The following is a 72,089-nucleotide window of genomic DNA, read 5'->3' on the forward strand; positions in this document are numbered from 1 at the left end:
CGACCACGAACTGGCGGCTTTCATCCGGCTGCACTAGGATGGGGGCTGATGTGAATCGCTCCTTGAGGGCATTAAACGCCCGGTCGGCCTCGGGGGACCAGGAAAAAAACACCTTTGAGGAGGTGAGTCTGGTTCGGGGTGACGCCGTCTGACTGTAGTTCCGAATGAACCGGCGGTAGAAGTTTGCAAATCCTAGGAACTGCTGGAGCTTCTTCCGGTTAGAGGGGACCGGCCATTCGGTGACCGCCTTAACCTTTTCTGGATCCTTCCGAATCTGACCCTCCTCAATGATGAAACCAAGAAACTGTACGGAGGTGACATGGAATTCACATTTCTCGGCTTTGATGAAGAGTTGGTTCTCCAGTAAGTGCTGAAGGACCTGACGGACATGGTGGCAATGTTCCTGTAGGTTTGAGGAGTAAATCAGAATGTCGTCGATGTAGACAAACAAAAACTGGTTGAGAAAATCCCTGAGCACGTCGTTCACCAAAGCCTGGAAAATGGCTGGTGCATTTGTAAGTCCAAATGGCATGACCAGGTACTCGAAATGTCCCAGGGGAGTGTTGAAAGCGGTCTTCCACTCGTCCCCCTCTCGTATCCGAACCAAGTGGTAAGCATTGCGGAGGTCTAGCTTGGTGAAAATTGTGGCACCGGGTAGGGATTCAAAAGCAGAGTTGATTAGGGGTAGTGGGTACTTGTTCCGGGTGGTGATCTGGTTTAACCCTCGGTAGTCGATGCAAGGACGGAGACTCTGGTCCTTCTTGGCCACGAAGAAAAACCCTGCTCCCACCGGGGACGATGACGGGCGGATAATTCCAGCAGCGAGGGAGTCTGTGATATAGGTCTCCATCAACTCGCATTCAGGTCGGGAAAGGTTGTATAGTCGGCTGGAGGGCAGGGTGGCGCCGGGGAATAGCTCTATGGCGCAATCGTAGGGTCGGTGGGGTGGCAGGGAAAGGGCTCGTTCCTTGTTGAATGCCTTGCTGAGATCTGCATACTCCAAAGGGACCGAGGTGAGATCAGTTCCGGTAGTAGGGGTGTGGAGAGAAGCGGTCTGCCGGGGAATGGCGGACTTGAGGCACCTCGAAAGACATGTAGGGCTCCATCCGATGATTATGTTTCCTGCCCAGTCTATCTGTGGGTTGTGGTTCAGGAGCCAAGGATGGCCCAGAACCAGGGGCGTCAGGGGCGTAGAGAAGACGTAAAAACAGATCTCATGTTGGTGGTTTCCTGACACAAGCAGGGTAATAGGGCAAGTCCGGTGCGTGATATTGGTCAAGCGACTGCCATCCAGAGCGTTCGCCTGAAGAGGGCATTCCAACTCCTCCAAGGGAATCCCATGAGCGAAGGCCAAGGAGGAGTCCAAAAAACTCTGTTCTGCTCCGGAGTCAATCAGGGCCAAGACCGGTAGAGCACCGGACGGCAGGCATAACTTAGCTGGTAGTGTGAGACGGGACTTGGGACGGGGCCCTCTCTTTTGGGCGCACCGGGCAGACAGGGATACGGTGACCCGGCTCGCCGCAGTAGAAGCAGGCTCCTGAACGGATTCGTCGCTCCCTCTCATCCTGAGACAGATGGAACCGTCCCAACTGCATGGGTTCATCCCGATCCACGGGAGAAGGTGCCGGAGCGGGCGAGTGCTGGGGGCCTGGACTGCGGCGGCGAGGTGGAACTGGGGACCGGTGACCGGAAGTGGTTACTGGCTGATGAACCGGAGCCGGGAGCCTGTAGTTACTCTCTCCGACGTTCCTGCATCCGAGTATCCAGTCGGATGGTGAGAGCAATCAGCTCTTCCAGTGTCTTAGCCTCCTCCAGAACAGCGAGCTCGTCCTTTAATCCCTCCGACAGGCTGCTGAGAAAAACCCCCTTTAGCGCCCTCTCCTCCCAACCGGACTCTGCGGCCAGGATGCGAAAGTCAATGGAATGTTCAGCGGCGCTAGCAGAGCCCTGACGGAGGCGGAGGAGGTTCTGAACAGCGACCTGAGAGTATGTAGGGTGATCGAAAGCTCTCTTAAATGCCTCCAGGTATTGTCCAAAATAAACCGTATCCAACAGGTTCTGAGTGAACCAGGCCTGGGCCCAGTCGAGAGTAGTAGTAACCCGGTCAGATAGGCAATTTTAGAACTGTCCGACGCATATATGCAGGGCTGTTAATGATTTCTGACTGTGTCAAAATTTGAAAAGTCCCTCCCAATGCGACGAAGTTGTTGGTGAAGGAAACAAAGGAAAGTGGGTACATGTGTTAGGCCTGATCCAATAAGGGGTGGGTCAGACAATCACAACGGCAGGAAAACGCACAAAGACAGGAAGTGAAGTGATCTGAAATGAGAGGACAGGTGAGTAACACGAAATTAAACAGGAAATACTGAAATGACAAAAATAAAGAAACTTAACTCAGGAACAGGGCGAGACGTGACAGTAAACAGGAGTGAAGACCACAAAGACAGGAAGTCTAACAAACATGGGACACAAGAGGTAAGGAATTTCAAAATAAAACAGGAAACAAACTCAACCAAAAAGACTGCTGGTGCTGTTGCTGGAAGTGTACAGTTGGGGGCGCTGGTACGTTTTGGCGAGGCTTGTCTTCCTCATTGATATTGTAATATTTCAAATTGTATCAATGGTGGCCGGTTTCAGGATCTGCTTGACAATGAAGACCAAAGGAAACGGATCAGGTGAGCCATGAAATATGATCTGGATTTCATTCCGACTATACAGACAGTCAGACACCACATGAAGCACACATTCCCTGTAGATTAATTGTTGGTCAGTAATTTCTGTAAAATTGTACTGGGCAATATTTTATCTTTATCAATGCAAACTTCTGCATGATGACTGGTAATGCGCATTGAAGGAAAGTTTTGAGCAGGTGGGCAGCACTAGCTGCTGAACATGCATGGACTATAATGGAGTATCAAAGAGTAACTGACGCCATATTTACAAAGAGTATCGGTCAGCCTGTCGCTATTGTCTGTGAGCAGGAGGTCATAGCTGAACTCTCCCTTTATCATCGGGTGGGCTGGCATTGCAGCGTGATGTCGGGGTGTGGGTGATGGCGTTGCCCGTGAGAGAGCTGGTGTTGGCAGGGCAGTGGGCACGACCGGCCAACTTGAAAGTATTGAAAAGTTTTGCATTCCTGTCTGTTCTCAGAAATATAATTCCTTTACCTTTTACCTTTTTTACACTGAGAAGACCCCACCAACCTCCCTCTGGTTATCTGGCGGAGGAACAGTGCACAGTGGGGCGTGCTGGAGGCTGGTTAGAGGCTGTGGGATAGAGCCAGGCAGCTAAGAGTAGAGCAGGGCATGTTGGAGAACCAGAGGGAGGGCGGGAGGTCTGCAGGAGTCCGTGCACGCTATCATCTGTCCTCCAGTGTCCACGCACCCCACAGAGTTTATTTTAGACTAATCACAGTTTTAATAATAATAATACAACTGTGTTATAATAATAATACAACTGTATTATTACTATGGTAGCCTCACAAATACGAAAGTATGGGAATATGTAAAATATATGTCATTATTATTATCATTAACAGCTCTTCTGACATTTTATACACAGGACTGTTAAAAACAGTAATTATGCTATTCCCATGGTGTGTGTGTGTGTGCACGTGTGTGTCAGACGTCTTTGTGTTCTTGGCTGGGGAAGCAGCCCTCCTAGATGGTGCAAAATATTAAAAACATATATTTTTTGAGCTTCATTAAATTCAATTAAATTCAATTTATATGTATAGCCCCAAATCACAAATTTGCGTCAGAGGACTTTACAATCTGTACACATACGACATCCTCTGTCCCAGGACCCTCACATCAGAACAGGAACAACTCCCTAAAAACCCTTTAACGGGGCGGAAAACAAGGAAGAAACCTCAGGGAGAGCAACAGGTATGACTCTGCTTGCTAACTAATTAAAAGCAGGATTGATATGGCTCAAAATACTCTTAGTAGTAATAATAAGAAGAGTTGTTTGCAAATGACCTCCCCTGTACATAAATGGACCCATCACATTTACAGAATCTTTATTTTCTTACAATGGAAAGATATTTTCAATTTAACTCTCAATTATGAAATTGTAATGCACATATTTACACGCATGCACTTCTCTGGACCAGTGAAGCAAAATCACAAGTTGTTCTATTTCTTGGAGTTTTCTCTGGTTGCCAAGCAACTGCTCATGGCCTGACGGCATTTTAAAATCACAACGTTTTACACATTTTGTTTATTGTACAGTTAAACAAAGACATACTGTGTTAATCAGTGAGCTTTACAGGTGCTGGTAGGAGGATTCTGTTACCTTTGGGCAGAGCCTCTCCAGTCCTTATGCTAAGCTAAACTAACCGACTCCTGGCTGTAGCTTCGTATAGTGTACGGACATGAAAGTGTCCGTCATAGTTTGTTTATCATGCTGAACTTCTCTTTGAATGTATTCCTCCATGTAAAAGGTTTTTACAGCGGCTTGATAGGAAGAGTTGGATAGAGTAATAAAAGGCTGTTGACTTTATAGAGATTTGATATGATGGAGGATGCCTGGTATTGAACTGGTTGTTGATATGTTCAACCAGAATGTAACATTAAAAATGAAGACAGACTCAGTGACTGAAACGTGAGTTTGCTCAGCAGAGAGAGGCACTGCAGGGCAAAGACCAGACTCTATATTCTATATGTAAAGGCCCCCGCCTGATCCATAACATGCACTGTTGGAGTCAGAACTCCGGGCAGTGCCCCCACGAGGTAGGCCATGCGTTGACCTGTCTCGCATGACTTCAAGATCTTAATGTCATCTTACTCAAAATGTATCTGTTGTACATTGCATTCTGTATTTTTGCTGTACTTTCTCACCTTTTTTCTTCTATATATTTTACATTGGTGAAGATGTTTTCACAATCTGCTTTGTCGTGTCTAGTTGCATGTGTTCGGGACATTGCAGTGCATTGAGCTCTCAGGGCCACCATACACAACAACAACAACAACAACAAAGAGGATAATGGTGAATATATATGAGGTATAGAATAGATATAGTTGTGCAGCGACTGTTGCCTGTGACTGGTTGTCTCCACCACCAGAGGGCACTACAGGCCTGTAGAGGACTTTGTGGCACCCAGCAGCAGGGGGCAGCTGAGCAGCAGTTTTCGCTCCTGTGCTGGCCTGCCTGCTGTGGAGAAGCTGGACTATGATTAGGTTTTTGATTTCTATAAACAGTAGAATTAAGGCTTTAGAATATTAGACTGGTTATATGTTACCAGGGATCGCCAGTTAGTGGAACTTCTATTGATGAAATTTGATCTGTGAAAGTTTTCTTTTTCTCAAATGCACTTCATAGTTTAAATAATGGTGGATGTAATAACTCAGCTTTTTTTAAATCATGGCTGGCACACAATGCCTTTGATGTTAGATGTTCCACGTCACTTCAGCCTGACTCCTCTGTCCTTCTGCTTTCACGGCTTTTCCTCCTCTTCCTCCCTCGGCCTGCTGAGTATTTGCAGGAACAAAAGTCATCTGCTGTCCATCTGGCCTCTGTGCCAGGCGGTAATACCCCCTCATATTCCTCAGCTTTCCAAGCACCCGTGGACAATCCATTCTCTCCCCCCTTCTCTGCCGTATCCTCTAGTTCTGCGACGACCCCCCCCCCCCCCCACCCCCACCCTCGTTGGACCGAGAGCTGGGATCCGGTGTCAGTGCCCCAGAAAGAAAGATCTCTCTGGAACATGTGGGGGATCAGAAGCAGTGTTTTTCAGAGGGCTCAGTTTCACTGTTTGGGATTCTCACAGTAGCGTGCACGTATCCGTTGCCTCCCAGGTGCTGGCTCATAGCAAATCTAACTTTCAGCTGATGTTTTCTCATGAGAAGCATGAGAATCTTTTGACTTACTTGTACATTTTTCGGGTAGATTCATGGTTTACGCCACACTGAACAGTGTCACATGCACTTGAAAGATAATTACAGTTTATTACTGCTTAAATCTTTTTGTAGTTTTAACCATTGTTTCTATCAGTCATGATAACATTGTATACAGCACTTTAGCTGAGATCTGGGAACATGGCTACATAGTTTTATTACTAAAGCTGCACTAATCTTGTTTTTTCTATTTTCACTGGACGAATTGACTGTGTATTGTGAAATCTGTCGCAGTCTGTGACCCCTCACAGACTGCAGTTCCTCTCGGCTCTACAGAGACTTTTAGCCTTCTCCAGCTAACTGTTTTGGTTTTCCAGACGTTTTTACTGTTTGATTCAGTCTCACTGTTGTCAGGTAACAGTAGGCAGCTGATTTCTGCAAAGAAGCTCTGATTTCCAATAAATATCAGCTTGTTGGAATTTCTTTATCAATTCAAGTCAATATCATCAAAGAAGTCAGAGTAAGGCAACAGAGAATCAAAAGCACTCCACTATGTTTACCAGCTAGTCTCTAAATGTGTGTCTGCTAAAGGAAAAAGAAAGTCCACTCATTTGAAGTAAAAATATTTTTAGGCTCAATAAAAAATATATACTTGTGTTTTTTTTCAAGAAGAAAACAAAAGGAAGCTAAGGACACACAACAAACAAGACAAAATATCTGAGTGCAGATGAGGACTCGGGCCACATGTGAAACACGTATTTGAGTGAATAAAGACAGAATTCTGACTGCAAACTCAAATAAACCCTAATCCTCCCCGTAGATAGAGCAGTTGTGGTAGTTTGTTGCTCTGTAATAGCCCACAGGGAGAGAGAGGGCTCTTGAAGCCAATTAGACCTATTGGAAAAATAGTGGAATTACAACTCCCAAGTCTGTCCCTTGATGGGGCCCAAAAGTAAAGTTTGAAAAGAGACATCTGTAAGTCAGCGGAGATGTTTTGTTGTTTTGACAAACTTCCCGGTACAAACACTTTTCTAGCCTTATAGAATGCTCTGGGAATGAGTCCTAAAACACGGCAATGAGTTCGCATTTTAGCACTTCCGATTCCCTCGTCTCGAAGTCAATGGGTTTTTGGTCAGATGAAATAAAGTCTGTGGTAAACACAAGCGTAAGAGATTTTAACATTTTGCTCTTCGACATAAAATGTCAGTAAATATCCCACTTGTGAATTTTGAAGCCTTTAAAAAAACAAAAAGTGTCTAAATGAGTCTACAAAACGCATTCACGCTGACTCGTCCACCTTTACAGCTGAGTTGTATTTACTTGTGCTGATGTGACTGTGGTGTAGGGGAGTAGCCTAACGTTAGCTTTGTACCTCTGGCGATTGCATTTATGCTTCAGAGATAGTAGAAGTGGTGTTCATTTGTGACCAATCTCAATTTTCTGCAATAATCCAAAATCCATTAAGAAAATCTCAATGGCTTCCGGCTTTGCCAAATACCATTGGCTAACATTGGTTTCCAACCTGTTTACTCATCTGACTGCTCATGTTTCTGCCCCTCGACTTCTTTTTAGTGATGTTGCAGTGTTCAAAGATCTCACCAATTAATCAATAGATGATAGAAATACTGGTACAACATATGGCCAAAACAAGATTGTCCACCATTTTACTTCTTTGCTGAACTGGTGCCAGGTGGTGGTCTAACCTTGCATTATTCCTTGGGCGATTAAATTAAAATCACGATTAATTATCATTCATTGATTTTAGGGACAAAATGTTTTTACTGCACTTTCACATTTAAATAAACAGAGCACTGCTTCCATTTTCACGTTGTGCTACATTCCCGCAAATTAACAAATTATTAAAATTAACATGAGACTTAAAATAAGTTTCTTCTTCATCAGAATTCAATGCCTTTTCAGTTTACCCGTAAAATATACAGTATATTGCTCTATATTCCAGTGCATTGCTCGGAATGACAGCAACACAAAAGTGAAGCCAAGACATCTCGACCGCCCCGTGGTGGATGGCTGTTAGTTTAGGAAGCGCTTGATTTGTTATGCAGCAGAGTTGGCTCAGACTAGATCACACACTTTAAACATCTGTCATGTGATTGAAATTGTGATTCTGATTAACATTTGATTAATAGTGCAGCCCTCGTTATTCATGCGCCTTTAACTGCTGGATGTTTTTAGCAGTTTGTGTTCAGTCACACCAAACAGTAAGTACTGTATAGACGTTAGCTGTAGCTACCAACGTACACAGTGACAGAGTGAGAAGTGTTGGTGTGTGTGTGCTGATGGTTCAGCCTCAGTTTCAATTCTACCACTTTTACCACTGAACGGTTTCTGAAAGTGGTCCGCTGCTTCTTAAAAATAGCCCTAAAGATGCAAGTTGTTCCAGATACGGATACTGTGGAGGAAGCTGAGCAAGTGCTCCACCTCTACAGATCAACCAGGTTCTCTGCTGAATATTGTCGCCTACATACAGCACACAGGAGGGACTGAAATAACCCATTGTGCCCTCTCTGAGTGGTACTAGATTTCTGCAACGTGCCAGAGAAAAGGATGGGGGCCACTTGTCAGAACTGGGTTTTTCAGCTCCAAAGTGATGAGGAACAGCTCTGCAGGCTTACTAATGTACAGTAAATGTGATGGGTGGGTTGAATTGTTGAGTTATGCAAGGCTTTCAGCCCTCTGTAATAGTGCAATACTTTGGCATGTTGCGTAACAGATTTGCCCTCCTCGCTTTTTCAATGTGGGCCCAACGATACTTCCACTGTCCCCGGTCCATTTCCATTCATGCCCTTTAACTTTGCATAGCAGTCCTACTGCGATTAATTCACCTCATTAATTATGAGAGCTTTTTTTGTCAGGAGTGTAGTGAATGCCATTTTGGAGCAATGCAAATTTGAATAACTGCTGAATGTGACCACCATCTCAGTGGCTCTTTCACTTTATCATGCCAAAAGAAAGGATCACAAAAATCGAAATATAATCAAAACACTTTTTACACGTTGCTGTTGCTGTGCCTGTGTGTCTACATGTCTGTGTCTCCAGCTGTTTTGTTTGGTTTGCCAATCTGGGCAGTGTAACATTGAAGGGGTCAAGCGGGGGTTTACCTGAACACAGCTATTCGGTGGACCACACCCCTCCTCAGCCTGTCAACACGGAGTGATTGCAAGATAAAGTCTAAACACAGGTCCTGCTTAATGAGCCGTTTAGACTCAGCCACCCCACTGAATCCTAACTTTTCTTCAAACTGGTGAAATATTGTTTTGAATTTGGGAATGTGTCCTGTTGTGTTGTACTTTAAATTAGGCAAAAATAAGGCAGGTTGTTCCATTAAAACCAAGACAGTCACCCATGAATGAGCTTTCTCCAAACAAGCTGATTTGCAATCGCACCAACTCATCAGACACATGTTCTCATTACTTTAAAGCAGGGATTCCCAAAGTGGGGTGCGCGCACCCCTGGGGGTGCGCAAGCTGCCTCTAGGGGGTGCGCGAGAGGAAAAATGTAATGGCGGTGCAGTCCTGTCTCCTAAAAATTACGTTCCCCCAAAACTAAAATGCATTCTCAATTACGTTTTACCACGAACGTATTTTCTCCCTGATTACGTTTGTGTTTGACGTACAAATACGCTTCTCATCAACATATCTTTGCCATACTCTAGTCTTTATTATTTTTCTGTGATCTGCCTCGCCTCTACCCCACCACCCACAAGTTATTGACCCGCGGCCTGTTCCGAGGGCTGAAGACCTGACGATCGGGTGCCTCGCGGCGGGGGCGGCTGGAGACCTCGCGTCCCAGCGCCAACGAGTGAGCGCCGGCCACTCGGAACCATAAAACCAAGTCCCGGATTTCACCCGGGGGACATTCTGGAGGTATTGTGACCGGGTGATGTGCCTCGTTGCTGGGGAGGTATGAGCCGAGAGTGGCGGGGTGTTATGGAGGTATATATTACAACTCGGTGTTGTTCCCGTGCGTGGATGAGCGCATTTCTGCCGGAGACAGGCGGCGTGTTGTGGTAGTATTCTGACCGCGTAATAGGGAGAAGGAGAGGCGGTGGTGGAGAGGGAAAAATGTTAAAGAGATGGTGGAATGTATGATTGGAGAGAGAGAAGCGAAAAAGTTGGACGTGATCCCGGTGTCCAACAACACTGTCGCGCGCATCGATGCTTTGTCCGAAGACATCCTGGCTACATTGGTCGGTCGCGTGAAGAAGAGTGAGTTTTACTCTCTGCAAGTAGACGAGCCTACAGATGTGGCCAATCTGGCTAATCGTCCGTTACCTTCGTAACGTTACGTCCGTTACCACGGTTCAGGAAGAGTTTTTGTGTTTTTTATCTTGTAAACAAACGCCACGCACGAGCAAACTGTTCTCTCATTCGTCCGATTTTTATGCGGCTCTGTTGCTTTTTTTTTTAAGGTGTGTGTGTGGGGGGGGGGGGGGGGTTGGGGGTGCGTGAACCCGGTCGGGATGTAGAAGGGGGTGCGTGGCCTAAAAAGTTTGGGCACCGCTGCTTTAAAGGATCAGTTAACCCAAATTGCAAAAAGCACATTTACTTACTTACCCCTGTCAACACTTGCCCTGTATCCAGTTTTGATATTGGGACTATTTTCATAGTAGTAAGTAATTTCAATGAATATTCGCCCCAGGAGAAGCCTGTGGACACTGTTTCCAGGATAAGGTGTCAAACTGTTTACATGCCGTTCATTTGGGTAGTGAGGAACACAACTACTCCATACACCGCCATGGCAGAAATCTTAGAAACATATTTTTGAAAAATGAAAACCCAAAATGTCTGATGGCTATCGCTGAAAAGAGTGAAATGAAAAAATCAGTTGTAATTTTGGTGAACTCTTCATTTGAGAAAAATATTTTTGGTTTTTGTTTGGTGTCTGTTTTTGGATGATATGTTAAGAGGAATATTTCTGCAGCGAAGCCCGCATGTTATCTTCCCAGCAGAGCATTGCTTTATGTGTCTGTTAGGGGCTCATGAGTGTTGCTCCGCCTAACACTGAGTATTACAAGGACTCGAGGGAGTCAGCCTGGATCAGATGATATTGCTGTGGAAATGAACGAGGCGACAATCCTCTTTTCTTTTTTTTGCATTGGTTTATAAAACACGTTTCAAACATGTGCAAACATATGGCTTTTTATTTAATTGGAATGAATATTGTAACAATAAATCAAAGGAAATATGAACACCTATCAACATATGTCGGCTTTACTCCGTTTTCTTTTTTTTTATAAATCCAAAAAAACAAACAAATAGAATCTTAAATCTGCTGCATTGCATTTAAATACAGAATGAAAAAAAAATGAAAAATGCAGAGAAAAACCAGAACAATACACCGTGGTGAAATAATCAGACATGTACAACATAACGGGCCTCATGCAAGAACATTTTCGTATTCTTATCGAACGTCTCTCACTTGTTTTCATACCAGTGTGCCATGTCAGATTCACACTCCGAGCTTCAGATAACTGTGTAAATGACCAGTGTAAACATGACTAATGTTACTTGTGCGTAAATGAGCCCGCATTTATGAAAATTGTGTATCGGCATAATTAACGCCCCGATTATACCATATAAGGCTACGCTTCCTGACCCATATGTCCTATATTGAAGTCCTGCTTTCAGAGATCCATAAAGGGAAGTCCACAATTCGTTATCAGCGTCAGTAGCGGAATTAAGAGACCTGCTAGGGCCAAGGAATAGGGAAAAATAACAAGTGCTGTTAATGCCCTTTCACCTGAGGGTCGTACTGTCAAGAAAATAACGAAGAAATGTTCTCATATGAAAAATGTATCGCCATATCAAGGTGATCCATGACTGCAATGGGAGGGGTTCAAATATTTTAGGTCGTTTTGCGATTTAACTTGTAGTGATGGTGATATTAGAATTATATTAGCCTTTTATTTGAAGTGCAGGAAACAGGAACAGGATAATGTCAACATCATTATGAAATGCAATTTATAGAGGATTTTCAAATTTAAAATTGCTTACTTGAATGGAAGCGCCGATAAGAGCAAAGTAATTGCACATGACCCCTGCCACATTTCACTCAAACATTGTGTTCTTACCTAAGAGGAAATTCAAGATACAAGAAAATTGGTGAATGTGGCAAGTTCTCCTAAATCACTGGTTCAAGCCTCTTAAGGACAAGTGGTTCTTGCATGAGGTCCACTGTACTTGTTCATTCATTTTAAAAAACATAATTGAAAAGAAAAACATGTAATGTTAGAGGTGAAATTAGCCTTTTTTTATACAGTATATTTTTTGGTTTCTTTCAGATAACAAATTACTCTATTCACAGAATATACAGTTCAATAAACATTTTGTTTACCAGTTATTTTTTAGGTGTGCTCACATGTGGGGCCATTATTATAATTTTTTTACTATCATTACTATTTATCAGTGTTTGACTCATTCACAGTACATGCTTCTAACCTCCAGACACAGCATATATTCCTGCTTATTGTCCAGTCAGTAAGGATACTGCAAGCAACCACACAAACAATACAAGAGCAATGCCGTAATCAAGTCTAGTCTGAGCAGATTTCTTTACAAAAACACCATCAAAATCAAGATATTTAATTATACCATGATCAATTAAAAGCTGTTATTTTTTAGTTTTATTTTGGTGAATTTTATTTTATTTTACAACAGAGCCTACTCGTGAATACTGCTGTTAATCACAAAGAAGATGAGAGAAGACTGGGTGGCCCCATTTAATACTGCATACCCCTCACACATTATGAAGGGGTTTCTATACACACTTGTGGACTGAAAAAATCTTTGGTCAACATTAGCAGTATGCAACAACCAGAACAGTAAAGACAGATCATATATTACACCATACAATAACTTATTGGTCAAGCTCACAACACTATAGCTTTTTAACAAAGACTATTTTTCAAAAAACATTGTCCAAATGAACGAAAGGACACATGTAGAACTTACTTCACTACTGTTTTTGATCAATACACACAGCTTCACAGGGAAGATGTGAACTTCTGACAACAGAAACACGAGAAAAAAATAACTCTTATGATACAGTTTCATGGCTCAACACTCACTTGGACAACACGTGGACAAATTCAGTTCATACAAACAAATTGTTTTAAGTTCTAAAGTGAGGCAAACCAATGCAAAGGAATCATTGAGACTCATTTAAGTCGCATTTCGTAATGTTGAAGATGAATTCACTGATGACAAGTCTATGTTCCGGTTACTCTTTATTATGTTGATGTGGAAACACAAAGATCATGTTCCCTTTCAGAAAAAGCCATTAGTTACAAAAGCAAGTTGTATTTGCCACAGCAAATTAACTCCATATTGCACTTTTTTTTCTGCCCTTTTCCCCAAAATATTACAATAGGATATGCGGGGTATGGAATTTGAAAAGTGCTAATTGGTGAGCCTTCTTTAGTTGCCCAAAAACATCGACAACAACAAAAAGACAATTAGAACCAGGGAAATCAGTCATGTTGGCATATGAGCGCAAATCCCTACTCCTGGTCCATCATGGAACCTGAGCTGACAGCTAGGTTCCTATGAAGGTTTGGGTTTTGGCTGTGCCTGTTTCTGCTTCGCACAGAAGAGAAGGATGTATCGCAGCCAGGGACTTTACACTTGTGAAGCAGTCGCAGATGGACAGTTTTGTAATGGGCTCTGAATGTGCCCTTGTTGCTGTAGACCTTTTGGCAGATGTGGCAGGTTATCGGAGACCCACCCCCACCTCCCTGAAGCCCGCCTTGTCCTCCCCCAATGTAGCCCAGGGTTCTCTCTCCCGCGAGTACCAACTCCTCGCCCCCAGGCCTCCCCATGCCGATTCCATCGCAGCTTTCATCACTGTTCTCCATGTGGAGCACCTCTTCATCCTCTTCAACCCCTTCCTCACTACCGGCACCATCTGAGTCCCAGGAAGATCGAACGCTGCCACTGCCACGAGGTGGGGCAGAGGAGGAGGTGCTCAGGTCGAGGACTGCCCCATCCTCCCCACTTCCACCACCTTCTCCTCTTCCCCCTAATCCCTCCATGTCTGCTGAAGGAGATGCCTCAGCACTGTTTGGTGCAGTAGACACTTTGCTCATTGGGAAGACCAGGCCCATGCGATTGTGTCCTCGAAAGATGACGGAAGTCTGGCTGGTTGTGTCTCGATGGGGTAGATCTCTGTCCCGCTGGTCTTGGTAGTAGTCCAGTGCAACCGTGTCTCTGTCTCTACAGTGGGATGAGGGCAAGTATAGGGTGTTGGCTGGGCTGAATGAGTCTCTGGTCAGCAGCTTGTGGTGCAGGTTCAAATTTGCACTGTGTCTGTAGATTAAAAAAACAAACAATTACATGTAGTATGCACCACATGGTGTATATATACAGTATATACATTGTTTACAGAGGAAGTGTGAAGAAAATAATACATAAACAAGTCAGAAGTGCCGCACAGTTATTAAATATGGACTTCCCTTTAAACAATGTAAATCAGTTTGTATGCATCACTTGCAACCACTCTGTCCCGTCCCACAATCCGATTCACAAAAGATATGGCACTAATAATATTACAGTGCAAACACACCCATAAAGTTTTGCAGTTGAGCGCATTTTTCTCTGATTGTATTATCCATGTGGCAAAGTATAAATTTGGCCAATGCACCAAGAAAAGAGTCGGCAGAACAATGGCAGAGAGAAAAACAAGAATAAATGATCAGACAGTTACAGGTCTTGACCGCCGAGAAGCAGAGGCATTTCCAAAAACTCCAGGCAAGGAATTTAAACGTGACAAAGAGAAACCTTATTTGGGCTTTAATAACCCAATTGGTCAGATGCTTTTGGTGTTTTTAAATGCACACCTTCAGACTGATAAAGAAGACGGCGTGGCACCCGTTAAATGCATAACTCTCAAATCCCTAATAATTTGACTGTAACTGCGTGTGGGTATTAGCGCTGATCTTGGTGAATTGGACTGTTTTTGCAATGAGGCTCATTTGTATAGAAAGAGGCCAATTTTGCACCAAATACCTGCAAATATAGCACAGAGACACGACTTGCTTGGCAGCCCAGTTATGGCTACATTTCACCCTTTGGGATGCTTTAAAATTTCTTTTTGTCTTATTTGTGCAAGTTTAGCGCCGCAAAAGCCGCACAATCCTTTTGTGACTTGCCCGTTAGTGTCTGCATGTATACAGATGTGTTCACATATGTGAGGACTGCACATACTCACTGTGTGTACAGGCTTAATACATTTTGTTTGCATGCAGACATCTGCTCAGAGTTTGCCCATATCCTATGTCGACAGGTGCCATGTTTTCCGCTGCACCGATATTGCAGCTGCATGAATGAGTAGGACTTGAGCTTCAGGGCCCAAGAGTCTGTTGTTTCCATTCTAAACAAACTAGAGCAGCTGATTTTAGTATGTCCTCTCTACCAGAACATTTGCATATTTCAGCGGCACATGTTAGAGAACCACTGATCTTATGCTATATTACTCATATATCGGGTGTCTGCTAGGGGAACCCATGAGGACAACTGAATGAGCTAAACAGCAACAAATTAGAGTTGGGATATTAACTCTTGCCCCCTCAGAAACAGTAAAATGGACAGGCATGAATTTGTCAGCAATCCTGATAACCTGCACTCGAACAATAACAAAATATGAGTGCTTCTCACCTGTCTCGGCTCCTGCGGGAGGGGAAGGCAGCATTGCAGCCATCCACTGTGCACATGTGCATCTCCTTCAGGTGGACATTTTGGTAGTGCATTTTGACACTGTAGGGGTTCTTAAAGGTCTTACTGCAGATCTCACAGTGGTGTGGCAGGTCAGCATTGGGGTCAAGGTGAGACAAGCCCAAATAACCGACATCTTCTACACAGCCAACCGATCCCTCTCTCTCACGGTCTATGAGCTGGAGAGCGCCCCCATTAGTCAGTTTGTGCTCACCGTCATCCCATCTGAGCTCTGAAATCTTGTCAGCTGCATGCTGAGACTTTGCATGCTCCCTTTCCTCCCTTTCTTCATTGTCATTGGGTTCCTGACAAAGTAAGTTGTTGTCACAGTGATTCTCCATCAGTCTGTCTTCAAACAGGGAAGATGCGGAGGAGATGACCCCTGTTTCAGCTTGCCTTGGCCCATCATCTTTGTCCTCCCTCATTGTCATTTCTCTATCTAAAGTGTGATCCAACAGATGCTTGGCACCCTCCCTTTCCTTCTCTTCGCTAATGTAAGCTCCTCTCGACTCCCTCTCCTCCCCAACTTTTCCTGCGCACATATGCCCTTCTGCTCGGATTCCATCACACTCTTCCTTGTCCCTGCCCTGAAAAGGAGCCTCGTCCTCGGAGCTGCTTCCCTTATCCATCTGCTCATCTCGCTCTACCACTTCCTTCTCTATCTTTATTGGCATGCTTGACTTCCGAGACTTTTTCTTTGGTACGGGGTCTGTCATGCAGGGTTCAGGGGCCGTGATTGGTTTGATAGGTGCAGAGGAGGATAACAGAGGAAGGGAGGGTAGTGTTCCTGGGGTGTTGGCAAGCTCTGCCGGGGTTACCAGGCTGCGGTAGAAAGGCAAGACTGGCTGTACTGTTTTTAGGTTAGGGAAGAGGATACCACTCTGGCCCATGCTGGGGAATGAGCTGCTGTGGAGTTTAGAGCCAGTGTCCACATGGCTCACCATGTAGCTGGGCACTGACTTATGGCTTTCTGCAGAGCAGATAGGGATGGGGGTTCCATATTCAGCCCTCTTCTCTCCTGGAGAGCCCTCATCACCAGACGAGCTGCCCCGGATGTCTTTGTCCCGGTTGTTACGGTTCATAGGCATGTGTAGCCGTGGGTTTGGGTTGGCACTATGGCGATTGCGACTGCGGAGCGAGCTGAAAACCATGTTGCAGCCATCAATGGTACACTTGTGCTTAATCTTCAGATGCACTGCATTGTAGTGGATTTTCAGTGTGCCTTTGTCATAAAATGTCTTCTCACAGGCGTTACAATACACTCGACCTTTCTTAAGAGAGCATCCTCCCCCACCACCTGCTGAGACCCCTCCACCGCCACTCCCATCCCTGTCCAGGGAGCGCAACTTGCTCTCAGGTGACATCTGTGTTATATCCGAGCTCATGGAGGGTGTGCACGGAGTCGACGGTCCATCTGAATAGTTGTCGCTGGTGGAGAAGTCCTCTGCCTCAATCTTTGTGGTGGTGGAGAGGCTGTCCATTGGCCTGTCTGCACTTTGGTCTGGATCAGCAGTGAATGAGACAGAGCTGGAACCTAACAGGCTGCTCTCATGGGGGTGTGAAAGAGGGAGGGGGTTGTCCCTCCCTAGACCATCGCGATTCAGATCATCTCGTCTCTTACTCTGCTGCTCTATTGACCCACGGCATGGCTGCTGGTGCTGTTGGTGTTGCTGGTGCTGCGTTGCCCCTGCCGGTGAACCCAGAAACGGTGCAGGAACAGAGCCTAACAGCTGAAAGGGCAGCATGAAGGCCATACTGTTGACAAAGTTTTCAAAGTGGTGCATACTATTGCTGCTCAGCTTATCGACTTTGGATGTAGAAAGGTTGGCAGCAGTGCGTGGGGTGTTGCGCTCAATGAAAGTGCGGATATCAGAGTTGGTGCGGGTGCTGGGAACCAACACCGCCTGGCCCTCCTTGTCCTGCAGAGCCATCAGCTCCACTATGGACTTGGTCTCGCCAAAACGCAAGAACTGCTGCAGTGTGGCAATCTCTTCCTCAAACGTCATGATGGCCCACCGGTCCAGCACCTTCCCGGCTACATCCTGCAAACAGGGCAGGTAGAAAGGGAAGAGCAACATGGTACAGGGAGGGGGACAAGGCAAGGATATGATATAGATTGAGAAGGAGAGGGCAAGTGAAAAAAAGAGAAAGGAGAGAGAGAGAGCAACTTCATCATTAGCATTATAAGTGTCTGTTGGGTTGCTCATGAATATTCACAGAGTGTGTTTGATGACACACCCTATGAAGCAGACTGGCAGGGCAGCTAAATAAAGGAATCAGATTGAGTGTTAATACAAGCGGGCAGTGCAGAACCCTGAGAACCCTCATTACAGAGACCCAGTGTTTCATCTTGCAGGTCATTTCTCTTCATTTAAATCGTGTGGATTTACTTCAAGCAGAACGAGAACACACACACATCCGTGTGAGAACGTGCATTCAGGGATATCGGCAAACATGTACACTTATACACAGACTCCCAAAGGCATGCAAAAAAAATGCAAAGACACACACACAAATGTAGACACACAAGTAAGGGCGGGGTGATCAGAGGGCGGCTCACATTGATCAAGTGGGTCCTCTCTCCCATAGCCCAGCAGTAATCACATGTGAGTTTGGGTGTCTTTGAAAGTGAAGAGCGGCTTCGTGCCGTAACCGTGATTAATATTTCATCACAGAGCATTCATTGAGCGCCTGTCGAGGATTCTGACTCTACATTCGCCATTAGATGAGCTAACATGAATTAAACGCAGCCCAACTTGAATACTTGATGATGTACTAATCGAAGTGAGAGCTTGCACTGACATAGTGCCTGCAGCCCAGGCCTTGGCCGGCTTGAGAGTAAATCTGAAGCAAAAGACATAATATTTACAAATCTACCCGGCACAGTTTGGAGACCTCCCCGAGCTGGTCGTACCACAGCAACAAGCAGGCCACATCAGCAGGGTACCAAGGGAGTTTATGGCATTGGTCGCTACATCACATCCCTACTCTCTCCTGTCTTCAGCCATGCTTCCCTGACCCCTCCTCCTCCCACGTCTTCCTCAGAAATTCCCTCTCTCTTCATAGACTCTCGCTTACTTATGCTTTGAGTTTTAGGGTTGCATGTTTGCCTCCAGGCTGTTTTAGAGGCTTTTCCACCCTGAAAATAATTACGCTACATACTATGTCGGAATTGTTTTAATACTTAAAGGAATAGTTGATAAATAGTTGGCCTCCCTTCCGAGATTCAGATGAAAAGATTTATATCAATCTTATGGCTGTATGTTAAGAACAGAGCCGGGGTCACAATGTGCTAAACGAGGAGAACATAGCTAGCCTGTCCGACTGTCCAAAATTCAAAAACAGGCCGACCAACACTCCCAAAGCTATTGCACATGGTGTATATTAAAACCACACACAATAATATCTCTGGCTCCCAGCACTTTTTTGTGCACTTCTGTCATAGTTCTAAGACAAAAACACGGACAACTCCTAGACCGGGGAACACAGTCACAAGGTAGCCACGCCCTAAAGCATAACCTGTTTCAGCATGATTATGTACTAAATGAACATCATGCTGTATTGAAGAAGACGTGAAACTAGAGATTGAGACCATAAAATCATGTTTACAATGTTTACTGAGGGAATAAATCAAGTGAGAAGTCGATTCATTTTCTCATAGACTTAGATCCAAGAAGTTTTCTTTTTACAACCAAGAGTTGCCTCCTGATGGCCATTAGAAATAATGCAAGTTTTATCACTTTTATCTCACTCTCAGAAAGAAAGTAAATACGTTTATTTCCCAAAATGTTGACACACACACAAACACACACACAAAAGTCTTCCCCCCACTGCTTACCTGGAGGACGTATCCACGTATGTAGTCCTGCAGTGTCCAGTCAAGTGCATTGAGGATCTGTATGACCTCCTCTTGCTTGAGTACAGAGAAGAGGCGGTCCAGGAGGATCTTAAGGCGGATGGGAATGGCCTGGGTGCCATACAGCATCAGGCTGCAGATATCGAACACCACGTTGGAGTGCACAATCTCCACCTGGCTGCTCTGGTACATGTGGTGGACCTTCAGTTTGCTCAGAGCTAGAATAACCACATCAGATTTTACTGGATTAGATTTTATGAAACTGCACTGGTCCCTGGACTGAGCAAAGAGAAACAACAGTTTTGAAAAAGTTGAAGGCATAGTATATGTACAAGTATATATACAATTTATTAATGTAATGTATTTCAGAAATGCTGAAAATAAATTGTATAAAAATTGTAATGGGACAAAACCAATGTATATATATCAATATAGCCGTGAAGAAGTGGTTTGTGTGTATATAGAAAGATCTAATTCCCTTTCTGTCATTGACAACAAGACTGCTTTTGTTAGGTGACAAACTGACAAGTTAGAGATGCGATTTCGAATAGTGTATGAGCAATAGATATTTAATAGGAAAAAATAAAATACACCAAAGCTGAGTGACAGTAGTCGCAGGATCACATGATTACATTTAACCATCTTAACAGGCACATTCTACGTCAATGGATAACGACGGAAATGCTGTTTGATTTTCATGCTAATCAAGTTAATTTTGCAGACTAGCACCGACATCAGATGACTGGAACAACTTGAGTTCAGACAAGACATGAGACGTAGATGACTTAAAACAGAAAACTATATCACACCTCTCCAAACACCCTTTTCCAGTCACTCTGGATCATCCAAACATTGTGGACAGTTTTCATTTAATGGTTCGACTAATAAAACAACCTCTAGGTAAACTGTTGACAGTATGTTACCGTGATTAGTGGGAAACACTCTGGAACCAATGAAACCAAACCTCTTCAAATATTAGTGGTGCATTAAAAAAATATGTACCGTATTTTATCTGAAATACACATAATATTCATGTAAACAGCCTCAAGTGAATGTCTTTGCATTACCAGTAGAAACAGTGAGCTCCTACCGTGTGCTACCCAGCCATGCTTGCAGTTTTCACACTGCCTCCTCTTCAGCTTCCCAGGCTTGAAGGTGTCACAGTTACAGTTCACCAAAGTGCAGCAGATAGCCTGTCAACACAAAGAAAAACACAAAGAAAAACTGTTTTTCTCTTTGAGCACACACAAAACAATTATTCCTGTTTTTAGAACAGAGTGCTATCCTCCATCTTGAATTTGGATTTGCTGACCTCTTTCAGACCTTGGTCACATACATAGCCTGCTAACTTTGTTTTCTTGTTCTTTTATGAAGCAGCGGATGTTTTCTGAATTATTCAAACCAAAGACACAAATCCCTATTTTGGCTGCAGCATTCCACAGAATTAAAATACATTTTTTTTTTTTTTACTTCAGCCAGATATATTGTTGTAAACCTTGAGTAGAATCTGAGCCGCGAGTGGATCTGGCAAGTGTATTAAAAAAGTTATATTTCTAAATTCTTAACATTAAAGACATTTCTGATGTTATACCTTTAAATGAAAAGTGTTTCATCATTCCAAAGGAATAATATTTGGCCACATTTGTACGTATCCCAGGAATGGAGCATAATAGCTATAATAGAAAGTCTGCTTATCCTACACAGCGCCATGAAAAATGTACCACCGTCAAGAGCTTTGTTGCCTCAAGTAATTTTGGTCTCATTTTGTGAATCACTCATTTCCTGGTTTCCCCTGTGATGGCAGCATTAGCATAGGTGTGTGTGTGGTGCTGCAGGGCAGGTCCTATCTACAGTAGGCCTAACGAAAGGTCTCGGACACACCTGGACCACCAAAACCAATCAATCAATGCCTAAGGCAGACACACACACACACATACACACACACACACACACACACGCACTGGTCAAAGGACTCTGTCCATTAGCTCATCTGCTAATGGGTTTTATCTTTTCAGAATAAACATGCAGAAAAGCAGAGTAAGTGGACACTGAGACTCTAAGTGAGGAGTGAATGGCAGTAATGAGTGAAGTTTTCTGGGTAGCTGCTGACTTGGCAGCGGAGAGGACTCCAGCGCACTGATACACTAAAAATGTCTCTGCCTCTCTCTCTGTCTTGGACAAAATAAAATCCTTTACGCACCAGGAACTGAGTGTATAGCATCATCAGATTTATGATCAAGGCCGGTGTTGTTAGTGCAACATACTGAAAACCTCAGAGTGGCTGTGCTACGCCACCTCTCTCCCTCTGCATCTATAATGTATGACCAGTGGGGTTTTAGTATACATGAGCAGCATGCTTAGCTCCTCACTGGAGCTCACTCCCTCTCCACGAGCGCAGAGGAGAGAGAAGTGTGGGTGGGTGAGTGAGAACAGGACCTCCTCCTCCTCATTTAGTCAGCCGCTTGGCTCTGTGCTCGAGGCCGGGCTCGTCCTTGAAATCTGGGATTGCGTTATTTCACCTTACAATAACCTCTCATCATTAGGACGGATAAACTGACCCGAGATGAAGGCGGCGGCAGCTACCTGGCCTTGAAACGCAGCGTGGCAGCTCCAGCTTTCAGTCCCGTGACATCCGTTTGCTTTTCTCTCTATCGCCCTCTCTGTCAGTTTCATCTCTGGCTGGCTAGCTCAGCCTGCTCCGGACAGTGATGAGGTATAAGAAAAAAAGCCCTTTTGCTCATCTCTCAGCGACATAATCCCATCATTACGGAGCACCAAGAACCAACATGGCCCAATTAGGCTAATCCCACCCCACTGCGGGTGCACACATAGCTCCTCCTGCTGCTCCCCCTAATATACATCTCAATCAGGTGCCCCCTGCTTGCTCACCAGCCTGTAACACACACACACACACACACACACACACACACACACACACACACACACACACATTCCAATGCACAGTGTGCTCCAGGTCGTTTATCTTAATTAGCAATTCATTTTATGAGTTCCTGAGAAGAAGAAGAAGAAGAAGAAGAAGAAGAAGAAGAAGAAGAAGAAGAAGAAGGAGGAGAAGAAGAAAAAAAGAAGAAATATGGCAGCGCAGGGCGGGCCAAGGCTCAGTGACGAGCCTCCCCACCATCTCTTTCTCTTTTCTGTTGTCACAACAAAGCCACGGCTGTTCGCACGCATCACTGAAGTCGATGACAAGAGGACGAATTGCACAAAATGATGCTGCTGGGTCACTGAAGCCCAAGCTAACACGGTGTCGCTTATTCTTTATATCAGTGCTGTTTAACAGTGTAGCCACACATCGACCCGCCACCTCTACACACACCTCCAATACATCACACATCCCTCTAATTAGCATTGCATTACATAGTACGTGTTGTTGAATCTTTGTACTTTAACAAATGTAGCCACTTGGAAGCACAATGCATACTCCAAGAGAGTTAGTGCGGCTTGAATTAAGCCTGAATGCTCCTCACATACTTGTAAAGTGTATTCCTGTGAGCTACCAGTAATAATCGAAGGCATCCAGATGAGTGTATTAACGTTTTCACTAACTCAGAGCTTCACTGTTTCTGTTCATTCTTGACCTTTGAAATAGTGATCCAATAAAATACCTCTTAACTTAACTTAATTACCCCATTTGCTAATGATGACTGTGAGATGCGCTTGAATGAGCAACTGGTTTTAAATATATATATTCATATATATGTTGTTTCTCTGTGTATATTCTTTTAGAGCAAAAAAGGTTTTCACTACTTTTGCAAACCTTTTTTTTTTCAAGTGAAAGCATTTTCATTCTCCTTGTGTATGTCTTGATTGTGGACGCCGGCTCCTCAGCGTCTGTCTGTGTTAAAGTTAAAGGCATACTGTACACTCAGAGGTCAGGCTGTGTAGGACAGAGAGATGGAGGTCATGACGGGAGGTTAAAGAGAGAGAAGGCGAGGTTAAGAAAAGAGATGAAGAAGGCCGAGACGACATTAAAATGCAGTCTGCACACCATGCGGATCGGATGCTGAGTGTGTGTGTCCATGTGTGTATTTATACATATAAAAACCTCGACACGCCTACGATGTTTGTACAGGATTTAACTGGCTTCAGGTCAAAGTTAACCTGTATGCATTATATCCATATAGCAAATGCAACTGTTCGAATGAGTGACCCATTAGAATTCATTAGAATTAATATTATATCGTCACTATTTCCTAACAATGACGGTTAAAAAAATTCTATATGTATAACAGAGGTATATCCATGTGGTGACCTTTAGATATAGATTGTATGGATATAATATAGACAAAACTAGTGTGCATTCTAAGACAGGAAGATCTATGTTATGTCTGGTCGAAGTGGAAGATCATCTTCATTCTACCACTACAGCCATGACATTCTTCACACACACACAAAAGAGAAAAAAAGGAACGCTGTTCAAATAAAATCCTATGTATGTCCTGAAGGGCCACGGTGCTTTAGAGACTCAGCAGAAGCAAACAGCTGCTTGGACAGAGACGGTCCCGGGACGGACGGGGACTTGTTGGCTTAATGCGCTGGAAAACGAATCAATTAGCAGCCGCCCGGCACGAACTGACACTCAATGGGGAAACAAGCGGTGCTGGTGCCAAAGAGTGAAAAACAACCGGGTGATCAGCGGCTCTGAGGAAGAGGGAGACTGACGGCGGCCAAGTGAGAGCAGAGCAGATCACATTTTACTACCAGCCATTAATCACTTTACAAGAGAATTTTGGCACAAGGGGAATAAAGGAAGTGAGGGTTTTCCTTGATGGGAAATATAAATGTGGGGCATTTCTGGTTCACTTTTTATATGAATTAAACAGATTTTATTGAAAACATCCACAGTCACTTTCCTAAATGTATGCATTCATAACATTAGTGGAGACGCCTTTCTCTTAAGGCACCGTATATGAAGGGTTCAGAGATTGTAACTAATGGAATTTTGGTTACATTTACAAAATTTTGGATTTCGAGGTGACAAAATCTTTTGGGTGGTGTTTATTCTCCTCCCAATTTGGCAGCCCAAAAGCTGATAAAGCATTAGTTACAATTTACAAACCCCCTATGAAGGTTGCTTTGTTAGAAAGTTACCCTGGTCAGTTGATCAACAGAACTGTTTAACTCTAACAGCAGCAAGGGGAGAAAAAGACAAGTGAGAATTTGCTTATTATTTTCTGTTCATTTCTTCAGATTTTGAATTGTTGTTCAAACTAAAAGAAGCAATCTCAAAAAGACAGATTGGACTGCGGGAACTTGTGTGCGAACTTGCTCTATTTTCTGGCTTTACAAATGACAGATTGATTCACTCTGAAAACAATTTAAATTTTAAATTTTGCAGGGAATATTTAATAAAGTAACTTTTTATCTCTTCAACTTTGCATTTATAAAGGAAATAACACATGATAGCAGTTCACGCTGAAAATTGAGATCAAAAGTGACATTGATTTTGCAATGCAACTAAAAAACAACTGAACAATTTAGCACATGAAATTAAAGGGCAACATTGAATGACCACTGAAAGCAAACAAACTGCTGCACAGTGGTCAAGAAAAGCTGAGCATTCACACACACACACACACACACACACACACAGAGGAAATAAATATTTTATCCCAGTCAGAACACACAGAAAACACTCAGGAATTTAGTGGGAGGACAGTGTTCCTGGTAACACTGAGATATCCTGCTAATAACGCCGACTTCCACCAATAAAACCAGCTCAGCACCAAAACTGTGGCTGCATTGACTACACCTGGTCCCACAGGCTTTGTGTGTGTGTGTGTGTGTGGTGTGCAGTGCGAGCAAAAAGCACAGTCATGAATAAATCACGTCTTGCCCGAGTTGTGTATGTGACTGCGAGGTAATAAAATGTTAATTGATGACAAGTGTTAGTTAAAGCGAGGTTACGATACATGAGCTGCTCAGCGGGCGACGTGATCCGGCCCCTGATTTAATGTCACTCCGCTAAGAAAGAGGAAGCACTTTCAACACAGTCCCGGATAAAAAATTTAAAAAAAGATTACATTATACTTATTACACACAAACCCTCAGCTGCAAAGCCATCCAGCCTGCGCTACATTTACTTCATGTCAGTAGTAGATTTTAAAATACACTTCAAAAAATAAAATGAATCAAATGACGAGTTCCTTCGACACACTGCGTTGGACTTGAAAAGGAGAAGACAACCCCAGTAAGAAGCCTGTGAGTACAAGTAGTGACAGGCTGTGTTTGAGCCTATAGAGTCCATACAGCCCAAAGACAGCATGAACAACTCATTATTTCATACTCACAAGACAGCACACACACACTACATGTTCCAACACTAATGCAGACGAAGAAGGTAGCAGATCTTTACCTTTATTATTATTATTTATTGATTATTATCAAACTCTTTAGTTCTGTACACTCAGAAGAATGAGTCGTATCCATGGCAAAAGGGCTAGCTTCCTTAAAATCAAAAGCAAAAAAATCTTAAAAGACAATAAGCTTGTGGAGGGGGGGGGGGGGCAAAATTTGGTTGGCTTCCTGGTGTGTGTGTCTCCCCGTTAGAAGGGGAGTGTTTGGCTCAGAGAGGGAGTAAATGAGGGGAACATGTTAGTACACTGAGTCTGAGAGAGTTTGGCTCCCAGCCACGCTCTGATTAATATCAGATCTCCCCTCTCTCCCCCCGCCTGCCTCTTGACAATCTTGTCACATCTGGCTGACAAATCCTCACAAGCCTTTTGGTGGCAGCGCAGAGCAGACGCAAGGGGTGGCTGCTTTGGATGTGTGTGTGGAGTTTGGGGGTGTTAAGGGGGGGGGGGGGGCGGTTTGGGCCACGAGGGGCGGTTCACAGCTCGAGGAGACGCTGAAGGGGGTAAAAGGCTGGATCAGATACAAACACTCTGACCCCCCTCATCCTCTCACGGATGGACCATCATGAACCTAATGAAGCTGACGAGGCTGGCAGGCTACAGTCACCACTGCAAACACACACATAATCACACAAACAATCACACACACACACACATAATCACACAAACAATCACACACACACACAGCGGCGTGCAACGTGCAGGGGCCCTGTGCGTCGTTGTCTCTGCGTGTGTGTGTGTGTGCTGTGCCCCGGGCCCTGCAGCACGAAAGGAGAACAGAGAGACGCCCACAGAAAGAGTCGGAGGTAGACAGAAGGAAACAAACGACAGAAAGAGGGAGACGAGAAGTAAAGACATCGGACATTAGTTTGTTAAAGCCGCAGAGGGACACTCCACTCACATTTCTGTCTCAAACACACACACACACACACACACACACACACACACACACACACACACACACACACACACACACACACACACACACACACACACACACAGGCAAAATAAATCCAAATCACTTTGGTGGATTGTTGGAGTAATGGCCTCTCACACAATAAAAAGGCAACCTGTTGGAGGAGCATGAAATGTGCAAGGAAGAAAGAAACACACCTCACAACTAAAATGACGGCAGAGCTTGATCATAATTAAATAAAGGCATTTTAATGATTGTATTTATCTGTTATAATATTATTAGTATCATTATTATTATTGTTGTTATTTATCATATTTGTAAAATATGGGCTGATTTAATACTAAACTGAATTCACTCTGCTTTGCAATATTTAAGGTTCATTTTAAAATATTTGATGTTCAAAACTAGTGGACATTTATCGATTTTACACCTTTTTTATTCAGTTAACATTCTGGTTATTGTGAGGATCAAAATAGATAAGATGATAAATGGTATAAAAAGTTTGCGTCTCTCAGATTTGTATTAATAAAAATAAATAATAAGTAAGTCATTTATCAAAATCTTTTTCAATTTATTTTTATTCATCTGCTCCACATTTACTTCATTCATTAATTGTGTGCTCATCTCATATTGTTGTTGAAGCCTCCAGTCTGTCTGGATGTTGTGCTCGTCTCTCTAACACACAAAATAAAACACAATTGTTTCTCCTCCAACTGTTTAGGACACACACACATGGAGAGTGTGTTGCCGCTGCTGACACCACCACCAAACACACAGCTCAGCTAATTGTTACATTATGGCTGCGATGAAACATTAGGCTGCTCTTAAATTACATTCCGATAGGCTGTGGCCAGTAGCTAGCAGGCTACAGGAGGCCGGGCTGCTCTGTGTCCAGAACTACAGACGGGTGGATGGAGGACAGACCCAGGTGAGGACTGAAGATCTGTCCTCACAGGAGATTATTGTCTTCGGGACGAGGGTGGAAGTGGTATTCAGGATAGACTATAACTGGACATATTACAATAAAATGAAACTGATAAATTCTAGGTCCAGAATAAAAAGAAAAATACAGAACCTGATTTAAGAAAAGAGGATAAAAGAGAGAAATATAGTACCCTTCACCACAGAGAGGGAAGCCTGACTTTGACTCTGTTATTGTTTTTTGGGAGTTGTTTCTGGATTCCTGGAAGGCATGTGAGGACAATCTTGGTCCTCGCTGAGCAGGTCAACAAAACACTCTCATTTAGACTCAGTTGTGAGCAAAGAATTGAGGGAAATGTTAGCTTTTCGAGTGAGTTATGAAAACTTTTAAAAAATCGACAGTTTCAAAAATTGACAGTTACCAAAAGTGGGCATGAAATAACAGTAATCCTGTCATCATGCTCACTTATTCCTCGATCACATACTTCCTAACTTAAATAAAAAAATGTAAATTCTATTGCATTTTATTTAGATAAAGTTTTTGGTAGAATTCATCTCTGAGGAAAAAAGACATTTCTCAAAAGTAAGGTATTTAGGGAAAAAGTATTGCTTTGGTATAATACAGAGACTTTGGCACTAATATCCAAAAATGTCGACCGCTACCCAGCTCCATAGATCACCATGTGACAACTTATAACAACACATCCTAAATATACAAAGAAATACAAGATACATCTGGAATTGCAGCAGAACTACACTCTAAATCTGTTTCTTGTCAAAGAAGAGCGAATGGATGTAATCCTCAACACCAAGCATGAACATTTCTCCTAAAAGTCTGCACTCCTTCCGCCTGTCACTCTGATCCACCTAAACTCCTTCCAGTTTGTCGTGGTTAAACATATCCGTGTGAGTGAGCAGACAGAGAAAAGCAGCTCCCTTACCTCGGCCATTGTCATTTAGTCGGATGTTTCCAAGGATACCGTGGAGTTTGCCATTCCCCGCGAGTCCCACAAAACAACTGCCTCCAACTCTCCTGTCCGCACGGATACTAATGCAAAAGAGCCATCACACCCAGCAGCATCTCCTTCAACAGCACAGACACACATGTACTCTGTCTTCTCTGTCTTCACACAACACACACACACACACACTGAGCCACCAACACTCAACGAAAAAAGAAGTAGTAGTCACTGTGCTTTTACTCTCCTTGCACAGATGCACACACACACACACACACACACACACACACACACACATGCCTCCTCTGCTTTTTCTCCTCTAATGTTGCCGTGGACTGGCTCTAAACTACTCAAGATGTTCAGTGTGTGTATGTGTGTGTGTTGAAACTGGGCACAGGGGATTGGAATGAGATCCTCCCACTCGGCATTCTCACCTCAGGAGCTGCCTGCTCCCTTCCTAGCCTGCACACACACATGCACACACATGCTTGCGTGCACACATGGAGGTGTGCACGGTCTTTCATGCGCGCAGACAGACACACACACACACACACACATGTACACGTCTACCCCCTCAGAGTCACAGGGCAGTCCCCTCACAGCTGGCTGGAAGAGGGCATGACACTCATCTTTCACAGAGATTTGATCAAAAGGAATCACAAAGGCTGGAGGCTCTCCTAATGCAGTCAGGGGAGACTCTCCCTCTATCCCCCTCTCTCTCTCTCTGAGTAATGCCCTAAATCAACGTTGCCCCTCTTGGTGCACACAGCCCAGTGTGTGTGTCTGGATTCACCTTAACACTGCTCTGTGAACAGCCTCCATAACAAGTTATGCCTTGTGCCGTCAGGAATGTGTCAGTGTCTGTGTCGAGTGTTTCTCGGGAGGAGGGGGACTTCACACATGACAAAAAACTAATCGGTGTAATCTTTAGCCGATGATCTGTCCAAGCAACTGAAAGCCTGTACTACTGGGTGCATGATTGGAAATACTCTGGTTAATCACATCATGTATGCAGATGATCTGGTGATCTTTAGTCCTTCTAGCGCTGGTCTTCAGCAGCTCCTCACTATATGTACTGTGTACGGTGTGGAACATGACATCAAATACAACGCCAGTAAGAGTGCTATCCTGATCTGTAGAACTAAAGAGGACAAATGTCTAAACGTCCCTGACTTCAAATTGTCTGACAATAATCTTGGTGTCTGTAGTGAAGTAAAATATCTTGGTCATTTTTTAACAGAACACATGACTGACGATAACGACATTTCCAGGCAATGTCGTATGATGTATGCACAAGCAAACAGTCTCTCACGTTAGTCTGGTCTGTGTACAGATGGAGTGAAGATGTCTCTGTTCAGAGCATATTGTACTCCACTCTACACTGCACACTTGTGGTCAAACTACAAAAAAAAGAGTCTACAGAGACTTCAAGTAGCGTACAATGACACCATGAGAATACTGTTAAAGAGAGCGAGATGGAGCAGTGCTAGTGAAATGTTTGTGGCTGCACGAGTCAACACTTTCCAAACAGTTTTAAGAAATCTCATGTACAAATTCATCTGTAGACTGAATGACTCTGTAAATGGGATCATACTTGTTTTAACCAACATAAGGTTTAGCACCACACGCTACCAGTCCCAGCTGTCTCTTTGTAAGGCATTGCTAGGCCGATGTACTTTTATTGTTTGTGTCTGTCTTTTTATGTATCTGTCTGTATGGACCCCGAGTCTGAAATAAAGTCTATCTATCTATCTATCTATCTATCTATCTATCTATCTATCTATCTTTAGGAATACGTGTAGTCGCTGTACGGCTGGGTATCAAAGCTCAACACCTTTTGGTTCTGACTTAAATGTGTCCAGAGTATCAAAGTTTAAAGTATGGAAAGGCGGCGTGTTCACTTCTTTCTTTCGATAGTTTGAGATTTAAATCAAAGCCGTGTAAATTTTTGACTCATTTATTACAGGTATACGTTTTTATACATCAACATTTGAGAACTTCAGCTTCTTTTGATTTTGAAGGAAATATTTCCTAAATTAAGGCTAATAAAGTGTACTCTGCCAAGATCTAATGGTGTGGATATCTCTTTCTATATCTTCTTCGGATATCAGTTTGAACTCTTTGGTACTTCCAGCACCAGTTAAGATTAAACCAGGTGGCGCGGTGGTTATCCTGTATTTTCCTAAATTAAGATTTAAAAAAGAATATATACAAGCAAATATCGGCATGCTCAGGTACTGATTGGCACTCACTAAAAAATGACAAATGTCCATCCCTTGTGGAAAAGCTAAATACGTCTTGTGGTACAAGGTACTAGAACCTGCAGTAACAAATGAGAAGTGTGTTTGGAGGGAAGTTTAGAGGTCCACATTTGCCTTTAGAGGGTGTTTGGCACCTTTGCAGCAAAAAATAATCCAGATTATTTTATTAACAATTCATTGATTATTATTAAATCCCCAATAATTCTGTCAATCCATTAACTAATGCTCGACATCTAAGTTTACCACTCATAACCACAAGTCGAATGTTGACGTGAATGAACAAGTTCAACACTGTTGAGTGTGAAATGACACAAAGACATTACAGAAGAGCTATCAGAGTGTTGACACTACTGAGATGTTGACAGTGAAAAAGGACTGCCACTCAATTGTTTTTTTACAAATGATATGTGTATGGTGATTCTTATGTACGATAGATGAGTTCAAGTTGAATCAAACAAGGGTTATCATCATGGTTTTCAACACTTGTCCTTTACTTTTCTGTCTTTTTTCTCTCCATTTCTTCCCCCCTCTGTGGTAGAGTGAAAGCTCTGATGATTTTAGCCATTAGAGGCATCTGCTAATCCACAAATTACACAGCAAGTTTAAACAGGTACACCTGGTGTGCTCCACCTGTGGCAGCTTTAGGGAGGAAGGGAGGTTGGGAGTGGGGGATGCCAGGTTGAGACACACTTTAAGGTTCAGCAGAGATATGGAAGTGCAAAACAGACTTTCCTTCTTGTTTTTTAAACATTAATCAACTCAGAGAGTATCAATGGGCAGGCTGTTCTTATTTCAGGACGTGCAGGGCTGCAGCGGAGGAAGTCAGGCAAAGTATCCTCATAGAATGATTTGTTTGGTATTCTGTGAAAAGACTCCTAATTGTTTGTGCGTTTTCCTACACGAAAGCCTGCAACACGTGTCAATTTTCACTTTTTACATGCATACGGTCTTTTCAAAATAAACTTCTGTCTTCACAGGAAACTTAAGTTAAGGAAAAGATTGTGAAATACTTAGTTAGGTTTAGGAAACAAAACTACTTGGTTCGGTTTAAAACTATGGAAGTACTGTCACTGAAGTACACAAGTTACGTGACAAAAACATCAACATTGACCTGAACAGTGGTATCTTGGCTAAACGATTGCTGTTTGTTAGACCCATCTACCTCCCTTACCGCCCTCTGTGTGATTTAGCGGTCTTTGTACATGCTTGTTGAAAAGTACGTGGATACCCATACTCATACCCACGAGAACACTGTTCGTGCCCCGTGTGATGCGATAATTCAACAATGAGTCACCATTGTTACGTAACTCGCGTACTTATCTAGCGCCGCCTCCGTAAGTTACGTAACAAACGTACTTAATTTAGCCCGACATGATCTTCTCCTGCTCTGCAGGGGCTTGTGCACGCACTCTGACCACTATCGCTGACAGTCACTTGCACGGAAAATAAAAAACAATAAAACACATTTTGTAAGATATCATACGAACAGTTGCATGAGGATACTTTGCAAAGGAGCACTTCAGCAATTCACTGCATCACATACATGATTTAACAGCTTCTTGTAGAATGAAATTTACTACTTTTACCCACTGAAACGGAGTTCAGTGCCTTGCTAAAAGGTAACTCAACTGAAGTGGGAGGCGTATTACTCATCCACTTTACCCACCCACATTCTCCCAGTGAGGATCTCAGCCTGACAACCCTCCAATCAAAAGCCCGCTTCTCTTACCTCTGGGCTACTAACATACCCTGCCTTGACATTCAGAAATTCGCCAAGCAGCTTCGCTAACTGACAAAAATGCAACTAATGGCCCTTGAAGTTGAACATTAAAACTGCATTACTTTCCACAGGAGATCAAAGCTGTTCTTATTTGTGAAAAGCCCAAAATGTTATGAGGTTACATATATGGATGAGAGACAACCCGTCAAGGCATGTAACGCAAGGCTGGAAAGCCCTCCACTCCCCTGCGGTCGTCCAGGCAAGCAGATCTGCTTACCAGCCTTGTATTTATTCCATACCTAAGGGATGCATACCAAATACAGCCCCAGACCTGGCCTGGATTAGGTCTGCACTGCTTGTCAGATTGCTGCTCCCTTGGTTGGAGCACGGCAGACGTATTTGCACCCCAGGGGTTGAGCGTAGAAGCTGCAGCTAAAACCACAGTAAATAAACTCCATGTGCAGAACAGGTCACGCTGCCTACTTACATGTATGTCATTAGCCTTCCTGCAGGGAAGAGCGAAACGGGCTTGAGTACTTCAGCAGATGAGCATTACAAACTATTTTACACTTCCTTTATTTGATGAAGCCAAGTAAAATACTGCTCGTGCGGACACTTGCACTCTGCCATTGTTGGTTTAATGATACATTTGGCTGATGTATCAGATGTGTCACCTACATGTGACGATTTAAGGCTTTCATTTCATGATTGAAATGCAGTTACAACCTTGATGTGAATAAAACACCCTCAGTCCCAGCTTTTCAAATATAGATGCTTGATGAGTGGTCCTCTGCATCTGATACCAACGCACCAAGGCACCATTTAGCATCTAAATCATAAGCACCAGGCTTTCAACTAAATCCAATGAAAACCCATCCGCATCATTATTCTATGATCAGAGCAACTGGCGCAGTATGAAGAATGAGAGTCTGTTTCGGATGCGTCAAACAATCACAGGACTTTCACCCAGGAGACAGCTGTTGTGAAACCAAGTCAACGTTCACTAATTTGACCTAACTTTTGTTCCATAACTTATGTACATAAGTTACATGACAACCATACTTTTTTTATTTTATTCTTTTACAAACAATTGTACTGATCTTATCCCAAACAACAATAGTATTTTAAACATAACCAACAAACTAAAAACTACATAAACCTACTTTGGAAGTTTATTTTGAAAATTGTCTACACATGCAATGAGCACAAGCACCTAGAGCGACATAGTTTGAAGTGCAGGGCCACTGACCAAGCGTCGGTATTTACGAGTTGGGAGTGAGAATGAGTTGAATAAAATGATGTTTTTTTCATTTTGATTTCGTTGTTCATAATTAACAATTATTGGTTGATTGATGAATTTATCAAAGATATGTCAGATAAGTGAAACATGGCCATCAGCACAACATCTCTGAGCCAGAGATGATGTCTCTAAATGTGTTGTTTTGTCGACCTGCAGTCTACAAATAAAAGAATATTTTATACTTTCGATACAAGGACAAGCAGCCCTTACATTGGTGGAGCTGGAACCACAAATTATTTTAGAGAAATTTTCACCATTTATCAAAATATCAAAAATCAGTGACTCGTTAAACACCCACACTGACGTAAGTCATGTTTCTTTTTGGCCAAAAGGTTTATTGATGACATGAATTTAAATACCAACCTGTGAAATTAATAATCACAATCAAAGCTGTTGCAAGAAAAAACTGCCACTGGTTACTCTATGAAGACCATATGCTACTGCTTGAATTTGCATATAAGTACTTCTTATTGATATAGAAATAATCCCTTGTAGCTTTGGTTGGCTTTGTTTTAAAGTGTACTGTTAACTCTCTCGTCGCTGACTATCTTATCACGCAGAACCTGCACAAACGCAGCCACACTACAAGAGAAGCTGTGTTTTCTGTGTGTGTGTGTGTGTGCGTGCGTGCATCTGTGTACATGCCACGTGTTGTCTAAGTGTCAGCCTGCCTTTCCTCACTTTAGTTGACCTTAAAAAAGGCCAAACGCGGAGCTATTACCTCCCTGCGCCCTGCAAACTGTCCGTACCAGGCTCCAGCCACCACGCCAAATGGCCCCCGGTTTATCTGTCATTCCACGCCATTATTCATTACAGACACTCTCACTGGGTCACTGGAAATCACACAGAGAGCAGAAAGAATACTTTAATTTGTGAGGAGAGGAATCTAAGCTGGTGAAAGATCTTGACATGTGACAGGGCTTTTGGCAGCCAGGAAATCACAATTGTGGATTACAACATTATAGGATTCATTTGTTTTCTGCTGCCCATGTGTGCGATGCAGCCATGCAAAAGTATGTGCATGATTATGTGTGAAGGAGATGGAAACGATGGAACAAGAAAAAGTGAGGAGAGCACTCTCACCATGCAGCATGAGGGGAGGTCAGGACTGCTTGTGTGTGGGAGGTGCAGGGCTTTCATACAAATTTGGTTTTATATAAAACAGCATTAGTGAAAGCAGATCTGGCCACTGAGTGCACTTCACATGTTCAAAGAAGAGCATGGGATATTCGTGCTTACTATGAATATATTCTTCTCTCTTTAGTTGGTGGGTAAAGTGTGTAGGACATAGAAGTAAATGGGAGCGATTCTGATGGTACCGAGCTCAGTGCACATGTGGCAAATGGTACACAAAGAATTGCAGAACAAGGTTGGTGGATATCAGCTTTAAGGAAATGACTGGTTACCCTTGAAATGCAAGATCCTTGTTTGTCTCTATCTTTGCTCGCCAGTGTTTGAATTACACTGTGGCTTTTGGGGGAGCCCTAATTGGAGGGGTGAGGGTGGGAGGGTACTGTACACTAACCTGATGCACAACATGGTTTGTGACAGAGAACCATTTGAGAAGAGGTCATTGGAAAATGAAAAAGGGCCGGCTCTACATGGCAACTTAGATGGTGAAGGCTACTCTAAAATTAGGCAAAGAGGTGGATAGGCAGTGAGTTTAATAAATTCATCTCCAGTACAGTTTTAACATTTTAACATGAGGTCTTTAAGGATTGAGCCTCAATTGGCCATTCAAAGAACTGCAGTTTTTGGCACTTCCAAGTTGGTGGGCAGTTGGTCACAAATACCTAAACCACACCCGTAGCAGCTCCTCGCAGGCGGCTGATTGGTCAGTTACACTGTAGTTCTGATACTTATGCATTCTCTGACCAGATGGATTTTCGTGCCATCTCTTGATTCTCACCTGATCTCACGATATCACAAGGATCCAATCGCCGTGCCAGGTAAACGGTACACATGCACGCACATACAAACGTGCAAAAATATTTTCACTACATTTCAAGTCATACAGACATTATGTGCCACTGTCACTTGTGGCTGGTAAGAAGTTCACATATTTCTGTGAGATTGCGTTGGTCTAAGCTATTCCTTAGCAGCCTGACAATGGAATTACCAAGAGTGCATTTGACATGCTCCTGATGCACTTGGCAGGGCGCACCTGCGATGTTGACGCAGGTTTCACCCAAATTGAGTCTGTCAGATCACTTTCATTTAATTTGAATCACACAATTCTTGAGAATGATTGGATAAAGGTCAAACACGTTCGACGTCATAGACAGCCAACGTTCTATAAGCCCTAAAACCTGGCTTAAATGTTACTCCTTTATCAGCCTACCACAACACCTGAAAGTGGGGGGATGAAAAAATGATTGTTGTCCCCCCTTTTCCAGCACCAGTTCAGCCATGGTTGCTATCATACCATAGCTCATTCTTCTTCTACTTATGTCAAAGACACGGGGTGCATTACATACAGCTCCATGTACACCAGAGGAACAGAAACTGTAAAAGCGTTTATAAATGTAAACTGTTTGTCCCTTGCTCTCCTGCTATTATTACACACATCCATGTCTCAACTAGCTGCTAATCTTTCACCTGAGATGGTGTTGGGCTTAGTGGGGATGGTATTTGTTCAAGAGTAGACATATGAAATTAACGATATTGGGTTATTATTTAAAATTAAGTAGAATTGTGGAGTGAACCACACAATATACTGATGAGGTCATGCCCCAAGGCTGGATTTTCTAGTACTGTGTGTCATTACAAATGGCACTGTAATGTGGATTTGTGTTCCTTACTTCTGGAACACAGGTCCTGGATTTTAATCAGCATTTTATTTTAATTACAGCTCTCTATACATCCATGGTTCATCCAAGGTTCATCCAAGGTAGCGGGCAAGCAGGTGTGAAACCTAAATCTGGAGTAAGCCAACTAGCTGGATAGCAGTTTGTAGCTGCTCAGTGCTCTCTAAAAATAAACTGCAGAAATATTTAAAAGGACCAAGACCTTTAGGCAGCAAAACCACTACGTTAAGCTTCGGAAAAACGGCACGTACGTAACTTCACTATAACTCAGAAACACTTTGGGACACAAACTCCAGTCTCAAACTCCCATCTCATGGTTGAAAGTTCTGTGTTATTTAACCCATCCACCTCCTCTCCTGCCCACCCTAAGTAGTCTTTCTTTCCATTTATACTACGTCACTAGCTCTGACCGTTGCATCTATAGTCACATGGATGCCTTTATCTTGTGTCCACCACAAAAAGGGATCCTAATTGACTTTCCTTTGGCTTTGTGTTCGTGGTGCCGACGCATACTTTTTACACATTACGTGCCGCCACCACGTAACGTAATGAGCTCTTAAGAGGTTGGGGTCATTTCATGTATTTCTGTGAGACCAGGTTGAGATAAACACAACACAGTTACAGTGCTGAAAATGAGCAAAGTGGTGCAGACAGGCCTCCTTTTAACACTGTCTGGGATTGATCATCTGTGGGAAACTCAATAGGAAATACTTCTAATCTAATGTTGTACAACTACTGACAGTGTTGGAAACCACAGACCATAAAGCATTCCCACTTCAACTGCCACTGCCATCTATCTGTCAAATGTGCTTTCTATGCGGCCATTAAACATATGAGTCACCATTAAATGTTACTTTCCACCCGGTGGTGAGAATCACATGTAGGGTCCTCTGTGATGAGGACGTTTTACTACATGTCTCATCTCAGTTGAGTCTAAAGCAGAGCTGTCGAAGGGGGGGGGGGGGGAGTTCTGGAAAGACGTCCGGCCCATATGAGGGAAACTGATGGAAACCAGCTGCCTGTTCAACTGCCACTGAAATGGTGTGAAGGCATCCCTCCTAAGGACATGTGTTGGACACACCTGCAGGTAAAGGCATTAGCAGGAACAAAAACAGCTCAGCAGCTCTAGCTCTGCTCCTCTACACACACACGCACACACACACACACACACACACACACACACACACACACACACACACACACATATAGTACATCAATGGTGCTATAAATTGATGAGATAAGCAGCATTCCTCTCAATAAATGTATCTCCTACAGTGGAGAGTAATAACAGGTAATACTTAATTTCAAATGGTGCTCATGAGGCTTTGGAGATCATAAACACTCATGTTAATGAAGATGATTAATGTGGGAACCAACGAAGGAGTGATACAAAATGCAGTTCTCTTTTCCAGTATTTAATAATCTGTTGAATACAATTTAAATGAATTCCACAATTGCTTGTTTTATCCAACCAATAGAAAACAAAATTAAAAGCGCCACTCTGCCATTGCACCCAATTTATCATTTACACGTAATATATACTGGATATATCGTGAGTCTCAGCAAACGTTTTCAAAAGCACCGTAGCTTGTAAGTGTCCTGCCGTGCTATGGTGTCGTGTTGCCGCCTTGGTTAGCAAAATCCAGTGTAGCTCCAAACACCAAGACGCTCAATCGCAAATAAAAAGCATTCTTAGCCATAAAATGTACACCGCTTCTCCGACACTGTCAGACAGGAATACCATTCGAACAAATCCTTTTCCTGGCTGGGTCAGGGCTGTTAGCTGTAGGGTTGGCCGACCCTTTCTTACTTGTCTGGAAATGTCCTTCTCCAGAAAGGCGTTGGCAGTAACTCCCAAATCCGTTTCTCCTCCTCCTTCAGCCATTGAGTGTTAAAAAAACAAAGCTACACCAAGCAAAACACCAAAAATATCATGTCAATATCATAAGTTCTTACATATCTTTCAACTTGAACACTTATACTACCAAGTTCTGCTAGCTAGCTTCAGCTTCACAATAGTGACGTTAGCCCACTGACCAATCACGGCGCACGTTAATGCTGACGTACTTGTAGACCACCGAGAAAGCTCGGACATGTGAAAGAATACGCCCAACATGTCAAACTAAAGATCTGATTGGTTGAAGACGATGACAATCAACAATATCGTTCCCATTCACTTAAACTGCAAAGGCTTTCTAGCGGGCCTCGGGCCTCTCTTCTTACCTAGAGACATAGGGGCTGAATCTGATTGGATAAAAGCTCAACTTACAACAAGTTGCACTGGAAGCAGCGCTGCAGGCTGGAAGCAGAGCAACTGAGGAAGACAGTAGCTGTGCAATGAGAAAATAAGCTAATGGGAAAAATAATTAGAATGCATGTAGTGTGTTTGTGAAAAATGATTAAATTATAAAATAGCTATAACTTTGTGATTCTGTTTCGGCCAGCAGAGAAGGCTTAGCTGGCCCTGACGGCCCACCACTGCTTAAACGTTATCTTCCACTGCCCACAAACAGAAACTGATTTACCGTACTTTTCGGACTATAAGCGCTACTTTTTACCCCACGCTTTGAGGCCTCGGCTTATAGTCCGGTGCGATTTATATACGGATTTTTCCGTAGCTTTTCTCCGCCACAACAACAACCGCAACTTCCGGTTCCGGTCTAACACAACATTTACTAGCTCCCGACACAGAACAGTTGCTACCAGCAACCCCTCTGCTACCAGCTGTTACTGACAGGGTCGCTACAATATGGATAAAGTACCTTTGACCTACCTCTCACTAGGACTGTTAACAAAAAAGGTTGAACGGCAAGATGCTTTTAACAGTACATGTCCGACTCGCTAGCTTCTAAGCTAATTTTAACATTCCGGCCAATGGGGAAATGCTAACCGCGATTAGCATTAGCGAATATATAATATATCTTTGTACATCTTTTCATGCAGACATACTTGCATTACAGACTAAGGTCTCTCACGGCTACCAAACTGAAGAAGTAAAACGAAGCAGCGTGTCTTCTCATTAGAATCTAAAAGCAACGAGGCAATAACTTGTTGCTCGTAGCTCATAGCTTCGGAATACCGTAGCTGTTGTGCTAGCAGCTAGCAGAGCTACGAGCAACAACAGTTATTGCGTGTTTTTGTGTGCGTGTTTTTGAGTGAGAGAAATAAATCATCTTGGTTTGCAATATAACTCTGCTGTCCTGCGTCTGCATTTGGTTTGTTGCTCGTAGCTCGTAGCTCTGCTAGCTGCTCTGCACCCTCAGTGTCACTTTGCTCCCGAGGCAAATCCGCCCTTGAGCTTGCGTTGTCCTTCTCATTACTCTGTCCTCTTCATCTCGTAGTAGACCAGCCTTTCGGAACCCGTTGGTGATGGTGGATTCTTTCACACTGCTCCGCGCTGTTAGGATCCACTGGCAGACTTGAGAAAAAGCTGCTCTTCTCATGCAGCGTGTCGACGTTGCTCATAGCTCTGAATAGCATTTACGGCTAACTGGCTTGGCCAGTTGCTGCTAGCACAACAGCTATTCAGAGCTATGAGCAACAACAGTTATTGCCTCATTGCTTTTCGTTTGGTAGCCGTGAGAGACCTTAGTCTGTAATGCAAGTATGTCTGCATGAAAAGATGTACAAAGATATATTATATATTCGCTAATGGTAATCGCGTTTAGCATTTCCCCATTGGCCGTAATGTTAAAATTAGCTTAGAAGCTAGCGACATGTTGTGATGTTCAGAGAAGACAACAACTTTAGTCCTGTTAAAAGCATCTTGCTGTTCAACGGGGACACCTGCGGCTTATAGACCAGTGCGGCTTATCGGTGTACACCTTATTTTTTCTTTTAAGAATCGGCTGGTGCGGCCTATATACCGGTGCGCTCTATAGTCCGGAAAGTACAGTACCTGATATGTAGACGCAAGATAGACGAAGTTCAGTAAGTGGAGTTTGGGAATGAAAACTGGATTTATCAAAGAGGGGAACATGGGAACTGTTTGTGAGTACAAACAAGACATATCACATACAATTAAAACTAGGCGCTATTTAGCATTTGTCACCTTATACAGTGCACTTGTGGATGTTTCACAAGAGCATGCTTTGGTTGGCAGTTGAGCGGTCATGTTGGTGAAATATTAAAATGTGAGTTGTCACATGAGTCAGATATCGCTTCAAATAACAGGGGGAAAAAAGTAATTTCCAACTCCCCTCTCATTTTATCCCCTCTCTGCTCGTCGCTGTCATCCCGTGATGCGGCAACAGAGCGCTCACTGGGTAGATAGATTAATAAAGCTCCTCCCTTTCCTCTCATCCTTCATCCTTCCATCCCCTCCCAGGAGTCTGGTATTGATCAGACATGTCCACATTAGAGGGAGGGGAGATGCTTTTATGATAATCCACCCACCATCCCCGCCACTCGTAATGGCTGCATTAGACGCTCATCCCCTCCGCACCCGACACCTGGCCCTCGCTCTCTTTGGACTCACTGTTTGCATTACAACACTGTTGTAATGGGCTCTTTAGAGGGGCTGAGGGGTAGGGGAGGGCAGGAAACTTTCAAGAGTTTCCAGTATGAGGACCCAGTAAGGAGCCACTGGGAAGGTCCGGTGCGAGAGTGATAGATGGCACCATGTTGAAGTGGAGGGAGGAGGGAGCTGGAAATGGGGGTCCATTACTTATTACTGAATGCCCTCTCTGTCTAGCCACGCCACTCGACTCACTGTCTGATGGACAGACAAACGCTTTGGATGAGTGTGTTCTCTGACCGAACCCAGACAGAGGGCCAATCAATAGCTCTCTCTCTCTCTCTCTCTCTCTCTCTCTCTCTCTATACATTCCAGTGAAAACAATCCAGATGCCTTCTGACACACATGTAAAGAGTTTGTCCACAAACAGATCCAGGGAGCACACTTGTGTTAGTAGACACTGGTACTAACTGTATTAGTACGAGCACACCAACAGCATGATGGGCTATACTCATGATCTACCTCTGCATTATTCACCAGGCTGGCTTGATGCAGCAGAGTGGTGGGGCTCTCAAGATGCCTGGCTCAGGGTAAAAAAAACCACAAAATTGAAAGAAAGAAAAAAAAAGAGAGAGAGAAAAAGAGCCACCTGGATGCCATCAGTCTCAGCAAAGGTAAACATCTCCCACATTCCTCCCAGGCACACTGGCCTACAGGGGTCAAAGGTCGTGATGACAAACGAGTGACCCAGGAGCCCTGAGAGGCCAAGAGAGGAGCCTCTGGAATCTCTCAGCAGGGGGACGGGGGGGACACAGAGACACATTCAGCGGCCCAGGAGCCACGGATAAAAGGATAGTGCAATACAAGGTCTCAAGGCCACTATGCAAGACCCAACCTGTGGCTCTCCCTCTCAGCCCAGCATTCCCCTTACTACTATTTTTTGGATATTATTTTCATCACAGACCCTTTTTCTCAGGTTCGACAGTGGCCCATTACAGATATCAGACTGGCCCAAAGAAAATGCGTTAAGAGTTAAATCACCTCAGATGAAAAAAAAAAGAAAGGAAGTGGGTTTCAACTGCAACTGTAAGACTAAGCTTCTAGTAGTAGGAAGTCAGCTGTAACTCAGGAATGTGTAATGACAATATTTCATGTGTAAGGAATGGCGGGCATGTGAGGGGGGGTCTGAGGGGGACGATGATGAGGCACAACTGGAAGCTGTGCTGGACTCGTCCCAGGTGTCGACCATCTCTGCTACAGTATAGCATTAATGTTTGTATTAAGCCGGGTCTTTGTAAGCTATCTGAACACATTTATTCATACTTTTACAGCATTAGCCCCGCCCACATCGCTTGAAGTGTGGACATTAGTAGAGGCAGTTATAGGGACACGTTAAAGGGACAGTTCACCCAAAGATCAAAAAGAAAAATGTTTCCTCTTCATGTAGCTCTATTTATCAATCTAGATTGTTTTGGTGTGAGTTGCCAAGTGCCAAGTATCTCTACAGGAGATGTCTCCTGTAGAGATGTTTGCCTTCTCTAGACTATAATGAGACTAGATGGTACTTGATTTGTGGAACAGCCATAAAAAACAACAGCTGTGTCTCTTTCCAGAAATCATGACTCAAGATAATCCACAGACCTTCTTAGTGCAGCCTCTAAAATTCTAAACAGTGCTTTGCACCCATTCTGAAATTCAACATGGAACTGTTTTGGAACACACTGCACACAGTTCACTACATTAGACACATGAATCTGACAAAGTCACTTGTTTAACATTTCAAGACACTGCCATTTTAAAATGCCAATCCAATTGCCACCTGGCCAATCGTCAACTCATCAATCTAGATGTAAGCACGATAAAAAGACCACAGGTGAGTACCTGTTTACAACAACAATGGGAGCCAACATAGCAGCAAGAGGCCTGTTTTCAAAAATGTGTGTTAGCAATGGAGAAAAACTGCTCCATGCAATTGATGTTTTGGCTGCCAATGCCAAACAGCTTATTTTGCCATTGACTCTTGTTTGGTGTTGTTTGGCCACGATCTATTCCTGACCTCACTAAATAGTTTTGTTGCCGAAACCTAACTGAGTTTGCTGTGATGGAAGTTTATTTTTTAGACCATATGCATGTAACCAGCTGATATTGACACCATTTTGCAGGCTTTTGTAGAACGCACAAAAAATGAGGAGCAACTTTTGAAACGTTGAGGTTATATTGTCAACCACACAACAGAGAAATGGTCGTTGTAGACCCACTTGGTGTAGATCTGCACTAAGTGCAGCATCTAGTCGTATTTAATTGATCTTCTAACAGGTTACGTTGCCTATTGCTTAAAGAACATACAATTCAACCAGAGAATCCAGGTTCACGGGAGGATCTTCCTTACTTAAGTGTCCCGGAGTAAAAACACAATCAGCTCAAGGCTGTGTAGCTTAGCCTGACCTCTGACCTCTCTGACATCACCAGCCTTTGAGCAGTTTTACAGGTACAGACTATTATGTCCCGTGGTAATGCGCTTTCCTTTCAACATCAGCTGGTTGTGTAGACAGACGACAGAAGCTAACCAGATACAATGTCAGTCAGACTGAGACCATGGGAGTGTGTGAATGCTGAGACTACAAGCTTCAACCCTGCTTGACCTGTGAACTCCCTTCCAGCTTTCTTACGCACCCAGACAAACACACTCCTATTCCCATCTGCATTAGCAAAATACTTCCTGAGAAAGCTCATAGCAACTCATGGGCACAATGACTCGTATCAGGACATCTGCTGCCTTGTCCTTCCCCATATCCAGCTTATGTACAGGCAGCTAAGGCAGGAGAGGAATGAAGAATGGAGGGCATTTATGCTCCATTCAAAAAAAAGATGAAGCAAGATTTTATATCACCTTATCACTTTAACCACAAAAGGAAAAGTTTCAAAAACCATTGCGCACAAAAATCTATCTTTATTAGTTTTGATTTGGAAAACATTTAGGTTTTTTTTTTCCTGATAACAAATCTTAAGTGTTCAGTAGTTTCTCCTCTATACTGGACGCACAAAGAAAATGTAAGTCATTTACTAGTGCTGACCAAGCGTGAACCTCCGGGTCTGAAAAATGAAGCCAACTCAGTGGCACAAAAACAATGCAGTTCCTCGAATGGCCATTTGAGGGTCTAAAAGTGAGACTCCAAAAGTGAGTCAATCCACATGGACCCCCATGTTAAAATGCCCAACTTTACAGACAAAGTTAACATGGTTAGTATCTGGTTGTGGGTGACTGTGGCTCAGTGGTAGAGCAGGGTCGTCCTTCAATCAGAGGATCGGCGGTCCACATGTCCATGTGTCCTTGAGCAAGACACGTCACCCCAAGTTGCTTCCGTAGCTGTGCCTACAGTGTGTGAATGTTGTATGAATGTTAGATAGTCCAGATGGGCAGGTGGCACCTTGCATGGGAGCTCCTGTCATCAATGCATGGGTGAATGACATGTAGTGTTAAAGCGCTTTGAGTGGTCAGAAGACTAGAAAATAAGTCCGTTTACCATTTACAAAAAATATTCGGGTCTCTATAGCAAATACATGACAACTGTATGGGGAGCGAGTTTTATTATATTATTATGCATAATATAATAGTTATGCATAATTAAGTGCATAGCTTTGAGCTTTGAGTGAACAGTCGCTGCCACAGCATTGTTCAGCATTCAGTTGTACTAATAGACACTCTAAGCCAAGGAGTCGGCTGTTATCTTTTTTTCCGTTTGTCTCATTTTTAGGTTATGCACCTTGCTAACCTAACCGGGGCCTCACTCCTCTCCAGCTCCACCCTCTGGTCTGAATAGGTTCACTTGTGGTTCCATAAAAACAAGATGGCGAAAGCCAAGACACCAAACTCGCAGCTTCAAAACCAAACCACAAACCAATGGGTGAGGTGATGGTGAATACTTCCACTTTTATAAATTGGAAGGTCAAAGATAGAAAAAGCTGTCACATATTAGCTTTTTGTCATAACATTTTATGAAACCCTGAGACATAATATAGAATGGCTGTGAAAAATTACAGTGGATGCCCATGTAGTATTGAAGAAGACCTCAGCTTGGTCTCATTCGACGTATATGAAGTATTTTTGCTGTCCCTTTTGTTTGTCATGGTTGGTGGTGATATCAAAACTACATATGGCTCATCCAGCCCTTACCACTGGGGCAGATCAGCATCGACAAGTGGCGCTGCCTTTCAAAGAGGATATCAGGGTTTTGATGGCGAAACGTTATGTTCATTTTGGTCCCTACTTCTGACAGCCATGTGATCTCAGTGAAAACTAAATTAGCAGACACACATGCTCTCACACACACTTCAGCAGGGAGCAGGCTAGAGAGCCTGTCACAAAGCAACTCACAAAGGGAATAATTTAAAGCTTTCCCCTAGTGTCATTGCATCAAACTAGGGCTTAGGTGTCAACAGAGGGGACAGAGGTGGAGTGATTTTAGCCACCTGCAGACAAAGGCAAGACCTTCATGGAAGGTAGGTCCTCGTTTACCTCTGGTATGATGCTGTTTTATTACATACTTTTTGCAGAACTTATCCACCAATTAATTATATATTATGCAAGCTTATCTTGTGAAGGGTTTGTGGGGTCCACAGCCTATTACAGATGATGCTGGATAAGAGCGTGGGTTGGGCAACTCGTTATTTCATCAAATTCCAGATAATGTGAGTTTTAGCGGTGGCATTGCAAAGACGTGATTAGATGCAACGACAGGCACAAGTTAACGTGAAGACTCATCCATACGAATTGACGACAATTAAACTTGAGTAAAACGTTTGGGCATATCCCAGGGCTTTATGAATTTGTGTCATAAACATACAGAGACAAGAGATAATGATGAACAATTTAAGGCCAATCTTACGCTAAAGCCTGCTCCTTGGAAAAATAGCGTTGCTGCACGAGACTTGAGAATTCTTTTGAAACATTTGGAAATCTGTGGCTCTAATGACTTCCTATTTTTTCACAAATGTCTTCGGCTCCTCCATTACTTTTTGAGGTTTTGTTGTCCATTATTCTTGTTGGCCATCTCAATGATGTCCACTACTTTGACAAAATGGTTTGCCCTATGCTGATTTGAATGGGGATAGAACAATTCACTTGTGCGGCTCTTCCAAAATTTCCAAATGTTGTCGGACCAAATTCATCAAATTCTGATTTGGTTGGCTTGTGACGGTCAAAACAATTAATCTACCGTTTTACAGCCACGTTAGCGACGGCTGCTTTATATTATGATCTGAGTTTAACTAACTTGGTTGTGATTGGCCAGCGAGCCTGGAACGTGCATGCAACACTCAGCAAATACTAATACAAATAAAAGTGCATTTACACAAAGAAAAGACAAATGCTTGTGTCTTCAGTTACTGAGAGAAATAAAGTTGCTCCAACAATGTTTTTGTGTACAATGAATTCACACCATATTTATTAAAATTCTGCTGTTAGGAAGCTGCTAGATGCCCAATATAATATCTATTTTGTCTAAACAGCCCAGTTATGAGTTCCTGTCTTGAGTCCCACTATCCTTATCCTGTGTGAATATGGCATATGGCCCTCCCATAGTCTGTAGTACAGGAAACACAAATAACATTGTATCTATGCTTACAAAGGTGGAGGCCGCAGACTGGACTGCAGATGCGATTTTTATGTTACAAATTAAACATTTTGGCAAACCTTTTCAGCATAACAATAGTTAATGATACTGCCGTTATTGTGAATTCTTTTGACCACAATAGTCGTGGAGTGAAAATCGGATATCGGGCAGCCCTAATAAAGATAATCTTAAAGACTTAAAAAATAAAGGAAAGAAAGATTGAGAGCAAAAAACGAATCCTCATTTCATGATCATCTCTGCTCCCGCTTGATCTCGAACCCCCTCCGGCCATGCAAGCCTCCGGGGTATTTTCAGAAGTAGGAGGTGGTGCTGAGAGGTGGGGGTGGGGGGGCTTACCAACAGGTTCATCTGGAGGCCTTAGCTGCTGGGAGCGGGACACATTGTGACCTCCCCTGGGCTTTGGGCACAGCGAGAGCTTGGGGAGGGGGGAGGAGAGTTGAGGAAAAGGGGGGAGTCGAAGAGGAAAAGGAGAAAACAGGGCCTGTCCGTGTCTTACTAGTGTTTAGTTGTGATTAGATTGGGCAGCATCTCTGTGGTGGCTGTATATCCATCTGCCGCTCAGGGCTGAGCGGTGTGTTCCTGTTGCCACCCTCATGACCTCAGACCTAAACACACCAATTAACCACCGCTGGACTTTCCACTTTTCCTCAAACTCTGCTCCAAACAAACACACCACTACATCTGACCCCCCCTCACCCTGCCTATTCTATCTTTGATCTGCTGCCTCTTGCTCTGACTTACAACAGAGAATTTTTTTAATGTATTATTATAGACTGTCTCATGTTTATCGTTTTGTATTGGAGATGATATGTCCCTGCAGGGTTGCCGTAGAGAAAAGGCGACTTCCGCTTCTGGTCGGGGGGGGGGGGGGGGGGCTTTAGAAATGAACAGAGAAGCCGTGGGCTGAGCAAGAAGTCTGGTCTAGTATTATTGTAGTAGTATTGTGGAAGATGTCGGTCTGAGCAGTGGTGGCCGGCCAATAGAGCCACAAATTGAGCCACCTTCAGCCACAAAAAAACAAAACAAAACAAAAAAATTATCATGTTAATTCTTTTTTTTAATAATAATATTAATAAATTATACAAATTGTCAATATTTGTGGTTTTGAGCTATGTAATATACCCAGTAATATTTGTAAAATAGGATATCTGCGCAAAATAAATGCTTTTCCCTGCTTGTCCTCTCCGCTGGTGCACCTCTCAGCTGTCCTCGTGCAAGTCTCAACTGCGCGTGCACGTGCTGGGGCCAGATCGATTTGGCCCAAGGAAGACGGGTCTAATAAGCAGCTTAGCCAATCACTGATTGAAGAAATAAATGAGTGACTTACAATTTAGCCAATCAGCGCCCTAAAAAAGACTTTCCGGAAGGACCAGATCCTCCCGGAAGTCTTTTTCTCCCGGAGTGCCCGTGTCTAGTTCTCATCTCGCGTGTTCTCGCTACCCAGCTGGATGACGGTCACCGGCTTGCGGTAAAGAAACACAACGAGGAGGTGGATAAAAACCGGCACATTTGATAAAAAATAATTGATTGTGTCAAGTTTTGTGGGGCTTTTGAGTTGGCTTTGCGTGGGCATGACAAGACTGACTCCTCGGACAACCCTGGTGTGTTCAAGGGACTGGTGGGTTTTGTTGCGTCCCTCGACGGTGTGCTGGAGGAGCACCTGGAGACAGCCAGCGTTTTTAAAGGGCCGTCGAAGACTGTACAAAATGAGCTGTTGGACTGCATGCTGTCGGTTGTAAGGGATTACATTCTGGAGGAAGTAAAGAACGCTGATTTTATCGCCATCCAAGCAGACGAGACGACGGACATTTCCACCCACTCGATGCTAACGGTAACGTACAAGAGTGTTTTAATGCCCTGGATCTGCTCTCCATGGAGAAGGAACTTTCCAGGGACATGCCTGACTTCAATAAGAAGGTCATTGAGAGGTTTGCCACTCAGAAGAACAAAGTTCCTTTACAAATAACTCATAAAAACATGCAGGTTTCCTCACCGCACTGATTGGGTGTTTCTCCAACAAACAAGGTTCATCGGGGCATCTTAAAATATACTTGTTCTATGAGACTATACATGATATTTATATTTTATTATAATATATTCATGATATTTATATTGTATATTTATGATTATATGGTATTTACATATCATATTATACTGAATATTATTATTATACGATATATATATATATATATATATATTAATATACTGAATTGTATGAATAAGATGTCCTTATTATGTCAGTGTTGGAATAAATGATAACAATGTAACTGCAAAGTACTAATGCGTTTTTGCTACTTTTTTTTTGTTGCATTGAATTATACTATTTGCTGAAATTGATTGGATGGCCCTACCCAAAAAAAAATCCACCAACCGCCAACCGCCACTGGGTCTGAGTAACGTTCGCAAGGTGCGTTCGCATCGTGTTTGGTGTGAATGCAGCTTTAGGATTGCAACGAATGACAGCACATACGAGCCTCAAGACTCACCGTCACAAGAAGAACACGAGTTGTATTAAAGGAGAGGACTACAAAAGTGACGGCGTTACAACGTGCAGCAGCTGTTGCTCTCACTGGAGGCTACTGGACATCGCTGGGTAACCATCATCACCTCGGAGTTACAGCATTATTGTTGGAATGCTGTTAAGCATTGTTATCTATTGTTATCCTGTTTCTTTATTCCACTATTTCTTCCGTCCCCCCTTTTTTGAAACTCTTCTTCTTCATTTTTTAAGCTACAGAAACTGTTCAACTATCAAAATGTTCAGCTCCTTCAGCTCATCTTATGCTTTTTCTATTTCTAACCTTTAAACTTTTTGAATTATTAAGCTTTTAGCAACTTTATTTTTGAATGGGCTCTCTATGGAGAATATTTTCAAATCCTCTTAAACTTCTTCAACTTTCAAATCCTTCAACTTCCTCATACTTTCAGCTAAAGACACCATTTCAACTTTCAAATGTTGAGAAAACCCTCAACTATTGCCAACATGATTCAGCTTTTTGATATCTTTTAAACTTTTTGAACTGCAGCAATTCAACTTTTATGATTTTTCAGCCCTTTTCTTACTTTATAATGGGTGTTTATTGCGCAGCTTAGAGTGCGTGATGTCACCGCTAGAGTGAAGAGCAGCTTGAGATTCTTGTGAAAAAAACACGGTACCCCATTTCTAGATCGCCAGTTAAGCCACATTTTTTACACTACAGACACAATTTTTACAGAATCTGTTTCTCAAGTCATCCTTCCTCTCAATTATTAATATCGGAGCAATAGGAGTTACGGTTATGGGAGTTTTGATGATTTGTTTGAGAGGTGTTTCCCTGTTTTATCTCCATGAAATGGCTTCAGGCACACAGGTGTTTGCGATTGAGGCAATTAGTGATGTTGATAAACACACAGACTCACAGATACACGCGCACATACACTCATCTTCCTCTATCTCTCTGTGTCTGTCTCTCTCATACAGTCATTCAGGTCTTAGGGACTTTTAGAGGCCCCACACACACACCCCCCATTTCAAAATAAAAGGCCCAAAGTGAATTCTAACTGAAATGCTTGTGATGAAGCCAGGCATTTAATAACCTGTTTACATGTGTCAAACATTATGATTATGTCTCCTCTCCCCCTCACCCAGTCCCACCCTTTCAAAATAAAAGCCACATGGATTAACTGTATTTAAACAAGCTCAAAATTAGGCTTTTTTGTTAAAAAAAAGTAATGCTCTTACTAATACTGCGACAACTACTACTGCTGCTAATATAGTATTACGACTACTGCTACTATAACTTTTGCTGTTGCTACTATTACTGCTACTGCTACTACTATTACTGCTACCATCAATAATATTACTACCACTACTGCTATTACTACCACTACTACTATTACTTATATGACAACTGCTACTACTACTACTGCTATTCATGCTACTAAAAGTAGTAATAGTACTACAGCTATTAGTACGACTGCTACTAGTACTACTGCTACTTCTTCTACTGCCATTACTATTACTATTACTTCTACTGTTATATTAAATACTACGACCAATACTACAGCTATTACTATGACTACTGACACTACGCCTTCTACTACTTCTTCTAATTTCTAATACTTCGATTACTAATAATACTTCTACTACAACTACAACTTCTACTGCTACTACTAGTACTTATTCTAATGCTACTAATACTTCTACAAATAATACTTCTACTACAACTTCTACAAATATCACCACTGATGAAAAGTTTTAAGCCACAGAAACCGTTCGAATATCAAAATGTTCAGCTCTTTCAGGAGAGGGGTGATATGACTTTTCATATTTGTAATCTTTAAATTCTTTGAAATATTAAGCTATTTGCAATTTTCTTTTGAATGGGATCTCTGGAGAAAATCTTCAAATCCTGTTAAACTTCTTAAACTTTCAAAGCCTTCTTCCTCATACTTTCAGCTACACACACCATAGTTAGACATTTCAACTAGAAGAGTTTTCAGCAGTGCAGTTGAAATGCTTTTGGGCTTCAACATTTTTCAGACAGGTAGTCTCCCATTTCTTAATTTTCAGCAATGTTTTTACAATTAATTTCAGCTTTCAGCATTCCAACGCATTTTCAGCAGGAAATGCATTTTCTAGTTATTATTGATGAACAATAGAGCTGCATTCACATGCTCTGACTGTCATGAAGACAGACATTTAGCTGAAACGTGCTGAAACATTGTATTCCTGTTGCACAGCAGTGGAACGTTTCACATACAGTCGCACACTGAGCACAGATAGTGAAGAGATAGAACTGCTACTGTGTAAAGGGAATACTGCTGTTAAAAAGCACCTGATGTGTTTAAAGTGTTTACAAACCAAATGTTATTGACCTTTTGTTCATATAGCAGTACTTTTAGAATAAAAGTGCGCAATACACTACTTTTGAATTCATTGTTGAACTTTGCCATAACAATGCGATTCATCGCAAAAATTCCATGCGATTAAATATTTGAATTGTTACCCAGCACTAATATATATATTAAATATAAAGTTGATCAGTCCACCAGTTGTTGAATATCTCAACAACTGTCATGGACTATCATGAAATGTTGTACAGCCATTCATTGTTCCCAGAGGGTGATCCCCTGGTTGTTCATCTGGCACCACCATAAGACTGACATCTTAGTTTCCTTTTAGAGTAAACTATCTTCAGAGATAAGAGATAAGACGTGAGGGTACGCTGGCGCACGCTGGCAGCCGCTCCTCTTGACACTTTTGTTACCGCTTGTGTGATTTTATGTGATTTTTTACAGCTATTCTGTTCAACCCCGTTTTTGTTTTGTTTTGACGTATTTTTTATTGCTCCCTGAGTTGGAATACAGTCGGGATTATTTCGGCCTGTGGTCGTTGCCAGACGGCGCGGCTTGTTTTCTGTTCTATTTTTGACATCGGTGCTGGAAATGATTTCATACACCGCCCTGCAGCTACGGCGTTTGCGGAGCTTCGTGGTTCCATCCTACAAGGGGTTTATAGCCCGCAGCCAAGAGTGTGGGATTTTGAAAAACAGACCTCACTACATCCATAGAGGTTCGCGCCGCGGTTTCAACATGGAATCAGGAAACAAAACAAACCCAGGAGTCATCATCGGAAACATCGCGAGACTACCCAATACTAGGCGAAATGGGAAACATGGAGTGGATCGCAGTGTATTAGGGAACTTGCAGAGACTTCCACCCTCAGCTCTGTCTCCTACCACCATGGAGCTGCTAAACACACAATCCCTCACTAATAAATCCCCCTCATATACGACCATATTCTGGACAAAGGGCTCGACTTCATGTGCCTAACTGAAACCTGGCATAAACCAGGGGACTACTCCGTGCTTAATGAAGCATGCCCCCCTGGCTATAACTACATGGAGAAAGCCCGCAGCTCTGGTCGTGGTGGTGGACTAGCCATCATGCACCGGGCTGAACTGAAACTGTCTCCTCTGCCAATGCCTGATCTTTCCTCTATGGAATGCCTGGCCTTCAAATGCAAACCTCCATACTCCATAACAGTGCTTCTCATATACCGTCCTCCGAAACCAAACCCATCTTTTCTACCTGAGATAAGTGATCTGCTTACCTCACTCTGCACTATGTCAACTAACATTGTCATTGTTGGTGATTTAAATATCCATGTCGACAACCCCTCCTGTCAAATTGCAGCAGATTTTCTGAGTATGCTTGAGTGTCTTGGCCTGCAGCAGCATGTTGAGGTTCCCACTCACACCAAGGGGCACACTCTGGATCTGGTTATCACTGACTGCTTCCATCAGTAACCTGCAGGTTTATGATCTCGGTGTGTCCGACCACAAGGTGGTCTCAATGGCCTTGACTTTTGTGCTGCCTACTATTAGACCTAAACGTCAAATGTCTTTCCGGAACTGGAAAAACATTGACTCAGCCACAATGACCACGGATCTCCAGCTCATCACCTGCCCAGCCTCTGCATATATGGATGAATTAGTGGAACACTATAATACATCCCTGAGCAGTGTTTTTGATCTCCATGCCCCTGTCAAGTCACGTGAGGTAATTTTCTCACGCTCCGCTCCATGGTTCACACATGAGCTGCAGAAAATAAAAACAGCTGGGCGAGTTCTGGAACGACGCTGCAGACACTCTGGGCTCACTGTCCACAAACAGGCTTTCCGTGAGCATCAAAGGGCCTACTCCAAATCCCTTAAAGATGCTCGCTCACAGTACTATTCCAGCTTAATCAATAAAAACCCTGGCAACTCGAAACAGCTTTTTTCAACCATAAACCATCTCCTGAAACCACAACCATCCTCTTCAACTGAGGCTACAGAGGCGCAATGCAACAGCTTCATTGACTCTTTCAGATCCAAGGTAAACAACATTCGCTCTCTGATGTCCAGCTCTCCATCTTTGCTTCCCTCTGATACCAACACCATATCTGCGAGTGTGCTGTCTCCTCTACATCTTGCTGAGGTTCAGGAGAGCCATGTTGAGGAAATCCTCAGAAAAATTAAACCCTGTACCCTGGACCCCATTCCTACTGCTCTGCTCAAATCACATATCCCCACTCTCAGTCCTTTGATCACCAAAGTTGTTAACCTTTCCCTTCAGTCTGGCTGTGTCCCACCTGCACTCAAGGTTGCTGTCATCCGTCCCCTTCTCAAGAAGCCCACCCTGGACCCAGAGGTTCTAGCCAACTACAGGCCTATCTCCAACCTCGCCTTCCTGTCCAAAGTGTTAGAGAAGGTAGTTGCTTCTCAACTTCAGGACCACCTCAAACACAACAACCTGTTTGAAAAATTTCAGTCAGGATTTCGTTCAGCCCACAGCACTGAAACAGCTTTGCTCAGAGTGACGAATGACCTGCTGATGACAGCCGATGCAGGATCACCCTCACTCCTCATCCTCCTGGACCTGACTGCTGCATTTGACACAGTGGATCACACTATCCTCCTACAGCGCCTCCATACCACCATTGGACTATCAGACTCTGCACTCAAGTGGTTTCAGTCCTACCTTTCAGGCAGAACTGAATATGTGTCACTGGGAAGATACAAGTCCAGACTGCTCCCTGTCTCCTGTGGTGTTCCGCAAGGGTCGGTCCTCGGCCCCATCCTCTTCATTATTTACATGCTCCCCCTCGGTCGTGTCATCAGCAGACATAGGATGTCTTTCCACTGTTATGCTGATGATACACAGCTCTACATCAAAACTGCCCCAAGCCCCTCTGCAGCCATGTCATGTCTCACCTCCTATCTTGGGGAGATTAAGGCGTGGATGAGCAACAACTTTCTCCAGTTAAACAGTAGCAAAACCGAAGCCCTCCTTGTTGGCACTCCACACCAGGTTCAGTCATCCTCCATAACTCATCTCACCTTCGACGGTCAGGTCATCCCCCTCGCCTCCACAGTCACTAATCTGGGAGTTAACTCTGACCCACACCTGTCCTTTAATGACCATATAAAACACCTGTGCAAAACCTCGTTTTATCATCTCAAAAACATCTCCAAACTCCGCCCCACTTTAACCCTGTCAGATGCAGAGAAGTTCGTCCACGCCTTTATATCCTCAAGACTGGACTACTGCAACGCACTATTCACTGGGATCACTGCCAAGAACATCCAGAAGCTGCAATACATCCAAAACAGCGCTGCCAGGATCCTGATGAGAGTCCGGAAGTATGAGCACATAACACCCATTCTGCACTCCCTACACTGGCTCCCTGTCTCATTCCGGATTGATTACAAAGTCCTACTACTCACACATAAATGCATAAATGGACATGCACCTCCCTACCTACAAGATCTCATCACTCCACAAATCTCCACCCGCACCCTCAGATCATCAAACAGCTCGCTTCTCCGGGTCCCCAGCACCAAGCTCCGCACCATGGGCGACCGGGCCTTTGGCTCGGCAGCTCCACGCCTATGGAACAGTCTCCCTGACCATCTAAGGGCAACACAGACACTGGTCTCTTTTAAGACTGGCCTAAAAACCTTTTTATTCAGGAAAGCCTTTCTGACCTAAGTCACTGTCAGTTATTTCTTTTGTGTTTCCGTTCATTCACTGGTTTTTATTTTATTATAGTTTTTTTTATGTTTTAACTATGCTTTTTACCATGTTTTTACTATGTACTGCCTCTGTGGCACTCTGAGATAAAAAAAAAAAATGAAAAGTGCGTTACAAATAAAATACATTAATATTCATTATTATCTCAACAACTATTGAATGGGTTTAACATGAAATAGACATTCATGTTCCCTTTAGGATGAACAGCTATATTTTTGGTGATCCTAACTTTTTAGCCAGGGCCATCTTCAGATCAATATTTGATTGTATCCAATGCTTTGGTTCATGACCAAATACCGACAACACTACTGACATTCCCATCAGCTCAACTGTACTTTGAGTTTAGTGCTACTAAGTAAATGTTAGCTTTCTAACTAAATAATAAACTGAGAAGGGGAAGATGTTAAACATTACACCTGTAAAAAATTAGAAGGTTAATGTTGTCGCGAGCATGTTGATATGCTGACATTAGCATTTACAGTTTTTCTCAATTGCTAAGACACTTTTCTTGAAACGGTCACCCATTCTCTCAAAACTGTAAACACAAAACCTCATCTTCAAGCACTATTTACAAAACCTCTGAATCCTATAAACAATAATAATAAACAAGCTTCTGTACAGTCCTGTCTCAACCTGTTCGTCATTATTCATAACGTTTGGTCGATTTGCAGTCTAATAATACTAATGATGTGTTTAATCAGTTATGTCTTCGTGAGCTCTTTATGATACCAAAGAACATTAATCAGAAGCATTCAAGTGCTGCATTAACCTCTCTCAGTACTGGAATTAGATTTTCCCTTGTGCGCTCCATGATCCAATGATGATTCAGGATGCCAATCACCAAAACTGCAATCAACGAGTCACAGGTCAGTATGTATATATCATGTTATTTCCTTATTGTTTATTTGTAAAATGTCACTTTGAACAGGAAGCGGACCAAAAAAATGCTTCTCCCTGGGTACGAACCAAATGAACCCAACTACAGGTGTGAAAGCACCCTTATTTTTTCCAAATTTAACACGACTCCTTGAGTAGCTGATAACAGCAAAAACCGAAGGTGTGGTTTAGTATTATTTTCAACATGCAGCTGTACCCACAGGATCTCCTGGGCATATTTCTTGACCACAGTGGTGGGCCATCAGGGCCTGCAAGGCCTTCTCTGCTGGCCTAAACAGAAGCACAAAGCTATATATATTTTTTTTTTTGAAGAAAATAAATTTTTTAGAATATTTTTTTCTTAAATACACTACATGTATTATAATTTATAAAATATTTTCCCATTATCTTATTTTCACATTGCACAGCTACTGTCTTCCTTAGTTGCTCTGCTTCCAGTGCAGCTTGTTATAAGAAGAGCTTTTATCCAATCAGATCTCACCTCTGTGTCTCTAGGTAAGAACAGAGCCAGAGGCCTGCATACTCTCACCTGCAACCAGTGCAGATTAAAGTAAATGGGGACGATATTGTTGATTGTCATTGTGTTCAACCAATCAGATCTTTCGTTTGACATGTTGGGCGTATTCTTTGACGTGTCAGCGGCTGCTAGCCGGTCTATAATGACGTCACCATTGTAAGCCGCTCCGTGTTCATCTGTAGCTTTCCCGCGAGGTGCAGAGTGTGCTGTGATTGGTCAGTGGGCGAGCACGTGACGATCGTGAAACAAAACTTAACAGCCAGCAGAGGCTGATGGGTAGTGAATCACATCACGTGATGCAGCTCAGCCAATCAAAATGCATTCTGACTGAGTTGAGCTGCACCATGATAGAGGGTGCTGAGCCGAGGAAAGACATTGCAGAGCAGTACGTTCAACATTCAAGTTGTGAAAGTAAAATCCTATGACAATCTCTTTGGGTCGTGGCTTGTTATTAAGGAATGACAGTGGATCCCACAGCCAGACCAGCTGAGAACATTACATTTTCCTGAATTTAGGCTTTTGCATTTTCTAAATGCTCGAGCGTTATTCAAACGACTCCTACCGAACGGTTTAATACGAAGATGTACATAGTTACAGCCTTAAAAATTAATAATAGCTATGGCGCCACAATGTGGTTGTAAGGTGGCATTTCAGTTGCGATGACAGCCGTGAAGGCCCAGGTATAAAATGCACGGCCTGCCACTGCTTGACCAATACTGTGCAAAAGCATCCAAGTCCCTGACTGTACATTGTGGAGTGTTATTGTGTCTGTTTATAAGTAATATGTCACCACCACATTGGTGGGATGTTTATTTAAGCCATCTAGAATAGTCTTCAGTCTACACATTTGCCATAACTATGCCTTAGTCTTACAAAGAGCTGCTGCGAGGATGTAAAAGAATGTCCGCCAATGTGAAGCTTTGAGCCAACAACGAAAGGGAACCTGTGAATATGAGAGCCTGCCATTGAAAACAGTTTGTGGTTTGGAGGGATAGACAGAGTAGGATAAATTAGATTAAACACACACTATTTTTTTTAATTAAACATCATACAATAACTTTAGAGTTGGTTTAAGATACTTTTGATCAAATAAATGGGAGTCAGAGTTTGCTGAATTTGCACTTTTAGAACGTTATATTTCCCCCTATCCATAATCCATCTCTTGTATGCCTTGCTGTCGGGGGGAGTGGGGGAATGATGATTCAGGTTAAAGCTTTGGAAGTCTGTATTCCGAGGAAGCAGAGCAGAGACAGAGAGACAGATCACTTCAGGGCTTGTGTTGTGGCATGGCTGTGTCAGAGCTGTGTCGGGACTTGTAGCAGCTGAGTCTTGACACTGAGCCTGGCAGCACCCAAAGGGTCCCAAGCATGCTATGGTGGCCTGTGTAAGAGCCAGCGCAGTGGGACGACAGCTGCATTCTTCGCTTTAGTTGCCCTCTTGGGACTGGTAAAAGATAGATTTGTACATAGGTATACGTTTAGGAATTAAGAATGAGTAAGAAGAACCAAAAAACTGAATTTGCACTGAGTTTAGCCATTGACATATCCACTTTTACCTCCACCCTGATGCAATGGATTTGTGTGGAGTTTTGTTTGTAGAGTTCACAGAATGAAAACAGTTTTCACAGTGAATATATCTTTGAAGAAGATAATTCCAATGTAACCTGTTGACAGTGAGGTCTTTGGATTTCCGTATTATTTAGTTCCTGTGAGTAAACTGCGTTCACATTTATAGTATTGAGGTTGGATGAAGACATCTAGACAGATATATCAAAACCATGGCAAATAAAGCCAGAAGCACCAAACTAAAATGTTTCTATCAGCAGGACATCATTTGTCAGTTCTTACCAAATCTGCCAAAGCTATGGTGATGGTTGGGTTGGGTTTTGGTTGCTGAGAATGGTCCCAATTGTGAGGTTGAAATATTTTCCATTAACCGAATAGGTCTGCTTTCAACTTTGTCGACAAAGGTATCCTAATTATTTCAACCCAAACCACAATCAACCACAGTGTTCCCTAGCCTTAAGCAGGTTGTTTTAGCTAAAGATAGGTAGCTTGGTTAGCCGGCTGGTTGCCCCAGAATTAGATTTGTATGCAGTTAGCTACAACAGCTAATCCTATAGGGTTAGCTAATCCTCTATAGAGGCTAATGTCTGTATACTTTTGGTGGGATTCAGTTCAGAAACAAGTTTCTCTCGCAAGCTGTACAAGGCTTGCCCCGAGATATGTTACTTTACAATTCCGCATCTCTACATTGTAGGTTTGTTTACATGACTTATAGCCACAGTGGCCAGGGTGAACAGGGAGATTACTGGAAAGCTCATGTTTAAAAGAAACCAACAATGAAGGTTGCCAGGAAATGAGAAACAAACACCAGTCTCTTGAATCAAAATAACCTCAATTTTTTTAACCCATCCATCAACAGATATTATTCAAATGGCAACTAGTGGTCACTTGTCTGTTTAAGGTGCAATGTGTAAGATTTGGCCAGAATTTTAGCTCAACAGTTAAAAAATGACCTCTACATTATCAAAATAATGTATATTTATGAATTGTGGAGCAGCAATATCTGGTGAAATGAGCATGCTAACTGATACCGTTGACTTGGTACCATCTCCGGAAGCCGCTGCATGCCCTGCTGTTAGTTAGTAGTCGTCTTTTTAAATGGTTATTTATAACTGATGACTGTAAATTGATATTATATGGATCAACTATTGGAGATGAAAATGACCCCTATTTATTTGGAGCATCTTGAAAGGACAGTCTCTTGGGTTTCTAGCTTTCCTGTAAAAATTCAGTTGCATATAAAGTGATATATTCTTTTTACCTTTTGTTTGTATAAGCAGTGAGAGCCATGGTGGTTGAATAGACAAACAATGTACAAGGTACAGAATGTTTGATTGAGTAAGTGTACTGCTTTGATTCGCAGGTGCTTGCTTTTCTTTCCAACCAAGCTTGACCGAAGATGGCATCAGTGAGGCAATTTAAAATGAATACAGCAAAGGAGAAAATTGGATTGTGAAAGCTGCTTTACAAGTCTGGGCTGATCGATGCTCACATGGCGCGCACACAGAAAATCTTCTCTGAGGCTATCATTTCAACATAAGACAGGAGAGGTGCCTCATTAGGAAGGCTGGTGTTGCAGAACTGAAGACTTCAGATGAACTTATCAGCACACAAGATCCATTTCAGGGAGCGTTTGCAGGACTCAACGCAGCCAATTTCGACTTTGTTTTTCCCACTACAAGTTGGGGCAAATGTGTTTCAGGCTCTCCACATGCACAGACAAAGAGACAGTGGTAATCCCTGGAGTGAGTGTTGGATTGTTTACTACACGGCCAGTCTCTCTATTTGACACTGACGCACTCTCACAGGGCCCAGAAACCGGGTCGCCTCCAAGACGGCCGAGACAATGAAGAAGAAAGGCTGTCTTTCTCGCCCGCGCGCGCACACACACACACACACACTCACACACACACACACACACACAATGTGCCAATCAAGTCTCACCCCTGTGTGTTGACTTCATTAGTCCTCCAGATGCTTGTCTAATGGCATTCATATTTTTAATGCAATGCTAAAATGACACATGTACACACATGCATGCGACAACACCACGGAACCATGTTAGCTCCCACTTGATCTTTTCTTTCTTTTTTCCCCTTAAATTTCTATGTCACTCACTCTCTCCCTTTTTTCTGCTTCTTTAGTGAAATGTGAGACTCTGGCAGCATTCCTTTCTAAATTGCCTCTGCGAGAGAGGGGCTATGAGTGTGTGTGTGTGTGTGTGTCAGAAAGAGAGAGTGCTATAGATGAAGAGAGAGATGTTGTTTCGGGAGAATATGGCAGCAATGAGAGAAGAAATCTTCTCGGAAAAATAAAAGCCAACATGTTTTTCTTATTATTCATTCTAGATCTCTATTTAGACACGCGGAGAAAAGAAAAATGGGCGGCCCACTTGATTGACCTCGAGGCTGACACAAGCTCGCAGATTACAGCTGCAGCATGGCTCACCAGTTTCTAAACAGGAACACATTTATGTAAAAGCAAGATCTGTACGCCCATATGTACAGCCTCGGCGTGGCGTGGCGGCGGCGCAGCTGACAAGTCCATCGGGACGGCCGCCGTTAATCAGAGCAAGATGTTTATTTTCATCTCTTTAATGATCAGGATAGACCCGCTCCACACAGACACCGATATGTTTTCCTCCAACATACATCTGTTTGTGTCATGATCAATCCGCTCTGACACATGCAAGTCCCATCAGTCGACCCCTGCGCCCCCCCTCTCTCCCCAGATCCACACACACACAGCTGGGCCTCCCCAACAGCCATCAGGCTAAGGGACATAATTACCCATGCTGCCTGGGACATTCCTGTTTGAGGGTCAGGGGGGGGAAGCCCCTCCACCTCTTCTTACCTCCTCTTTGCATGCACACACACACACACCTTCATGCATGGCTGGGTTATTTATTTTTATGGAAAAATTGTTCATGAAAAATTGTAACATTCCAGCACACCATACAGATTAAATTGATGCATTGAATGCAATTAAAAAGGAGGAACACATATAATTGATACTTGCACAAGATCCTCCCTGCTCTAGAAATTGAAAGATATTGCCGCTTGAGTTTTTGTACAATAATCTTTTGTTATGATAACATTGTACTCAGCAAAGTTATTGAGTCAGACGGGGCAAGACACACGAGCAGTCAGGCAGTCAGAAGTAGGTTTTAAGAACCTTTTTAGTACAAAGTTTTCTTCCAAACAAACTGTATATGTCATTTTCCATCACATACTATACAGTTTATAGATAGAGCAGATTGTCTTTTAACCACAAGGTTAGCAGTTGGCAGCCCCTCAATATGCTTGAGATGGGTTAAATGCAAAGGTCAAAGTTCAGCTATGTGACAATTAAAATGTCTTTTTTAAGCAGAATTTGGCAAACCCCTTCTGTCTTAGTTCCCTCTTATCTTTAGCTATGTTATGTATAATTTAACAAAAAAACAAATGACAAAATATATCAATATGAACGTCTACCTTTCCCTATTAAATTGATGTTTAAGCAGACAGACAGTTAGAGAATAGCTGGTAAATAGTGGAGCATTTAGGAGCTACTAAGACAGATACTTCCGCTCAGGAGTTGGTAGAGACCAAAACAGGGCAAAAAGGAGAGAGAATGCTCATAAGGGGGACACAAACAGGACTCCAAAATGAATGTTAATATTGCTCTGTGTCTGCTGGATGTAATGCATAACTGTGTCCTAACATGATAGCAACTTTATAAGGTGATAATATGTGAATGTTGGGACCAGAAAATGTAAGTGAAATTCGCCATCTTCTGTTCTCAGGGAATAGTTATAAACACTTTCTCGGAAATATTAAAGGCTGATTATCGAAACCAAAAGTAATCACACCAGGAAGTCTGTGAACTATGAATCATATTTGCAACAGGCAGTCTGGCTGACTTTACTGTTCATCTTAGTTTTCTCCTCCAAATAAAATTGACTAAACTGGTGTTTGTTTGCAAATACATTTTTAGTGATATAATGGTAAAAACTAGTTTAATAAGCCAAGTTTTAATAAACCAGAAATATCCCAGATTTTTTCCAACATCAAATAAATAAATAAAATCCATGCAAAAGTGACCCTGTGGCCTTCTTGTCTGTACAATGTATCAGTGATGTTTTCCATTTTGGTCGTCTATCTTTCTAAACCATGTCACCATGAGTGTGGAGGTGGGGCTAATTGTCAGTAAGTGGGTTGGGGCCGTGGAGGTGGCGGGGTGATGAAATTGGAAAAGCATGTGGAGATAGATGTGACTGCAAGACGAATCCAGACACTTCCAGATGCCCGGGCTCTGAGGGGCAGAGGGCCGCAGCAGAGCCACCCTCCCGGGGGATGTGACTCACCTGGAAGGAGGGCCAAGCACTGCCAGATGTGGAGGAAGCCGCCTGGGTCCCTCACGCCAAGCCCATCTAACACTGTCTCGATTGTGCTACAGCATATGCTTCCAGTCAAGGGTGAAAAATGCAGGCACCAGCACATGCCAGAAGTCTTTCAAGCATAGCCCAGCAGTCAGCCTCCAGCCTTACACCCACTCTGATCCATACACATAAACACACACACACAGAGCAGATCCTCCCAGTCATCCAGCCAGTGTAGTACAGACATGTCACCACACAGCAAGTCCAGGCTGGTTAAACTGTAAAGCAGCTAGGAGGGACCCAGTCCAGGCAACCAACCCTGGGGATATCACCACACATCACTCCAACAAACACACACACTGAACATGGTCCACATCACAAAACATAGCAACCCTGGTCCAGGATGAAAGCAGTGAAAACGCAGACAGGCCGAGAGGGGGAGGGGGGGAGGGGGGGTAATAATATTACATGTGCTGTGTCTCAGCGTTAGGACACAGAGGCTGAAGTGTCAGCCAGGAAACCAAACAAACACAGATGCCACTGAATGAGCCGCCTGAGTCAGACCGGATGATTTCATCCCCGTTGTAACATCCACATTGTGCTAATGGCCCCGGGATCCACGCAGCCGGGACAGAGACAAGAGTGACACGGTCGGAAAAAACCCAGCCAGCCCCACTTAACCTGACGCCCACTCTCAAACACATACACAAGACACTGATTTTGCAATGCAGGAGAATCGTCACTTGGCCCGTCTGTGTGTCTTTGTGTGTGTGTGTGTTGTCTGAGCATTGGAGGTGTTTCTGAGAGTGTGTAGGGACATGCAGCTGGTGAGCACACATCTCTTTCATACAGCAGATCTCACCCAAATCCCCCCTCACCTGGAGCAACATGCACACATTTGCGCGCACACAGATGGCTTCCTCCCCGCCTGTAAAAGTCCGAGGGCCCTGTGCAGGAATGTGTGTGTTGCACAATGACCTCATTGTGCCGTGATATGGCTTGTCTGAGCCACGCTCTGTGGCAGAGTCACACCTGTTCCACCGATGCCAAAGGGCTGACAAAGCCTGAGTTACATCAGTCAGCATTTAGAGCACATAGACACACACACACAGATGAGAGACACATGCAGAGACACACTCAGTGCTGATGTGGCACTGTCTGTGTCTGCAGCAGGGTGGCTCCTTGAGCACTATTATATTCAATGAGCTTTGATAGGTTATGATGGTTTGACATATTTCAAAGTGCTTCATTTGCTGTGACTTGTAGACTATTTGAATACGTTCACAAAGGACAACAGAACAGGCTCAAACAGGACAGTTTGATTTGTAGAAATCTTTCCAGCTCTCAGCATTTGATTATAACTAAATGTCAGTTTTTGACTCTTTTGAATCTTACAGATGATCAATTTAACTTTCTGTGAAACTGAAAGATAATACACTACATGCTCTATAGGTATACTTATTCTTAGATAAACAGATGGAGCTCGAGACTGAACTGTTTTAAAGAAGGGAAGATTGTAGTGGGAGCACTGGGCTGTCAGGTTCGACGGTGTGGCAATGGCAAATTGTTTTACATGTCAGGGTCTGTATGCAACCTCTCGATGATATGAGTAAAGCAGATTTTAAGAGAGCCCATGTACCGCATCTTTTCAGGGGCCCAGCCATTTCTGTGGACGAGCCTGCTGTTACCAGCCAAGATTTGTCACCGTCACATCCTGGAGCCACGACACAGAGTCATTAGGCAGTTGCCGCAGTGTCATTTGATCCGCTGGCTCATTGGTCTGACGGGTCCCCAGTGCCGGAAGAGCACTTCCAGGAAACCTCGGACAATCTTGTGATAAAGGCTTTGCTAGAGGGCCAAAGTGATCAGGGTCAGTGGGAAATGACTGCTCTTTGTCATACTATCACCACCACTCTGAGAGGAATCAATCAATACCAATCTTGTGAAGGTCCATCTGGGAGAGCTGCTGCTGCTGATGATGCACACTAAAACTGATGGGAGAGCTCACTGGGCCCACCTTATGGTGTCACAATGAACTAAGCAAGCAATAAGCAGCAGAGTGAGAGCTAGAAACGACATTTCAACAAAATCATGGCAAATTCATAGTTTGTGTCAATACTACATGTATATATGTAGAAATGTACATAATATATATATATGTATATATATATATATATATATATATATATATATATATATATATATATATATATATATATATATACATATATATATATATATATATATATCACAAGTTGTGTCAATAAAAGCTGATTTGTTCTTTAACTTTTTTTTCACATTAACAATATCATTAATTCACGACTTCTCCTCCTGCATACCTGGGTCTTCTTTAAGGTAAAGTCACCTACAGTGCAGAGTCAACAGTGCTGGAGCCTGAAGCTAGCTGTACAACTTCAGCTGGACTTTACCTGGAAGCATTTTACTCATTCTTAAATGCTCATTATTGACTAAAAGTAGACTAAAGTGTTTGTCAGCCAGTTTACTGACAACAGATGAAACTGAAATGTCCAGAGTCAACTAAAATATGATTAAAAACAAAAAAGGGTTAAGTTAACCAAAAATATCCCAGAATTTTTTTGGGAATTGTACATTTCTACAAACCATGGATTTATTAAATGTTGACTTCTCTGAACCAAAAATACGTTTCATAAACTTGTCAAGGCTGTAGAAACAAACGTTGTGTTCAGGTAACAAAAGTCTTTGTTAAGGTGAGAAAAAGATTATGGTTTCGGTTGAAATAATAACACCACAATATAACGTAATAATTGTAACGACTTTGTAGATAAAGAACAACCGCACTTAGCGGACCTTTGTTCGTAACAAGCGTGACAACCAAAAAACTAATTTCCCCCTGGGGATGAATAAAGTGTATATATATATATTTGTATATATACATATATATATATCTATTTTGGGTTCCATATAGGACACCAACAGCAGTTTCCTGGGTGAAAGTTCCCTGATTGTTTGACACATTCACCACCAATTTTCACAGCGATAAGATATGCATCCTTTTCTGTTCGTATGTCTTTGCTGTCTTTCGTGTGTGTGTGTCACATCTAAAACTATGTAATACAAAGATTGCTGTGGCAGTGTCGAAGTCAGGGTGGTGGATGGACGCGTAGCAGGTCCAACTTTCATGCAGAGACTGGAATTTATGTCACAGAACTGCTTTTGACGTTCGCCTTTTTAATGAACCATAACATAATAATCTTTCCCTAACCAACCATACCTTACATTCTGCTTTCCTACACAAAGCACTGAACACTGGATGTTATTTGTACACATCATGTTCATCTAAAACGAATGAGATTCCAAGGGATACTGCATTGGGTACTTTGCACACCCACGCAGTCCTCCAACAGATCTCTCTGGTTGCAGCAGGTGATCAGGAATTCCACACAGAAGTTCAGTATTGAACAATGTTTATTATCTTGGAACTCAGACACAGTGATATTTTGTGCAGTTGGTGGGGCTGAAGATGGTCATGCTGAGTGGTCGGTCTGTCGGGCCAATTGTAGAAGGTCCCTTGAAATGTAGTTCCAATAAAAGCTGATCACAGTAAAGTTTGTAAATCATCTATAACAAATTGTTTTTTAAGAGACGATGCATGGACATTTTTATTCATGTAATTATTTCAGTGTTTCAAGCACCTTATATTCTCCATACTGACTCTATTGTAGTGAGGGGAAGCAGACAACAACAGATATCTTAAAACCTGGACAAAGAAAACTAAATCAACACGCCAAATACTGCCACTCAGTTGGTGGCCCTACGATTCAAACAATGACACTCTAGTTACCTTTCTATCCATGAATGCCACATGTTTAGTGTCTTTTCAAAATAAACTTCCAACATGGCTGGTCAATAGAGGACGCTAGGGCGCCGCCCCACCTTGAGCCACAACAAATAAAATGAAATAAATAATTATAATAATAAACTATACAAATTGTCAATATTTGTGTTTTTGAAATATGGAATCACCTAGTAATATGTGTAAAATATGATATCTGCGGTAAATATATGCTTTTCCCATCTCAGCTGGCTGGGGCGCTGGCGAAACTGCCCAAAAGAGGCGGGTCTATGAAGCAGTTTAGCCAATTGCTGATTAAAGATATAAATGTGTGACATACAATTTAGACAATCAGCGTCCTCAAATAGATTCAGCTGCCCAAGCTGCGCGTTCCCGTCCGGACTGGTCTCAGCGCGAGCACTGCTCCTCCAAGTCCCGTTTGAGAGGAGAACTTTGGCGGAGAAACTGCAGGTGAAAGAGCTGATATCAGATCAGCCTGACCTCACAATCAGACAGCAGACTAGCGGGAAAGGTAAGCAGTACATGCGAAGCTTCTCTACGCGCTGTACACCAGACCGGTTTGGCCCGCTGGATACAGTCATGCTAATAACTTATTTAGCTTTTTAAAACAACGGGGACGGATCAAACACGTACAGTTACGGGAGTGAGGGACATGAAGGACCTGTCTGAGAAATGGATATATAGTTATAAATAAAGAATCATATGTATGTGTGTGTGTTTTATATTATCGTGAATATTATTATATGATATATATATATTATTATATTATACTGAATTGCCTGTGAGTGTGCCAAAAATAAGATGTCCTGACGTGTTTGTCAAAGTGTTATTTACTGCTTTTTTCATGTTGAAATGAAGGTTAAATATTTAACACCTTAATTGTTTTGCATTAAATCATATTTGGATGTTTGCTGAAATTGATTGGATGTGGCACAGCCCTACCTAGAACATTTTCCACCAGCCGGCACTGCTTTTGCACCAAAACTACTTGGTTATGCTTAAGAACAGATCATGGTTTGGATTAAAATAAGTATGTTTCACACATAAAATAACAAGCCATGATCTTTCAATAAGGTGTTTCTGTAGAAACAGACATATGTAGGCTTCTCTCCACCAAAGTACAATTCAGCTTAGTGTGCTGGAGCACCACTGCAGACGCTGACAGCGGCCAGATCCTGGTGTGTTGAAACAGTGATCTGGGTAGGTATAAGAGCACGGTGAGTTCGCACTGGTGCTGTGGAGGCTGCAGCTGAGCGCCCAGAGCTGTGGGATTGTGTCAGGCTGAAAGGGGATCCAGCACAGGGCAGAGAAACACAGCAGCTCCCCCTCACTGCTGGAGCACACCGCTGACATGCTGCCAAGTTCTCAGGGCTCCGCAGCGCGCGCACAAACACACACACTCGCACACACAAGTGCAAAAAGTACATATTCATACAGAGGTGCGCACAGTCATGGCATTTACACATACACAATATAACGCACACATCCATAGTCATAAACATTTGCACAAAAAAATACACACACATATGATACACAAATAGACACACACAACATAACATGCACAAAGTTACAAATGTACAGACTCACACTTCAAACTAAAGCTTTGCTGAGTTACAAAAAGCACACAAAAAGCATAATATCCTCAAACATGCTCCTCAGTGAGTACTGAGAGGTGCAGACATGGGGAGGGAAGGAGAGCACATTTTCAGCAGCAAAATGGATTTATTTTGTTTGCAATTCATCTCATCTCTGCAGCAAAGTGTCAAGGTAATTCCAGTTCAATTCCAATTCATTTTATTTTGGATAGCCCAAAATCACAAATCACAAATTTGCCTCAGAGGGCTTTACAATCTGTACACATACGACATCCTCTGTCCCAGGACCCTCAAATCGGAACAGGGAAAACCCTTAATGCATATGATGTAAATTATTCATATACGGTAATGAGATTAACAAACAGAATAATGATGGAAAAATTACGACTCCTAATAAAAACAGCAGCAGTGGATATAGTAGAATAATATTGATAATAAAAGCAGTAATGGTATCAGTAATAGTCATGTGACAAATAATAATAATGATATTAGCAGTGGGGGTCAGCAGGACCATGGCAGGAGGCAGGACCACAGTAAAAGTTTAACCCTGATCTATGGAAACCTGTGAGGAGAGAAAGCACAAAGACTCCGGGGATGAAGAAAAGTCAGTAATATGCATTAATAGGACATGAATTCATACAGAAGGAGAGAGAGAAGAGGAGAGAGGAGCTCAGTGTATCCTAGGAAGTCCCCCGGCAGTCTAGGCCTATAGCAGTTTATATAGGGATGGTCCAAGGCATGAGCCAGTCCTAACTATAAACCTGATCCAGCCCTAACTATAGACCTGAGCCAGCCCTAACTATAGACCTGAGCCAGCCCGAACCATAAGCGTTATCAAAGAGGAAAGTCTTAAGCCTACTCTTACATGTGGTGAGTGTGTCTGCCCCCCAGACTGAAACTGGAAGCTGGTTCCACAGAAGAGGAGCTTGATAACTGAAGGCTCTGGCTCCCATCCTACTTTTTGAGACTCTAGGAACCACAAGTAACCCTGAATTTAGGGAGCGCAGCTCTCAGTAGGGTAGTATGGTGCTATAAGCTCCTCAAGATATGATGGTGCCTGACCAATTAGGGCTTTGTAGGTGAGAAGGATGTTATATTCAATTCTAGATTTTACAGGGAGTCAGTGCAGAGAAGCTAATATAGGAGTAATATGATCTCTTTTCTTAGTTCTTGTTGGTACACGAGCTGCAGCATTCTGAATCAGCTGGAGAGATTTAAGAGACTTATTAGAGCAGCCTGAAAATAAGGAATTGCAGTAATCTAGTCTAGAGATAACCCTAAACTTATTTTTCTGCATCGCTTTGAGACAGGATGTGCCTGAATCTTGCAAAGTAACGCAGGTGAAAAAAGGCAGTCCTTGAAATTTGTTTTATTGGGGAGTTAAAAGACAAATCCTGATCAAAGATGACTCCGAGATTCTTTACCGTGCTGCTGGATGCCAGCGCAATGCCATCTAGAGAAACTATATCATTAGATAATTTATTTCATAGGTGTTCTGGGCCTAGTATAATAACTTCAGTGTTGTCTGAGTTTACATCAGGAAGTTTCAGGTTTTTATATCCTGAAGGCATGCTTGAGGTTTAGCAAACAAGCTAGTTTCGTCTGGCTTTATCAATATATATAATTGGGTACCATCTGCATAACAATGAAAAGTTTATGTCAACATCTCTGATGACAAAGTTCCACACTTTGTATGTCCTTCATCCAAACAGGAGCGTGTCTACATTCCCTCAGCCCTTCCTTAGTCCTATGTTCTTTCAGCCCTGTGTTTCCTCAGATCACTACCTCCACCGGTGTCATGCAATAGTTCATACGGGCCATTATACCAAAACCCCAATAGTCCAAAAAATGTTCCATTGATCTAATAGGCCAGCGGTTCCCAAACTTTTTAGGCCACGCACCCCCTTCTACATCCCGACCGGGTTCACGCACCCCCAACCCCCCCCCCCCACACACACCTTAAAAAAAAAAGCAACAGAGCCGCATAAAAATCGGACGAATGAGAGAACAGTTTGCTCGCGCGTGGCGTTTGTTTACAAGATAAAAAACACAAAAACTCTTCCTGCACCGTGCCTTCTGAAAGGTAACGGACGTAACGTTACGAAGGCAACGGACGATTGGCCAGATTGGCCACACCTGTAGGCTCGTCTATTTGCAGAGAGTAAAACTCACTCTTCTTCACGCGACCGACTAATGTAGCCAGGATGTCTTCGGACAAAGCATCGATGCGCGCGACACTGTTGTTGGACGCGGGATCACGTCCAACTTTTTCGCTTCTCTCTCTCCAATCATACATTCCACCATCTCTTTAACATTTTTCCCTCTCCACCACCGCCTCTCCTTCTCCCTATTACGCGGTCAGAATACTACCACAACACGCCGCCTGTCTCCGGCAGAAATGCGCTCATCCACGCACGGGAACAACACAGAGTTGTAATATATACCTCCATAACACCCCGCCACTCTCGGCTCATACCTCCCCAGCAACGAATCACATCACCCGGTCACAATACCTCCAGAATGTCCCCCGGGTGAAATCCGGGACTTGGTTTTATGGTTCCGAGTGGCGGGCGCTCACTCGTTGGCGCCGGGACGCGAGGTCTCCAGCCGCCCCCGCCGCGAGGCACCCGAACGTCAGGTCTTCAGCCCTCGGAACAGGCCGCGGGTCAATAACTTGTGGGTGGCGGGGTAGAGGCGAGGCAGATCACAGAAAAATAATAAAGACTAGAGTATGGCAAAGATATGTTGATGAGAAACGTATTTGTAATACGTCAAACACAAACGTAATCAGGGAGAAAATACGTTCGTGGTAAAACGTAATTGAGAATGCATTTTAGTTTTGGGGGAACGTCATTTTTAGGAGACAGGACTGCACCGCCATTACATTTTTCCTCTCGCGCACCCCCTAGAGGCAGCTCGCGCACCCCCAGGGGTGCGCGCACCCCACTTTGGGAATCCCTGTAATAGGCCATTTGTCCAACAGCATGTTATCACCAAAAAAAACGTCCATTCCTTCCTAGATCCATTTCTCCATAAATACGGCTACATGGCTAATCATTATACAGAATGACATCACCAGACCTTCCTGGAAGCAATATTGCATTTTCTACTATGATAGATCAATGACCAATCCCAAGTCCAGGAAAGGCAATGAATACTTGCGAGATCATCTGTCTTTTCTCTGATGTTGTTAGCAAGATATCTCAAAAATGTATAGAATGGCCAAGGATGATGCTGAGGATCATAGGCCTGACCCTATCCACCAAGACCAAATGCTATAGTTTATGTGTCGTACAAGAATGTAGCACTTCCTATACAGGAAAAAGAACTGCCAACACACGATAACCGAACCAGTAACATTTCCTCCAATACCATGTTTGTGTATTCTAGACACTTTACTGGCTCGGAGAGCTAGAAAAAGAGACATGCTGGGATTTCTGTTTGGGGACGGGTTTGAGCGTGACCTGTTGGGACCCATCAGGGTCAGCCGTATACCCGTCCAGTCACTCCAGTTGTTGTGATGAGTTCCAGACTGGCTTTTTCTCCATGTCAACCTTCCCCCCACCTAAAGCCTGCCTCTGGACTCCCTTCATCCCTCGCTCGCTTTTTTTCTCCCTTGTGTCCCACTGCCGCACATCATCAATACCCCTCAACTCCTCTGTCACGTACCCCTCCCTCCCACGCACACACAGACACACACCACTACCCTTCACCCCCTCAGCACCCCTCTGGAACCCCTCACTTCAAAAGCCTGCCAGCTTAACATGTCATTGATTAGAGCAGGAGGGGCCTGTGGCCTTAGGGTGGGGGGTGGGCTTTTCCCCAGCTATCCATCACTACTGTGGAATCACACACACAATCAGACAATCAAAGAAAGCACTCAGATCTCATACACATATCCATTATGGCCTGCTGTGGACTTCTGTCTTCTCTGGTGCACAGCACTCACATCATTCCACTTTTATTCAATTACCAGTACTGGAAACAGATGGA

The 72,089-nt window shown here is 43.1% G+C and overlaps 1 protein-coding gene across 1 annotated transcript; it reads right to left on the minus strand.

Moving 5' to 3' along the window:
• Nucleotides 1–10,980: 10,980 nt before the first annotated feature.
• Nucleotides 10,981–28,839, minus strand: bnc1 (basonuclin zinc finger protein 1). Its single transcript, XM_079289800.1, has 5 exons — nucleotides 28,574–28,839; nucleotides 20,512–20,614; nucleotides 19,404–19,639; nucleotides 15,509–17,607; nucleotides 10,981–14,161 (listed from the first exon to the last, which is right to left on the minus strand). The coding sequence occupies exons 1-5, from the start codon at nucleotides 28,586–28,588 to the stop codon at nucleotides 13,357–13,359; spliced, it is 3,258 nt and encodes a 1,085-aa protein (XP_079145926.1). The 5' UTR covers nucleotides 28,589–28,839; the 3' UTR covers nucleotides 10,981–13,356.
• Nucleotides 28,840–72,089: the final 43,250 nt, after the last annotated feature.

Source organism: Melanostigma gelatinosum (genome assembly GCF_949748355.1).
Source record: "Melanostigma gelatinosum genome assembly, chromosome: 2".
Taxonomy (NCBI): Eukaryota; Metazoa; Chordata; class Actinopteri; order Perciformes; family Zoarcidae; genus Melanostigma; species Melanostigma gelatinosum.

Excerpts from the sequence above, each read along its gene's own strand:
- bnc1 (XM_079289800.1), bottom strand. Across the intron at positions 17,608-19,403 it reads TACGTGGATACGTCCTCCAG|GATGTAGCCGGGAAGGTGCT; the intron begins GTAAGCAGTGGG and ends CCCTGTTTGCAG. Across the intron at positions 14,162-15,508 it reads TCCCGCAGGAGCCGAGACAG|ACACAGTGCAAATTTGAACC; the intron begins GTGAGAAGCACT and ends TTTAATCTACAG.